Genomic DNA, 63,289 nt, shown 5'->3' on the forward strand with positions numbered 1-63,289 from the left:
TGGCTGTGAAACGTAAATAACATGTATACGACACAAATTACGGCGTGTCGTATGTAGATGGCGTGTTAATAAGGGACAGGGTACGCCCTGGTTTCACAGCCAGATCACCATTTGTTTTGAAGAAGTGCGATTGATAAATTGGACATAGGCGAGTTCTTACGTCTTTCTGGATGTTCAAATCTGCACCCCTTGTACGATAAAGTGTACGATAAACTTTGATAATGTGTCCCTTGACAAAAGTAAATATTTTCAACCCTTGTTGAAAGTTGTACTTAAGCTACATTTGTCATTTTCTAACCAAAATTACATTCAATATTTTAAACTTAAATGCGTTTGTGTTGTTCAGAACTCTCTCAATGCCATGATGGCCCAGATGAGTTTAAAGGGGAAATGTGGGAAGCTGCCATTTTCTCAGTCTCTGCTTTGCCAGATCATCTGTGGTAAAGTTTAAAACATGTTACATGAAAATAGGAGCAGGAAGACAACTTCTAAGGACATTTCTGTCCATTTTAGTTGTTTTTTTTTTTTTTTTTTTTTTTTTTGTGATAAGGTTGTGTTTCTCCAAATGACATGAAATTTCACCAAGTAGTCCCAAATTGTAATTTCTCATCAGTGATGTAACTTCAACACAAGTTAATGACTGTCTTTTAATTCATTTTTGTGCCTCTTTTTTTTACTTCTAGTGGTTAAAACTGCATACATTTTGATAAAAAGCTAATTCCGTCATTACATGCAGTCAAATCGGTTAGACAGGTTTCTTGTTTATCCTCTTTAGGCACCCTGTCATTTTTGGTGTGCAGTGTGTGGAATATGGTCCTAATTTGACATGCAGTATGGAGAAAGCTCTCTACATCAGCAGTCTACTTTTGAACTTGTCACACAAGTGTCCTCTGCCCATCGAAGTTTTCGACCAATAATAGGAAAGGTTTTGTGAAATTAAAAATGCTGCTAGTCAAGCAGTGTGTCGTTACCTAGCAACAACAAAGTGGTTTTCTGGCTTCAGAAATCAGGAGAGTTTGTGCACTTTTTGCTTCTTAACATACAAAGTATGACCTCAATGTGATCCTACTTAAACAACTATGGTGCAGCTTTGGAAGATGGTTGGCAACACCATACAGGATTTTTCATACATGGGCTGAAATGGACAGCATTTTTGGTAATCTAACCTGTGTTTGTTTTTCCTCTTTAGACTGTCATCACCACATACACTTCACAAAACAAATGGCATCATGAGGAAGGAATATTATGTGGATATATTTAAGCAACATCTCAAGACATCAGCCAGGAAGTTAAAATAGACAATGACTTCCAAATAGACAATGACCCCATACATACCTCGAAAGTTGTGGCAAAATGGCTTAAGGACAACAAAGTCAAGGTATTGGAGTGGCCATCACAAAGCCCTGACCTCAGTCCGATAGAAAATTTGTGGGCAGAACATAAAAAGCGTGTGCGAGCAAGGAGGCCTACAAACCTGACTCCAGCAATCTATTGTGAGAAGCTTTGGAAGGCTACCCAAAACCTTTGGCCCAAGTTAAACAAGTTAAAGGCAATTCTATCAAATACACTTGTTTAGTATGTGAACTTCTGACCCACTGGGAATGTGATGAAAGAAATAACATCGATGGCTGAACATTGAGGGTTCCTCTGTGGTGATCATCAAGAGCACCAAATTCCTTGGTGTTCGCCTGGCAGAGAACATCACCTGGTCCCTCAACACCAGCTCCAAAACCAAGAAAGCTCAGCAGCGTCTCTACTTTCTTCGAAGGCTGAGGAAAGCCCATCTCCCACCCCCCATCCTCACCATGTTCTACAGAGGGACTATCGAGAGCATCCTGAGCAGCTGCATCACTGCCTGGTTAGGAAATTGCACTATCTCCGATCGCAAGACCCTGCAATGGACAGTGAGGATGGCTGAGAAGATCATTGGGGTGTCTCTTCCCTCCATCACAGACATTTACACCACACGTTGCATCCGCAAAGCCACCAGCATTGTGGACGACCCCACGCACCCCTCACACACACTCTTTACCCTCCTGCTGTCTGGAAAACGGTACCGAAGCATTCAGACCTCACGAGCAGGCTGTGTAACAGTTTCTTCCCCGAAGCCATCAGACTCCTCAACACTCAGAGACTGGACTGAAAATACACACACACACACACACACTCAACTGAACATCACTCTATCCTCTTTGCAATTTTTGCACATCTCCGTATTCAATTTCTGCTGCTACAAATATTTATTATATACTGTATATAATCTTTATACTCTCTACCTGGCTGCTACTCCTTATGTTTACATTTACAGCAACTTATATTGTTACTCTTTTGAACTACTGTCAACTGATTCACTTTCTACTAGAACTGTGTCGGTGCTGCACTGTAACTTACTGTGTCCATTGTCTGTTTTGGTAGTTTTGTACTGTCTAGTGCTGTTTGCACGTTTGCACTGTGCACTTTATATAAATATATGTAATGTCTCCTGGAGTTCTGTGTTTGTTTTATGTAGCACCTTGATCCTGGAGGAACGTTGTTTTGTTTCACTGTGTACTAACTAGCTGTATATGGTTGAAATGACAATAAAGCCACTTGACTTGACTTGACTTGCTGAACTGCTGCACTCCAAATAGCACGATTGAGCTGGAACTAAACTTCTTCAGAGCTGACAGAACAGCAGCAGACTCTGGAAAAGGCAGAGAAGGAGGCGTTTGCATCTACGTAAACAAAAGTTGGTGCACGGACACTGTCGTTACTGAGACACGTTGCTCTGCTGATGTTGAGTACCTCATTAAGAAGTGTAGACCCTTCTATCTAAACCGTGAGTTCCCATGCGCCCTAATCGCTGCTGTGTACATCCCCCTGGATGCTAATGCTAAACTAGCCATGAAAGAACTCGGGGCTAGCATTAGCAAGCTACAAACAGAACATCCAGTACCACAAAAAGACACATGGACAGCTTTTTCCCTTCAGCTGTACTAACTCAGCTTCTAAGCATTAACTGCCAGCCTCCACCTCATAACTAAACATTAGCATTAGACACCACACTACACTGTATTGTACATTACTGCTATTATCTGCAACTATTTACAAGTACTTGCACTTTACTGCAATTATCTGTCATTACTACTGTTATTTACATCAGATGGTTATTTGCACATTATTGCTATTTGCACATCTGCATTTTATCCACTGTATGCATCTACTGCATCATACTGCATGCATCTTACTGTTTACCTCTACCTGTATACTGTTTATTTCAACTTACTGCACCATCATTCTTACTGATTTCTTGAACTTGAACTTAACTGCTATTTGCATTACTGGTATGCATCATACTGTTCACCTTTACCTGTACACTGTTATCTTAACTTACTGCACCATGAACTTCACTTATTTGCTATTTGCACTACTGGTTGGATGCTGACTGCATCTCGTTGTCTCTGTACTTGTACTCTGACAATGACAATAAAGTTGAACTTAACCTCTTAACATGTAGCATTATACAGTCACACAAGAAAGTCATTACAAATACTACTTGATTTAAAAAAAGGTGTATGAAAGTAGTTTGGTCATTAGATATGTGATTTAAATATTTATCTTTATATTGTGAGGATGTTATTACCTAATTATCTAGTTTAGGCTAAATAAGTGCTGATTTTGTTCTGTATTGTTGCTTTATGTACTATAAGGACAAACACAGCAGTATAAAGTCAGATTGTGCTCTTCAGTAAAACACACCTGCTGTTAGTGCAGAGACTTCACTCTGCTCACACCTCCATTACATTCACTTTATTTTATAAAGCCTCTTAGTGCAAAAGCAGAGAAATGGTGGAGTAAAAAACACTGATCTGTTGATATTAATAACCTTCTCACAGCATCAGTTAGATCTGGACAGTTTTTGTAGAATAAAAATGAATCTTTATAATAAAGAAGTTCCTCACACATGAAATTTTCACAGCACCGGCTTCTGGTTTTGAAGCTGCATAAGACAAGAAAAATCACAAAGACGCAAATTAAATTTCAAATATAATTCATTTATTGTTTACACAGAATAAATTAAACCTTTCAAACTGACAGAAAAAAGTTCAAAAGTTGCTTTCAAGCCAAAAAACAAACAAACAAAAAACAAACAAATGTTTTAATATCATTCTTATGTACAATATATTGTTTATGATTCTGATTTGTGGTCTTAAATAAATTATTGCATAATTATTTAATAATAATAATAATAATAATAATAATGATAATAATAATAATAAGGTTAAATCAGTATCATACAGAGTTTTACATAAAATATTCTGCAAAATGAAGCATCATAAATTACATTATCGAAATTATAAAATAAAACAGTCAAATAACTGGTCAAATAACTTTAAAACTATACTACAGATTAAAAATACTAAATAATTCATTAATAGGGCTAATAAATGATAAATAATATAAATAATACGCTAAACAGTAAAAGACGTTAATGGCGCAGGTGTGTTGGGGGTCAAGGCTGTTGCCTAGCAACAGTATGAAGGGCTTTAATGCTGCCATTTTCTCGGCTGTTTGCATCGAGCTGTTTGTGCGTGTTTTCTTCTCTAACACAGTTTTCTCTTTGCCAAGTTTCTCAGCTTGGCTTTTCTTGTGCTCGAGTCCTGTGCTGCAGCTCAGAGCCAGTCTCAGTGTGAGCGTTAAACTCAGCGCCACCGCACTGTTTCCGCTGTTAGCATCGTTAGCATTACAGCTGCGCTCGGCGATGACGTCATCCAGCTCAGGCCGAGCGGAGTGGAGCTACACAATCACTCGCTTTCTACACATTTTACACCTATTATCTTATTTATCACTGGGATTTCGCTCTTCTCTCAGGAAAGAAAGAGATAGAAAAGTGGAGAAAAGTAAGAAAAGTTTGCAAAAAGCCAAAAAAGCTCTCTGCGCGTTCCCTCCACGCTCTGCGCATGCGCAGACAGAGAGCGCGCAAAACAGCGAGAGAGAGCGAGGGCTGTGACGTCACAATCGGGATAACTGTGGTGGGTGTGTGTGGGGGGGCGCCCCAATGTGACGTCACAATCTGACCTGTATGTTGTATAAAAGGAGGCAGAAAGCGGTTCCACTGTCACTATTTCTGATTTGTGATTTTGCCGAGTGAGGAAAGAGAAACACAACTCTGAAGATGTTTAGAAGGATTAGAGAACGATTTAGACGTCGGACGCCGACAAAACCTAAGGAGGATCCTAAAGAGGAGGCCATGAAGGAGGAGTTGGAGAAAGTAGCAAGAGAGATGGAGGAATCTAAGGTGATGCAGAAAAAGCTAGTGGAAGAGAGACACCTGTTGGTGAAGAAGGTGGCAGAGCTGAATGCCATTGTAGCTTCTGAGCAAAAGCAACGGGAGCAGGACATGGAGGAGAGGGACGCCAGACACCAGCAGAACATCAGCGAGCTCCAGGCTTCCCTGAAACTCGGTGAGGAACGGGAGAAGACTGCAGAGCAGGAGAGAGAGAACTTGACAAAAGACAGAGAGCAACTGGAGAAACGTGTCGCACAGCTGGAGGCCACTTTGGCTTCTGAGCAAAAAAAACAGGAAGAAGAAAGAGAGAAGGTCAAGAAGGACATGGAGGAGAGGAACGCCAGACACCAGCAGAACATCAGCGAGCTCCAGGCTTCCCTGAAACTCAGTGAGAAATGGGAGAAGACTGCAGAGATGGAGATAGAGAGCTTGATAAGAGAACAAGAGCATCTGGTGAACCACGTTGCACAGCTGGAGGCCGCTTTATCTTCTGAGCGAAAAAAACAGGAAGAAGAAAGAGAGAAGGCCAAGGAGAGGAACACTGCACATCTCCAGAACATCACCGAGCTCCAGGCTTCCCTGAAACTCAGTGAGGAGCGGGAGAAGACTGCAGAGCTGGAGAGAGACAGCTTCATGAAAGACCGAGAGCGACTGGAGAAACGTGTTGCTGAGCTGGAGGCCACTTTGGCTTCTGAGCAAAAAACATCGGAGCAGGAAAGAAAGAAGGCCAAGCTAGAAATAGACAAGAGGAACCCTGCACAACTCCTGGCTTCCCAGAAACTCTGTGAGGAACAGGAGAAGACTGCAGAGCTGAAGAGAGAGCGCTTGATGAGAAACGTAGAGCGACTTGATAAAACCTTTGCACAGCTGGAGGCCACTTTGGCTTTTGAGCGACAAACACGGGAGCAGGGAAGACAGAAGGCCAAGCAGGACATGGAGGAGAGGAACACTGCTTACCTCCAGAACATCACAGAGCTCCAGGCTTCCCTGAAACTCTGTGAGGAACGGGAGAAGGCTGCAGAGCTGGAGAGAGAGAACTTGATGAGACACCAAGTGCATCTGGAGAACCATGTTGCACAGCTGGAGGGAACCTTGATTTTTGAGCAACAAAAATGGGAGCAGGAAAGAGAGAAGGCCAAATTATACATGGAGGAGAGGAACACTGCATACCTGCAGAACATCACCAAGCTCCAGGCTTCCCTGAATCTCTGTGAGGAACGTGAGAAGACTGCAGAGCTAGAGAGAGGGAGCTGGATGAGAAAACGAGAGCATCTGGAGAAAAACGTTGCAGAGCTGGAGGCCACTTTGGCTTTTGAGCGACAAAAACGAGACCAGGAAAGAGAGAAGGCCAAGCTCTACATGGAGGAGAGGAAAACTGCATACCTCCAGAACATCACCGAGCTCCAGGCTTCCCTGAAACTCTGTGAGGAACGGGAGAAGACTGCAGAGCTGGAGAGAGAGAGATTGCTGAGACACCGAGAGCATCTGGAGAAACATGTTGCACAGCTGGAGGCCAATTTGGCTTCTGAACGAAAAAAATGGAAGCAGGAAAGAAAGAAGGCCAAACTGGACATAGAGGACAGGAACAGTACACATCTCCAGAACATCACCGAGCTCCAGGCTTCCCTGAAACTCTGTGAGGAATGGGAGAAGACTGCAGAGCAGGAGAGAGAGAGCTGGAGGAGAAACCGAGAGCGAATGGAGAAACATCTTGCTCAGCTGGAGAGCAGTTTGGCTTCTGAGCGAGAGGACCATGAGCAGGAAAAAAACAAGCTCAAGCTGGACAATGAAAAGATGAACACCACTCTCCTGGAGAAAATCACCAAGCTCAAGGTTTTCCTGGAACTTGGTGAAGAAAAACAGGAGAAGGCAGAGCTGAAGAGCAAAACGGAGCAATTGGAGAGACTGAGAGCAATTGAAAAAATGTGCAGAGCGAGAGCACCGGAACCAGGAACAATAGAAGTCCAAGCACGATGCCTGCAAGAAGAACAGCAGGCAGTGCTTGGACAAACGCCTGGAGAACGAGTGCTCACGTGCCAATGATGAGATAAAGTTAAAAAAAAAAAAAAAAAAGTAAAGTAAAAAAAAGGTAAAGTAAAGTAAAAAAAAAAAAAGTAAAGTAAACAAAAAAGTAAAAAAATGAAAAAAGTAAAGTAAAAAAAGTAAACAAAATAAATAAAAAAAAGTAAAGTAAAAAAAAAAGAAAAAAAAGTAAAAAAAGTAAAGTAAACAAAAAAGTAAAAAAAAAAAGTAAAGCAAAAAAGCAAAGTAAAAAAAAAGTAAAGTAAAAAAATAAAATAAATAAATGAATAAAAAAGTAAACAACAAAGTAAAAAAATAAAAAAAGTAAAGTAAAAAAAGTACACAAAATAAATAAAAAAGTAAACAAAATAAATAAAGTAAAGTAAAAAATGTAAATAAATAAATAAATAAAGTAAACAAAATAAATAAAAAAAAGTAAAGTAAAAAAAAAAAAGTAAAGTAAAAAAAAGTAAAGTAAACAAAAAAGTAAAAAAAAGTAAACAAAAAAGTAAAAAAAAGTAAAGTAAACAAAAAAGTAAAAAAAAGTAAAGTAAACAAAAAAGTAAAAAAAAGTAAAGTAAAAAAAAAGAAAAAAAAGTAAAGTAAAAAAAAGTAAAGTAAACAAAAAAATAAAAAAAGTAAAGTAAAAAAAATGAAAAAAAAGTAAAGTAAAAAAAAGTAAAGTAAACAAAATAAATAAAACAAACAAATAAATAAATAACAAAAAAATAAAAAAAAGTAAATAAAAAGTAAACAAAATAAATAAAAAAGTAAACAAAATAATTTTAAAAAAGTAAAGTAAAAAAATGTAAATAAATAAATAAATAAAAAAGTAAAGGAAAAAAAATGAAAAAAAAAATAAAACAAAAAAAAACTCCATGCTTTACCTCAACTGAGATAAAGGAGCAGGAGCAGTGTGAAAATGACTGGACTTTTCTTCTTTCAAAATCAATAAAATAAAAGATCAATAAAAATCTCAAGAATGAACATTGTGTGTGTGTTTTTGTTTCTTTTATTAAAGTGTTAGATATAACAACAACAATAATAATAATAATAATAATAATAATAATAATAATAAAAGAACTTGTATTTGAAGGTCACATTAGCTTGGATACTCTAAAACAGTGTTTCTCAACTGATGGGTTGCAGATTGCTGGTAAGAAAGAATGTAGAAAAAAGCAAATGATGAAGCGTAACAAAACAGGAAACAATGAAGCAAATTATAGTAAATAATAATAAAATAAAAAAGGAACGCCCCTTGTAGCAGTTGTTATAGCCAAATTAAAACATTTGGTCATGTCGTGTTGTGCATCCAATCAAATTCTGTCCAATTCTTCTGTAAACAATTGGAGTTAACGTATAAACGGAGTGAAATTCCCTCTTCCTCAAAAAGAATGGAAAAACACTATGCAAGGTAAACGAAAATAAGACCTGGATTACATAAAATATGGCTTCACGTGCACAGAAGACAAGCATGGTTTGTGTAAGACCCACAGTGTGTTTTGTGCGGTGAGTTACTGACTCTGGAAAGCATGAAACCATCGAAATTCAAAAGGCATTTAGAGACAAAACACTCAAGCACTCAAACACCATAAAGACAAACCTGATGAGTTTTTCAAAACAAAGTAAAGGGATCTGGACACATCTCAAAAAACACATCACAAAAACCGTGTGTCTGTTGGTGAAGAAGGTGGCAGAGCTGAATCTTAGCTTCTGAGAGAAAGCACCAGGAGCTAGACAGAGAACTTGATGAGAGACTGAAAGCAACTGGAGAAAAAAGTTGCATAGCTGGAGGCCACTTTGGCTTCTGAGCACAATAAACATGAGCAGGAAAGAGAGAAGGCCAACAGGACATTAAGGAGAGGAACAATACACTCCTGCAGAACTTCTCCAAGCTCAAGGGTTCCCTGAAAATCTGTGAGGAACAACAGAAGATTGCAGAGCAGGGGAGAAAAAAGAGGATAGGAGCCTCAGAGCTACTGAAAAAAGCTGCACAGCTGAACAGATTGACACTTCAGTGCAAGAGGAACAGGAGCATGAAAAAGAGAAGATCAAGCTGGACATGGAGAAGAGGAAAGCAGCTCCAGAACATCACCGAGCTCCAGGCTTCCCTGAAAAAATGTGAGGGACGACAGGAGATGGCACAGCTGGGGGCCGGTTTGGATTCAGAGCAAGAGCGCCAGAACCAGGAACAACAGAAGAACAAGCAGGATGGCCTTGGGCAAACACCTGGAGAACGAGTTCTCATGTGCCAATGATGAGGTAAAGTGAAAAACACTCCATGCTTTACTCATAACTGGGGTAAAGGAGCAGGAGCAGTGTAAAAATGACTGAACTTTTCTTCTTTCAAAACAATCAATAAAAATTTTAAGCATGAACTCTGCGTTTTATTAAATAATAATAATAATAATAATAATAATAATTGTTGTTGCTGTTATTATACATAATATTTTACTCATATTCACAGTGACACTCATCACTACACTCCAAACTTAGAGAACTAGTAAAATACATCCAGTAGTCTTTTTTAAATTACTTCATATCAAGTCGTATCACATGGAGCAGTGAATGCATGATGGTTTAACATCCATTTCGCTAATGTCAGTTCACAGTGTGTTTGGAGTGGTGTTATATAGCGTGTGACCCACACCATGTTCCAACTTTGCCGCTTTGCCGGGACGAGACTCCTTTTAGTGTCAGTGAAATTGTACAGCACTCACTGATGATATGCGGAAATATGTGAACATGATAAAAGAAGTAAGCATGTAAGTAAGCATGATATTATGTGCAAAATATACTTCACACATATATGAAATCTGTTGTTTAAATCATTGTTGAGCAATTTAACGCAAACCAAAGAACTGTACATTTCAGCAATTAACAGCATTCTGTCCTCCACTGGACCTCTACATGAAAGCAATGCCATGGTTTCTCTGGGTACTCCAGAACCTAGCGACAGCACTAGGTTCACAGTAACTTTAAAGTCTCCACAGATCATTATGCCTCCATCTTTCTTTAGAATTGGAACGATGGGCGTTGCCCAATTATTAACAATGACTGGTTCCAGCACACAAGCCTTCACAAGTTCAGTTCAGTTTGCCTCTACCTTGGGGTTGAGTGCATTTGGCAAGGGACGAGCCATTAAGAACTTTCGTTGACTTCCTGGCTTAAAGCTCTATTTCACTTTGATTTTCTTCATGCTGCCTAACTCAAGTTTAAGAACTTTCTTCTAGGACCAGCTTTTTAGGTGTCATCATGCGTATGGCCTGCCAGTCCACCTTAAGTTGCTCCAGCCAGGAAGGTCCCAGCAGAAGGGGTAGACAGCCATTACCACGTACAATGGCAGTCTTTTGGTTTGTCCATTCGGTTCAACTGTTACCTGAGTCAGTCCTTTCATGGCCACTGATTCCCCGTATATGGTTTAAGAATTACTTTTGACGGTTTGAGTGACAGATGTCCCAGGATTTTGCTGTATACTATTTTCAACACCAGCGACACAGCTGCATCAATGTCCATCTCCATCTTCACCGGCTGTCTTTCCAGCACCACAGTGACCCTATAAGCCTTGGTGCCCCCTGCATCAGTCAGCACACGCAAAGGAAATTCATCTTCAGAAGTGTCAGTAAACTCCCTGTTTTCCTTTTCTTTTGCTTCCTTCTGAGCATTGTTTTCTGGTGTGTTTTTTTCCTTGATTTTTTAAATTTCTCCATGCACATTATATGTGTCCTTGTTTTTGTTTACAGCTGCAGCACTCTATATCTATATTTATATGCACCAGCATGCGCTTGGTGAATGTCCAGTCTTACCGCAACGGAAAGGTGGCCCTTTGTTGGGGTTTGTTTTTCAGTCTCAATCTTACCCACTTTACTGTTTGAGCTCAGTTGTTGAGCTTCTTTAGCAGCCAGTTCCATGGAGACACTCAGCTCAATTGCTCTTTGCAATGTCAGGTTGCTCTCTGTTAACAGCCTTTTCTGTATGGCCTCACAGCAAAGACCACACACTAAACTATCCCTGAGTGTATCATTCAGCGCATCATTAAACTCGCAGTGTTTGGCTTTTTGAGGACTGCCACAAACATCATCCGTTTCCCCTTCTAGTTGATTGCGTCGGTGAAACCGAAATCTCTCCGCAATTACCAAGACCTTTGGTGAGAAATGTGCTTGGAGAGTGTCCACTATTTGATTACATGTTTTCTCTCCAGGTTTCTCTGGCTGAACCAGGTTTTGCAGCAGAGTGGATGTCTTCGGACCCATCACACTTAAAACAGGGGGTACCACTTTATCTTGCTCTGTTGCATAAGCTGCTACAACATACTCGAATAGTTCTGTGTATGAACTCCACTGCTCGAAACTCTCATCAAAAGCACCCATGTTACCAAAGACTGCTGCCATAATCTTCCATTATTCTGTAGTTTAACAACCGATTAAATCACTTATCTGAAATTGTTGTCTTTCCTCCACCTTTTAGCCAAGACATCCACTAGCCACCAGCTCCGGATTAGCTTTGCTGCTTCTCCAGCAATTTTGCTGATAAGCCTTTATTTTTTTCCACATCTGCACAGCACATGCTGAGTTATAATTACGTCATTGCCACTTTGTCCCGTATTAGGAGGGAAAATAATGGACTATGCAGGTAGGCACGACACATACGTGTACATGTAGTTTATTTTCAGAGAACAATCACAGAAAAACTTCACTTTGAATACAGACAAGACTTTATTATACGATTCTAAACTACCACATACAGTAGAAACTAATCTAACACATACACACACACACACACACACACACATGCATACACATATAAAGGAATGACATAGAAGGAATGAGTTTTGTAGTATAAGAATGACAGAATGCTAGATTTTTGGCAATGTATAGAATTCAGTTAGACCATGACCTGAGCGAACCATCACTACATTAATTTCAACCCATGTATTATCTTGAATTGTTTTATAAAGCACTTAACTTTTACTGCACCAGCTTAAAGAGAGTTGGGAGGTATCATACTTGCGTTGCCTTAGTTTGGTGGGAGGAGAGTGTTGAGGTGCCGTCAGTGGTCAGGAGGTCTAGATGAATTGGGATCGGAGATCTGAAGAAGTTGATCACGGCCAAAAGCTAGTTTCAGAATAAGATCTTAGGGTAGATCTAACCGAAAAGACTTTGTGTTAAATAAAAGCTACCTGAGTAAAGAAACTGAGACAAAAACTTAAAGAAAAGAAAATGAAGATAAGGACTGGATGGCCAGACAAAAAGGATGAACAAGACCTTCTGCCAGCATCGCCAGCCTAATGATTAATGAGGTTTTATTCTTTCTGGCTAACCCAGCCCGCTTGGGGTTCCAACCAATCAGAAGTTATCTTTAGGACAAGGCTTGCCTCCAACTAGCTCAGACTTGCTGGTGCCAGCTTGACAGGATCTCAGATGTTATGGCCCAGATGGTCCTGGAGTGTGGATTCGGGGCCTCTCATGGAATTCTGCTTATTGATTAAAGCATCCCTGCCTGATTCACTCTGAGGTCCTACAAAACTATTGCAGTTTTGGAATAAATCCATTAGGTGGCGCAGTTTATTAGGTTAGGCCTCACTTGAGAGAATAGCAGCAAATTTGGTTCCTCAATCCAGTGGCTTAGCATTTTTAGCTGTGTATAGTCATAGTCTTGTAGAAATGAAGAAACAATAAAGCGAAATGGAATATATACGAAATGGAAATTATGTTTTCTAAATTCATTTCTGGGTATTAAATCAAGTCCTACTTTTATATGCGGGTTTGTATAAGCGGAAGTCGATTAGCTTGTCAGCTAGCTACACATGAAATCCGTATGGAGAAAATTAGATGATAGCAATGTAGCTAATGATCTATTTCTGTTTGGCTGGTGGCCATTAGATATGTGTTAAAGGGAGCAGCACAATTTATCAAGCTTGTAAGTGAACTTACTTTACTTTAGGACTTTAGATTGAAAACCAAAACTTCTTGAGCAAAATTTATAAAGTGTGAAAGTAAAGATAAACTTGATAAACATAGATAAATTGCAAGTGTATAACAATACATGTCATAATCAGCCATTTTATTCGATAAATAAAAAAGGGTTCAACTAAAACAAAGTGCAGATTTGATGAAATCATGTTCTGGCCTTCAGCATTTATCCTTCCACAAAACTAATACATACAGAGTGGTCAAAGAGATGGGGGTAGTAAAACTTTTATTTTTTCTTTATTTATAATTAAAAATTATTCCTTATTTTATTCTTATTTTATCGGTAAAGCATTTATCTATCTAATTTATTACAGTTTTATTCAAAACATCATTGAATGGCTGTTATGATTTTGTTGAATACTAACCATATCCACTCTGTTTTTAGATGACACTTAGTCATTAGTAGTCTCCCTCTAGAGGTGGTGCTAATGGAGCTCGTGTACAAGCGCCTCGCCGTCCATATGTGATAGATCTGCTGGAATGGATCGAGACGCCCATAGACTTCATCTTGATCCTGGAGCGGCCTGATCCCCTCGCTGACCTCTACAATACTCTAGACATCTACACAACAGCGCTTCTAACCTCAATCTCAACCTCAAACCGCCATGCAGTAAGTCGCTCAGGCTGCATGTTACTGCCATGACCGCGGTGTGTGTGGTCATCCGAGACATTAAAGAAGACAACATTCTCCTGAACACTCTGGAAGTGAAGCTGATCGATGTCGGCTCTTCTTTTCTCCATAAAGGTGCACTAGGTAAGATTTCTTAAAATTAATTAAGATCAGGTATCAGTTAAATAGGTGGAGCTGAAGAAAATTTGAATGATTTTTTTCTTACTCTTTGAACCTGTCCCGCCTTTTCCCCACCCATGAACACAAAGCAGTGGTTCAGGCAGGGTTAGCATGCTAACTAGAGTTAGCATTAGCATGGACTGTCATAGCATCACTTTCAAGCACACCATATAACACTAGAAACACATGAAATCCAACTCATAATGATTGACGTATGAGAATGGTCACAAGTGCAGTCGCTGTCTTTTTCTTTATATTAAACTCTTATAAGTGCTAAGCTGTGGTATTAGCATGTTCGCAGGGGGCGGAGTGACGGGGTGTCAGGGAATGTCTATAAAATGACTGACAGGATAGCCAAGTAAACATAATCATAACAGAGTTTTCCCATCTACGCAATACTCCTGGGGTCACAGCTTAAACCATTTTTTCTACATCATTTTCCAGCATATTTGTATTATTGGTAAAAAAAAACTGACTATTGGACCTTTAAGGACGCAGCTTACATGCAGTATGGAGGTAAGCCCATCTCAGGGATGAATAGATTTGATGGAAATTCAGTGGCGGATAATTATCATGATCTTGCCGACAATACTCTTTCTCTGTCTTTCGTTCAACAGCTCCAATTTTCTTCCCACCTGAATGGATAGTTAACTACGATGTGGACAGCAAGATTGATGTTGGTAATCTGCACTTAACCGATGGTCTGTCTGAAGGTGAGAAAATACAGACGCTGTACGTTCAGACCTGTATGCAAAGCTGGAAAATGTCCACAGCAAAATGGCTCTTATTGAAGAAATGACTAACTGACAGAAAATATGAACATGAAGAGTAGTTTTAGGTTTTAAACCAATTTTCTGTTTTAAACCAAGTTCATTACGGCACACAGCCTGCCGCAGTCTGATAAGGGGGTGTCTGGAACCAGACGCCGAAAGAAGACCAACCCTCGAGCAGATCCTTGCACATGACTGGTTCTGAGGCCAGGTTCGTGCAGAGTGCCTGAATAGACCTAAATATAATGAGCTACAATGAGAATATACACTACAACCACAGCAGAGCTCATTTTCCAACAGACTCATTCAGCTCCGCTGCCATAAAGAACGTTTTAGGAAATCATTCTTACCTTTCAGCATAACACTGTACAACAGCTCATCTCTGTGTGAAAGGTGAACACACAACTGCACAACCCTCTGCACATACTATTTATGTCATACATATGTTGTATATATTATCCACTGCCATTTTTGCACACCTGTTTTTATTGCTTGTTTTTCCTTTTATTTATTACTATTACTTTTTTTGATGTTGTACATATCTTTATTTAATATTCAGTGAGTTTCTTGTAGACCTCCTTTTAATTTTATTGTTATTCTTTATGCTGCTCTAACATAATTTCCCTTGGGGGGTCAAATCTTGAATTCAGACAAAAACACTATAAAGACAAGATATTTCATATTTTACCTAATCAGCTTCATTGTTTTTTTAATGCATACGTTTATTCTGAAATTAATGCCTGCAACATATTCCAAAAAAAGTTGGGACGGGGCAATTTAGGACTAATAATGATGTGATTTCTTTTCCAGAGTAATAGTAGCAGTAGTAAATAAATTAAATGCATTCTTTACACAGAAACAATTTGGCTATAATTAACCTATTAAGCATGTAATGACTTAACCAAACAAATCGACTGGTTAATCATGTACATAAATAAGTAGAGGAATGCAGAAGATGGTGTTTGTGTGCTGTTTCTAAATCAGAGATGCCGTTTAAGACGCCCAAATCATCCATGAGGTCGGACGTTTCATCTTAATGCTGCTCGCTGTATAAATATGAACCTCTTCGATCTTAGTGGCGATGTGAAAGATACGGGCTGCACAGGGGTTAGATTATGGTCCTCCTTGGTCTAGTGCAGAAGGAGCTGGCAAGAAGAACCAAGAGAATTTGGATGGTGGATTTCTGCAGACTGGAGGTGATGCCCATGGGCTTAGCAAGACTGCGGTATCCAAATCTCTGCATACAGTCACAAAAGCACTGCTGCGCCATGAAGCCCAAACCAGTTTTCATGCCATTGCAAACATTCCTGGAATTGTGGATGCGATGGATGATGCACTGACCCCTAATACATACTCTCAGCCTCTTGAGCCCCACCTACATCTGCTGTAAAGGCTTCTCAGCATTGAACCTGCGAGTCATATACAACAACCATGGACTCTTTACAGACTTTGTGGCCAAGTGGCCTGGGAGTACACATGACTCCTTCATCTGCGCCAATTCTGGTGTGTGTCAGATGGCAAAGGACGGTGCAATCGCTGTTGGATACTTACTGGGTGACAGCAGGAATCCACTCCATTCATATTTACTCACTCTGGTCTTGAAATCCCCAAACTGAGGCTGAAGAGAGATAGCAGGGCACATTAGAGGACATGCAGTGCTGTAGACCGAGCTGTGGGCATTTGAAAAATGCTTAAATGGTGCCTACACAAATAATTGCAGGTCTTAGATTTTTTACACAAATGCAGCTGTGCCGTCATTGTTGTGTTCGCTATACTACACAGTCTTGCACCATGGTCTGCTTTTTTTACCCTGTGTTTCATGTAAATTATACTATTCTTGATTAGTATATGGTTTTACAAGTTTTAATACTTCTGAGGTTTAATAATAAGGAATATATGTGCAGTAAATCTGTGGTTTGGGTTTCTACTGCCCATGGTTTTCTGGCACAGGTGCTGAAGCGGAGTGAACAAAGACCTACTTACAACTTTTTTGTTATACTGCAGATTTTCATTCCAAACCAACAGGAGCTCACCTGCTATAAACACCTTTGACACACAGGCACATACTTTTGGACACCTATTCGTGATCATGGTTCCCATAATCATGGAAACATGGGAGAAATGTACAGAATCGTTTAATGGGCCTGGATCTGAATTTGAAAATGAAACAGACTTCCCCTACGTTGGGGGAACTATGCTGCTCTCGCTCTCGCTAGTCCTCTCTGATGTCTGGATGTGCTCCTCGAATGCTGTGATCTTCTCCATCCGAAGGCTAACTAGTCAATATTCTCACAAGTAAAGCTATTACTAGTGACGGAAGAACAATCAGAAACAAGAATTCAGCAGCAATGTGGTGTAATGCAAAATCATTTTAGCAGGAATATGGAGTTAGAGGAACATGAGCTGGTGTTAAGTGCTGCAGGGTGACGGCTTTTACAGAGTCAGTGAGAGAAAAATCAGATTTGCAGAGATTTGGAGAGGAGTGAGAGAGACAGAGAGAAAAAAAAAGCTGTAGGTTGTCATTAGTTGCCTCCGGACTTGTGGGTTTAAAGGAGATCAGGCTGTGTGGAATTAACCTCAAATTACAGAGATTGGTGATGCATGAAGCACTTTATCAGAGTAAAAAAAGAAAATGGAAGAAATAAATCGGCCGTGTTCAGCAAAAAGTCAGGGGGAAAAAACCCTCTGAGCAAAAATATGACACTCTGAAGCACTCAGCTGTAGAAATCAAAGAATGTATGAGAGCAGCGTAATAAGAATCGGGAGAATAATGGTGCTGCCGTTTTCATTAGATCTGACAGTTTAAGTGTAGACGAGCAGAACTTTCTGACAGAACAGCATGTTGATCAGTGCAGGATAACAGATAATACAGTAAGAGGATCCATCTGGAGTAAAAACTATATACTGATGCCCCAGAAATTCAGTAATTGTGAGTCAAATTAAAAGAGTTGAGTGGGCGGTGACCTGAGTAAGGGTCTTGGTGTGGTTGCAGCCCCTCTTAAATTACAGGTTTGCTGTAAAATCATACAATTTAGACCAGAAATGTCCATGAGGTCAGGCAGTCAGTTCCCAAACTGAAACACTGCTCTTGATGCAGATGGTCCAATTTACTTCCTACATTAAACTAGTGGTGAGACTCAATCTGGAATGTAGTGATGGAGACGGATTCAAGCGCAGGCAATTTTATTTGCACCAGCTGAACAAAACAATACAAAACAAGAAAATAACAAGGATAGGAGAAACTGGGGAAAGACACATACTACTACTAAAAGAAAAAAACTGCATGAGCAACAGGGTTTATATAAATCAACTAATCAAAGGGGAAACGTTAATGGCCAAAACGTGACAAAAGCAACCAAATTAAATCACAATCAGTGTTCTAACAAACCCTTCCTCACTACAAACCAGCTTCACTTAGATACAGTGCTAATGATTTTTGATTTTTTCATTTTTTTTGATAATGATTTTTTTTAATTAGTGGTCTTTTCAGTAATATCTTAAAAACATTCATTATGATTTAATTTGTGCAGCTTCCTAGGTGCTACATATTTGTGTCCTTGTCATTTTTGTAACTGGAATTTCCATATTACACTACAAAAATAAAGTTTTATATATATATAAATATATATATATAATGTTTTTTTTTAAATAAACATTCACTTGCAACTTACCTACAGTAAGAAATAATTTAACATTTACTTTACTTGAAGCACTCAATTATGACATTTTAAAGTTTTTTTTTAAACCTTTAATAAATATTACAGTTGACATTATTAGCTATAAAGGCTGTGAACTACTCAAGCACACAGCATTATAATGAATAGCGACACATGAAATTATTCATAGAACATTTTTAGGGCTTTATGAGGCATTATTAGAGATTCTTATAGGGAATCATTACTGAGGTACAAAAAGTGATAAGAAGAGTTATAATGATTTATGAATACGGGCTTCATAGAAAGTGATACCTGAGAAGAACAGCAAAAAGAAAGGAGTGAAGGAGATTAATAACCAGAGGATGTGAGTTTCAGGAGAATTGGGGAAGTCAGTAGGACATGACTGGAGGCCAGGACTGGAGTTCGTAGAGAAAAGTCTTAGAGAGAGATGTCAGGAAGAGACCAGTGTAAATTATAGAGGAAGAAGACAGGACAATCCTTCATTCCCCTATAACCAGCAGACAGGAGAGCAGACTGAGGTCAAAGCTAATCTACTGAGACACTCGAACCCTGATCTTCACCCAAACTCTTACAACATAGATGTATAAGAACCTACAACGTCCTTGTAAATGAAAACTAACTGAACGAGAGGAACAAAGGATTAAGATGGATGTTGCCAAAATGTTGCTTAAGTAAGCTGTCTGGCTCATCACCTTCAATTGACTGCTTTTGACTATTCATTAAGCATATCGCTTTTTTTATTTATTCCTATTGTATAATACACTTGCTTAACCAAATCCTTCAACAAGTACTCAGTCCTTATTCTAGAAAATAGTAAAGGTAAAAGAATGCCCTGAAGAAAGTTGAATAATATTCCTCTTCTAGATAGTTTCCTTAGTTTCCTTAAGGTTCTACATTTTCTACATTAGCTAGAAAGTGTTTGCTTTCCCTTTAAACGCTGATTTCTCCAATCACATCACTGTGAATCATTAGCACAGCAGTGGTCCAATGAGAAAAATGAAACAGTCTGGATTTCCAGGTAATTACAATTATGTTCTCCATCAGCTCCTGATTCAGTGCAGAATGGAGATTGGTTTTTCTGCTGCATCATTTACAGCCAGACTGAGTGCATCACAAACAATTACAGGAAGTATAGTGTGTAATGGGCATTATATAATGAAATTTATTTTATGTCTGTATGTGCTTTAGAGTTTTATAGTTACAGTTGAGTGCAAAAGTCAATGAGTCCTCCAGCAAGAACTGTTTTGCTTTATCAGTTATAACAAAAAAAGACTTAAACTCACACTCACAGTCCACTTATTAGGAACAGCTGTAAACCTGCACATTTATGCAGTTATCTAATGGTTGTTGCATGGCTGTTGGTGCCAGTTTGAGTATTTCAGAAACTGCTGATCTCCTGGGATTTTCACACACGACAGTCTCTAGAGTTTACACAGAATGGTGCGGAAAACAAATACATTGAGTAAGCGACAGTTCTGTAGGTGGAAATGCCTTTTTGATACAAAAGATCAGAGGAAAATGATAGTAACTCATGTAATCACTCTTTATAACTGCTGTGAGCAGAAAAGCATCTCAGCCTGCACAAAACATCAAAACTTGAGGTGGAGTCACCCAAACTGGACAGCTGAAGATTAGAAAAAAAAAATCACCTGGTCTTTTTCCAGTCTTCAACTATATTCTCCTCTGATCTCTCTCATCAACAAGGTGTTTCAGCCTTTTTGTTTTTCGCCTAAACTCTGTCTAAACTCTAGAGACAGGAGATCAGCAGTTTCTGAAATACTCAGACTCAACCATCTGGTACCAACAACCATGCCATAGTTAAAGACACAGAGATCACACTTTTTCTTCATTCTGATGTTTGATGTGAACGTTAACTGAAGCTCTTGACCTCTATCTGCATGATTTTATGCATTGTGCTGCTGCCACATGATTGGCTGATTAGAAAACTGCATGAATGTGCAGGTGTATAGGTGTTCCTAATAAAGTGGACGGTAAGTGTATGTTAGTGAAGAATCATTAAATATTGTTAAAGAAGCATTGTCTGAGAAAAGGACTGACCTGCAGTTGGTTTATTAAATCTAAAGCTGTCACGTCGAGCCTCCTGTTCTGTGAGCAGGTCGAATTAAACAAATCAGTGACACAAACAGCACAGTGACAGAGAGAGACAGATTTCACCTGACGTCTCAGTGGGAGGCTGTGAAAGGATTGAGCGGTCGATTCAACCTGCGCTGGAGAACTGAAACCTCACACTGAGGGTCTGATTGATACAGAAGACCCTGAAAACAGGACAGAGGGCAAAGCAGAGATGCACAACATCTTCACACATCACAGGAGTTAAGACATTTCTGAACAAAATGAAATATGTTAGAGGAGACAGGGTTCATCATGTGACCCATTATCTCATGACTGTGGTTGTTGTATATTCAGGAGATGTCTCAGTGCCATCTACTCTCTCCTTTTCAATACATTTCTTTTACCCTCCATGTTTGCACTGCTGCTTTTAAATAAGCTAATTTTCTAAACTGTCGTCATCAACCCGACGATCACAATCTACCAGTTGATTGCCATTTTTTAGTAGCTCGTAACCATCTATGTACTGCCAATGATCACAACACAGTTTTAAAATAAATAAATAATAAAAAAACCATGCATTATAAAATATCTGCTGGTTGGCTAGATTTGAATACTGCTACATATTTAATTGGTGGTGTGCATCTGTATGTATGGGGAGTAGCTCAAGAAAACATTCATTCTGGCCAATTCTTGTTATGAAATTAAGATACTATTGCAGGTAACCATTTCCGACGGCATCACATCAACCTGCTGTTAAGCTACGTAGCTTGCTAACATTAACTGCATATGTGTACTGTCAATGAGCGAAAGAAGGTGAAAATATGTCATTTCCATTCCGAATGGGAAAACGAATTTGCTTTTGCAGTGGTGAAAGAAAAGACTGTCTGCTTGATACGTCACCAGGCTTTAGCATTGTCAAAAATCACCATCACACCACTAACCTTCCGAAATTCAAGGATTCATTCCCGCCCAAGAGCGAAATACGAGAGAAAAGAATTCAAGAGTTAAAATTGGTTTTCAAAACCTAGCAATCACTTTTCACAAAACCCATAGAGAGAGCTAAAGCTGCTCCCGAGGCTTCACTCCGTGTTAGCCATCTCCTGGCTGAGCACAAGAAGTCCTTTCATTGATGCTGAGTTTTTTAAAGAAGTGATGATGGTCACTCCTGACACATTATTCATGAACTTTAAAAACAAAGAAGAAGATATAAAAATGGAAATTGTGCCACTTGGTACAGCAACAGTCATGAGAAGATAACCAGAGCCTCCAGCTGGGTTTAAGAGAACACTGAGCTCACATATTGCTAATAAAAATTTCCACACATCCCCACACTGCTATTCAGGATTAGCGTAAGCCACCCACGTTAACAGCACTCAAGCTTTTGTCCACTAATCATAGGTACTCCGAAGAGCCACTCAGGAGCCACCAGGGATGAACACGAGGGTAATATAAACACAGATGTGGGAGTTCAGTTATTGTGTGAGCCCATCAGAGGGGCTTCATCCCTTCAACTACTGGAAGGAATTATGAAAGAGAACCACAGGAGCTCAAAGACCACGTGAGTGTAATTTATGGTGAAGTACCATGAGAAAAGACCAACAGAAGTAGTTTGAACACGGAGACAAAAGTAAAAAAAAAGTGGCATTTTGTGGTATTTGAGGAATTAGACTACATTTCCCTAATTTGTGTGAGTGTTGAGCTGAACCACTTCACTGTACTCCATCAGGGTACATGGTTCATATACACAATCTCCCTGCAGCTGCTAATGAAAAGTAACCTTTTCTGCACTCAGGGCTCTTACATAGCAGCAGGTTGTGCAGGGCTCCACCATTTATATCAGCCATTCAGCAAATATTAATCTTCATAAAGTCCTCATTCACAATTCCATACATTTTAAATTCCCTTGAAATACTAATTATCTCTTTTGAGTGACAAACTGTTAAAAATGCTGCTATTTGACAGATTAAACCAATTTCTATAAACCGAGATATTATTGAGCCTAACGGTCAAAAATAGATGCCAAAATTAGAGCTAACAGAAGCCCATTGGGGCAGGAATTACGCTGCCCCATGCTCACTCAGTCAACATTTTCAGTCGTGAAAATAAAACATTAAAAGACTGAACAGCCATAGTCCCAAGAAATCATTTGGAGCAGATGGAAATAAAATCATATACTGGATTTTTGGATTGAACAGATAATGTGTTTTAAATGAATTTGTTTGCAGCTTCAAATAGGAGACACTATATGTGTGTGTGGGGTTTTTTTTTTCCACAAGGTTTTATGCGGAACTTCAAAGGCATGAGTTTGAAAATCAGGTATAGGGTTGCCAAGTTTCAACAGAAATCCCACCCCAAATACAAAAAGCCTTGAAACTAGCCCAAAATGTTCAGGCATCGGAAAAAGTAGACACATATTTCTTCTTTTTCTCAGTCTTTGTTTGGGAAACAGTCTAACTGTGTTGCGCAAGCATTTCTTATTTGTAGTATCCGCAACACACGGACATTATACGCAGAACCCTGCTCTAGAACATGCCCACTTCCAGTTTACATCTCAATATGAAAACAGATATGAATATATTGACCAAACAAAATATTAAAAATATATTTTGACACTAAACAAGTACAGATATAGATGCATTAGGGGCATTATGTTATACTCCTAGTATGAAAAGATACTAAGAATAATGAATGGAGGAGAGAGCAGTGAGAGAGAAAGATAAACACAGAAGCACAAAAACAAAATGCAATGACTTTGCAAGAGAAGAGAAAGAAAGACTGACAGAGCCTCAATTAAAACAGATTTTTCGGAGATAGGCCTATAACAGTTTTAAAGCCTGACGTTGCCTCAGGCAAATCACAGTGAATGTAGCTGCAGCTAGCAGGAAAATAAAAACAACTTTGCTGAAGGAGAAACAGAGAGGAAACAGGACAGAAACAGAGATACGAGGATTTCTCTCTACTGACACAATATACACAAGTATAAAATCACACAAGCGCTGAAAATTAAATCTCATACACATTCCTACAATCTGTACTTATTCAAATGAAACCTTTCAAAACAGCCTGAATAAGAGCGCATCAAACTTTCCACTTTCCTTCCAGCTTTCCCTGACTTCCTGTGACCTCGCTGTCCTTATTCTCTGCTAAATCTCTTTACCTGGTGAAAGTGTAGATCACTGATGCAGCTGCTCAGGTCACAGAGGACACGTCTAACACACCGCTCACTTCTTATAAAGCAAGAATGTGAGAAGATTGAAATGTAGGGAGAAGAGAATGTGGATAAAGTAATTACACAGTTAAAACAAATCTGTTTTTTTTTTTTTTTTTGCAAGAGCCAGAAACATTCCTCAGTGATACAAGAAAAAATCCATCACTTTTAAAATCAAAGATTGTTAAAACTCAAGGCCAAGAGTTAAAGCATGCAGGTTTATTTGTGAAGAAAAAAAAGCATAAAAATAAATAACCAGATAATGTCAGCTGAGTAGAAAGGCAATATAATTTTGGTTGGATAGAAAAAGAGGAAAGTGGAGAAAGAGAGTAAAAGAGCATGACATTGTCAAGCTCTTCTACAGCCACATGAATGTGACGGAGAATGTTTTATCTACTGCTTTAATAAATATCTGCTCTCTCTCTGGTACAATAAGTCAAACTCTGAGGCACTACAGAAATATCTAACAACACAAGGAGTCATTTTCCTGATATTTTCCTAGATTTATTCTTACACTAAGGTGATACGTATGTTGATTTGAATTGTGTATATATTACACTGATTGGTCTGCTGTTTATTCACACTGATTTTTGCCCAGGTTTCTCTCTTGAATGAAAAAACATCTTAATTCATACACCTGTGTGTCAGTAATGTTTTAATAATCTTGAATTTGAACTCTAATTCACTTTGAGTCACTCTCCAAAATCCTCTATAAATAAATTAAACTAGTAACAACATCCGATCTTCTTTCTTCATTAATTTGCTGATATTATTTTTTTTGAATGATGTCCTGGTGACACACATTTCCAGATTTATCCAGGAAGACACTCGGGATATGAAGTTCACCTGAATATTAAAGTTATTGAAACAGCAGAGAAAGAGAGATTGCAGGAAAATCAAGACAGAAAGAGAGCAAGAGAGTGACAGAAAAGGTGAATCCAATTAGAGCAGAAAGTACAGGGTAATTCTGGAAGGATTAAGGTGTTTTAACCAGAGACATCACTCAGTTAGAAACGTGTACTGCATATGGGAAGCAGCACAACGTCCTTCTCTCTGTTTCAGTGGTGACTCAGGTTGGCCTGTCTGTCTAATTATAACTCCAACATGCTAATAGCATCAGTAAGCACCAAGACAGGTCAACTCTTTACCCTAAAATGCAAAGTTTAGAGTTTAGCAGGAGGTAAAGACTGATCTGTACATCTGTTATTGCTGTAGAGTTTTTATAACAAGGTAAGAGCGCTAAGGACGTCCCAAGTGCCTCAAGGAACGAAAGGTGCACTGAAACATTTAATAAAGGAGGATACAGTTCTGTGTGGAGAAGAGGGGTAAAGCTTAGGAGCTGCTTTTTATAAAAGATTTATCAGGCTTTATCTAGGCTCATTAAATCTAGCAAGCAGGGTCTGTCATTTATTGACGGTGAAGGACAGGGTTCATGAATCAACAATCAAAAGTGTGATTTAGTGGAGCTGCTTAAATCAGTGAGCAATATTTCAATTTATCTTCACAATCTGCATCAGTCTGAGTAACAGTTAGCCATCGCATCAGTCTGAGAGGATATTTAAGATTATAAAGAAAAGAAACTGTTTTCCTCTCGCTTTCTCACTCCACATCTTCTGGCTTTTACACAAGCTGCTACAGAGTGAGTTGGATGCTGAAGCAGCAGCTCCTCTAGTGGTGGACAGCCAGAACTGCAGGCTGCCACCATAAATTGTGAAACAATGGTTATGATTTTGTGCTGTACACACCGTAAACGACACACTGCTTTATAAACGTGTGTTGAGGAGAAAAATAGAAGAAAAAGTGTTGAAGTGGAGAAAGGCAGTGTCACGTGTCAGTGTCTCTCTGAGGAAGTGACACGTACTGTACAGCTGGAGACAAATCCATTTTCCATCATGTTTTCCAGAAAAGATGGAGTGATTAATGACTGCCATTTTTGGTGTTTCTGACAGAAGATAACAACTCACACTCAATTATATTGTAATCGTGTATTATAGCATATATGTATTCTCAGCATATGAGAAGGAAAGGGGAAAATTGTAACTAAAACCCAATAGATCTTTTCTCCTTTTTCAGTTTAGACATTTAAATGCATTGTTTATTCATCACATCATCACATTATAAAGTATTACGGTAGGCTCTCTCTCCTTTCTAAGATCTGTGATCTGTGATCTGATCTGATTGAGCCAACAGATCGATGCAATGAGATCTGGAGCTGTGTTAATGCATTACGATGTGGTGCAACTTGAGGTCGTGATTGGAAGTTGATGCTCTCACGTCAGCTGTAATATCATCAACAGAAATCTCATTTACTTTGACTGATTATTTTCTTTTTCATGTATCAGTGTGTTAGCGACGGCCGTCTAATCCCAGTTTTATGGTTAAACACAGCAGAACGTGGTGCAGCTGCTGCTCATTTGTCTCCGTCCTGACCCTCGTGTTCGGGGGAAACATTGTATCACGTATATCTGATATACAACAGATCCGCTCTGCTGCAGCTGCTGTTACAGATCACACACACACACACACACACAACAACAACAACAACAACAACAACAACACAAACCCTGCCAGAACCCTAATATTTTTATTATACCATGTATCTCCTGCAATGGAGGCTGATGTATATGTGTGAGAGAACAGAGAAAAATCAGGATGGTGTCTAAAGAAGCTGGTTAATCCTGAGATTAAAAGCTGAGGTACTCAGGGGACCTGAACTGCAACTAATCCTGTGATTAATCTAAGACTCACTGATCTTCTGTAAAGCAGACAGAGAGTTAAGGTGCGAATGATTATGGTTAATAATGTGGTTTTAGATTGTTGATGGCTCCCATGTTATTAACACACCAGCGACAGAAACATGTACAAATTACACACTCATGACATGTACATGTATACATGTGTTACATAAGGAAGAAGTTGATCTTCCTTAACACCCTGAAGTTGATTATTTTCCTGTAACAACATGTTCTGAAGTGTTTTAATCCTCTCATACCACAACAATTTCCCAAAGCTAACATTTATTTATTTATTTATTAAAAAATGACATGCCATACTTTTATACCATTTATTGTCACATTTAATGTTATGGAATGTCCATGAAACGAGTTTGTTCCACTTATGTTATAGCAGCTATAAACAGTCACTCCCTCACCAGCCTCTTAAAGTTTGTCACGTTACTCAGAAAAAAAAAAAGTAAAAACTTCTCTGTCCTGAAATGTTGGAAAATGTAAAGTTACAGCTTCACCTCTGACTGTTACAAAGCGCTGATGCTGGAGACTCCTTCCATAAATGTTAAATAAATATCTCCTTGCTTTATGAAAACCTAACCACAGCAACAATTACACAATTTTTATTCTGTCAATGTGGATCATCCACCATGTGAATGAGCTGTTACTATAGAAACGATAACATATTAGAATGAGAAAATTAATCCACATGTATTTAGCATATTTATTTGCTACTTTGCATTTTTATTAAGCTGAGTTTTATACATGTAGGAACACAGTCACTTTTATTGCAGTCTGTAAGGAAGGCATCAACATCCACATTTTCTTTCTGCTCTAATAAATACAAAGCTGTCACTCGAGCCAAACACACCTGGAGAGCCCATTACAACCTTCACCACATGCTTTATACAAGGACCTGCAGGTGTGCTGGGCCAGAAGAACAGAAGAACAGCGCAGAGCCCCGGAGTTTCAAATAACCAAGTCTCTTATGTTTGAAGAACATGATTGACACACTGCATCATATCACTCCAGCTACAATAACAACCTCGTGGCAGCCGTGGCCTAATGGATAGAGTCGGACTTGCAACCCGAAGGTGAACCTGAAGGTTGTGGGTTCGAGTCTCAGGGATTGTAGGTGGGGGGAGTGAATGACCAGCGCTCTCTCTTCCACCCTCAATACCACGACTGAGGTGAGACCCGGGCGCCGCAGCAAAAAAGGCTGCCCACTACTCCGTGTGCGTGTGCGTGCGTGTGCGTGCGTGTGCGTGCGTGTGCACTTGGATGGGTTAAATGCAGAGCACAAATTCCGAGTATGGGTCACCATACTTGGCCACAAGTCACTTCACCTCCTGCTTAAGTATGCTTGCATAAGCTAGGATGGATCTAGGACAGTTTTAGAGGCTTCAAATCCTCCATTAGCATCCAAAGAAAGGTGCATTAATAGTTTTTTCATGCATTAATCATTATTTAATGGCACCATTGCTAGACTCCTGCTATTTTAAATGAGTGTTGCCTTGGCTGTACTACTCGCTCTGCTGTTCTGTAACTTCAGTTGCAGCAGGATCTTGTCAAAAATCTTTCTCAGATAAGCAATAGGCCTTATTCAAAATGAAATGTTAATAGTTACAGAGTGAAGATACGTAGCGACACTATAAAATTGTGGCAAATTATGGTAAATATACTGTAGCTATAGAGTTTTCATGAGATAAAGAAAAGGCGATAGACTAAATAACGCTAATGTTAGCTAGATGATAAACCAACTGTATTAGTGTAAACTGAAATTTTAAGAAACTCCACAGTGCGAGCATGAATGAGTGAAAGAGATTGAAACGTTATTGGCAGTTCTTTATATAGTTTGCTTTCATATACAGTGGCATCCAAATGTCTGACAGCACTAGTGGAAATCCTTCTATTTTGCATTCTTTCCTGATTTAATACAATTTTTATAATAAGTTATATTATCAGCATAGCAACTTGAGTGAAGTGGAACCTTAAAAATATTTACAAGAAGTTCAGATTGGACGAGATAAGAGATAAGACACTGGGAAATCTGACCTTTGTACAAAGGAATTAACATGGTCAATATCACATATTTGTTAAATTTAAATATTGACCTGGAAATAGTGCCAAACCGTCAATATTGAATATTTAACATTCATTTCTTTGTTTTACATTTGTAAGAAATTTAAAACCTGTTTTTTTCTAGTTTTAAATGAAAAAAAATCCCAGATTTTCAGTGTAGTCTCAGACTTTCAGACTCTCACTGTAACTGTCGTTAAATATTTCAAAACAATCGCATCAATCTTCATAGATAGTTGTAACTAAATTTTATATCCATCAATTCCTCAAGCCGTAGATAAAGACATGAAATTTCTTTAAGAGAGAAAGCAGCTCTGCTGAAGGCCAGTCAGGTGAGAAAATTGTATCACTTCAAACTAAAATTAAACTGACTGGTCTTTTCTTAAGCGTCAAGTTGTAAGTCTGAGTTTATTTAAAAAATGTGGTATTAAACACATGTAAGGAGAGGGAGAGAAAGAAGCTGAAGGAGACATAAAGGCAAAGGCATAACCGATTACATCATGAGTATTTGATCTCTTTTGCATGTTATAACCAGTTGTAGAGCTCCTTGTGGTCATATGTTTACTTGTGTTTACTTGTGTTTTCATTGGTCAAACAGGGCACTGTGCCTGTAAAAGTCGAGGGAGACACAGTAAAGACATAGCAGACTCTCCATTCCCTTCTAACACACACACACACACACACACACACACACACACACACACACAGGAAGCATGGAAGCACCTCCTGATCAGACCAAACTGACTCTCTTCACTTGATTGACACTTGTTGCAGCAGCTTTAGTCTCTTGGTTAGTTGCCAAAAATTTTAAGTATTCTTTTATTCTTGACTATATATATATATATATATATATATATATATATATATATATATATATATATATATATATATATATATAGTCTGTAACATTTTCAGCTGTCCAAGTCGTCCAACATCTAACATGCTGTACAAGTCCACTCACATTGACTTACTCTACTAGAGATCTTCTCCTTACAACCGAGACAGAAATGAAAGCAGACAGGAAACTGGCTCCTACTATCTGCTTAAGTTTCAGAGATAAAATAAACTACATTTCAAGCTGAATCTATGAGATAGAACAACTGCCTCGCTCTGTCAAATACTGAAGGAGAGAGGAGGATGAGGAGAAACCAGGGGATGTGAAACATCAGAGGCCACTTACACACACACACACACACACACACACACACACAGGGAAAAACTGGGAAAGCTGTAGCTAAGTTTTCTGCACCAGAGTGAAAGCTTCGCGGGTTCTCTGTAAGAAGAAAGGTCAGGATGAGACGATTATAAACTCGAGTGAAGAAGCCGAAATGTCCACGTTTAAAATATGAATAATGTTATGTTCTTCAAGTTGCTATTTGTTGTCATAATTTGTGAATGAAAAAAATTACTTCTTATTCCCAGTCTTTCTGAGGGCTAGGGTTCACATAAAAAAAAAAAAATCAGTCTAGACCATGGCCACTTCTGATTTATATCCGAATACACAAATACAGATATACTGTATATATTAATATTTTGAGCACTAAACAGTTACAGAGAGTGGCTTTGTATTAGACCTATAATAACTGTCATAATACACTCAGTCACTAACTCACTATCCGCTTTAGCCTGGCCGCAGTTGCAGTGGTAACTAGTAACACCCTATCTATCTATCAATTCAATTCCAATTCAATTCAATTTTATTTGTATAGCGCTTTTAACAATGGACATTGTCACAAAGCAGCTTTACAGAAATAAATGGATTCACAAAAATATATTGTAAATATTTAAATTTATCACTGTGAATTTATCCCTAATGAGCAAGCCAGTGGCGACGGTGGCAAGGAAAAACTCCCCGAGATGATATGAGGAAGAAACCTTGAGAGGAACCAGGCTCAAAAGGGAACCCATCCTCATCTGGGTGCAACGGATAGTGCAATTATAAATAAATCCCTTCTATTGTGTACTATATGGACAAATAGTGCAATTGTGCAACCAATAAATTCATCGCAGTATTTGCAAGAGGTCCGGCTGGTTAAAATCTATCCACTGTCCACTGATGGAGTCCTGAGTACGAAGCTGCTCGTGGCAACTGCAGCCCCAAAGCCACTACAGCAATCGCAGTCCCAAGCCATTACAGTACAGCTCCCCATATGTGATCCCCAAGCCATCTCCACAGCCCCCAGGTGGCACCATCCCCAGCAATCCAAACAGTTCTTCAGGCAGTCCATATGGGGCCACCCCCAGCAGCAGCGAGCGAACTCAACCGATGAGAACTCCAACCAGAAGTAGGGCATCAGGATGGGTCAGGCAGCGAGGAGGAGCAGAAGGGGTCAGGATCACTGGCATCATTGGCATCTCAGAAGTAGCATGTGTAGCTCGACAGAGAGTGAGGGAGAGAGAGAGATGGAGAGAAAGGAAGAGATTGTTAGGTGAGCTTTTGTCCTCTAATGGTTAAGCACGATGTACTTTGCATGCAGAGTGCAAGCAGGGACTCCGGCAAGACTAGCTATGACAGCATAACTGAAAGGGAGAGCCAGAAGCTAACACAGACATCAATCTATCTATCTATCTAAATCACTCGAATCAATCTGTCATTCCACAATTAACACTCTTTCACTCCATCTATCCTTCTACCATTAATACTCTTCTTTTTTATTGATCTTTGTCTTTATCTTCATCTGTTCTTTCTTTCCATATTTTACTCTCTGCATATTTCCTTCTACTTACCTGTATCACTCTCACTCCTTTCTGTCTTTCAAACACTAAAACTCTCTCTATCAATCTACATATATCAATCTGTCTCTCCATTTATCTTTCTACCATTCTCTCCATCTATCTTTCTATCTGAATCACTCACTTCATCTGTCATTCCACAGTTAACACTTTCACTCCATCTGTCTTGCTACCATTAACACTCTTCTTTTTACTCATTTTTGTTTTCATCTTCATCTGTTTTTTTCTTTCCATATTTGTTTTTGTTTCTCTCTCCATATTTCCTTCTATCTGTTTACCTGTATCACACACTCACTCCTTCTGTTTTTCTACGAATAGCACTCTTTCCATCTATCTATCTGTATCGCTCTCTCTCTCCCTCTATAATTCTATGAGAAATACTTTCTCACTCCATCTCTGTCTACCAGTAACACTCAATCTCTCGGGATAGATGAAGAACAGAATTTCACTGTACTATACTTGTTTATGTGACAAATGTACATATTTTATTTCACTTTCTGCATTCTGCCTCACTGCTGGCAAACCGTTTGAGCACAGGTTCTCAGATGGCAGAGAAAAAGGCATCAAGGCCTTTTCTTTTCCACCATGCTGAGAACAAATACTGAATCAATCACAGTCACCAGCAGAAGGTATTAAGATGAAGGTAATGAGCTGGGAGGGAGAGTTTCATCAACAGGTTTGGCAGTACAGTTACTCTAAAGCTTTATATTCATCACACAGCCCTTCTGTTTGAACTGGAACTCATCTAAGATTCTGTTGTGTAGGTAATCGTTCATTTTGTTTCATTTGGATTCATGAGAAGGGCTCTGACCACTCCATTAGCTTTGCTTTAAAGAGAGCCATTACTGAGAGATCTTCAGCGCAAACCAATTTGCAAATGAAAACTAGCACAGTTATGTAATAGACAATATAAGAGCTAATGAGGATCACATCAAACTTCATTATCCATAATAGCCATACATCACTGCTCTCAGTCCAGGCTAAACCACAGCTTCTGTCTTCTCATCGAGGTCAGATAAAATCACCAGCAGATCCATCTACTCGAGACTAAAGTAATCAGCCAGAGACAGTGAGCATTCTGCTTTAATCTAGAGTTAAGACACTAGCAATAAGAAGGTAATGTAGTAAAGAAATCGAGTTCAGTTTGCGAGCAGAGGGTGAGACATGGCTCACTTTGGAACAAGTTAGCGGTGAACTTTAAGCTTCCAGAGCAGAGTCACACAGAGCTCTAATGTTTAAAAAAGTGACGCCTTGACCTTGTGGTGGAAAATATCAGAGCTGAATTGTCTTTCCCCTGCAAGCACACTGTCAAACCTTTAATAAATGGCATGGTATCTATCAATCAAAGTGTTTCACTGTCACTCAGGTATTAAATTAAATGTCACTGGGTTATTCCTTCTGCGTTTAGACGAAGATACTGTGGTGCTGAATGTCCTGAGGTATTATTTGATTTGGAGATTGATATGAGAAAAATATTCCTGGCACTACAATAAATCATCATGTGGCAGACAGACACTAATAGAAGGATATTTTAAATAAAAATCATTCCCTAGAAAGCTTCTTTGAAAGTGTGTAATTAATTGTGCATGTCAGATGACCAGCCCTGCACACAGGTTCATGTTTATAACCTTTCAGATTCATTTCCTGAATGAAAGCCAGCAGAAAGGACAAAGATCGAATTTTTCATCTTGATAAATTTGATAAACGCACCTCCTGAAGATTTGCCCTCCCTGAACGCGGGTCTAGTCATAATTTATCGCACCTGCCTCAGATATTCAGATACATATTTGATTAGCTGAACATTTTGATTCCATCAGGTGGGTTAGATTAGAGTTGGAGCAAAACTCTGACATAAACACAGTCTCTTATACAAGAGACAGAAGACATTCATTTATTCATTTTCCCTCCACCTTTCTTGGTGGTGGTCATGGAGGCAACAGGCTGAGAAGTTCAGCCCAGACTTCTCCACAAATTTCTCCTCCTAGGGCAATCCTAGACATTCCCAAGCCAACTGTAAAGTATCACCTCTCCTGCAGGTCCTGGGTCTGCCTCAGGGACTAAAAAAAAAAGGGACATGCCTGATACAATTCAGGAGGTGACCAAGATGCATCGTTGTAAAGTGCCCAAACCACATTAACTGGGGGAGCAGCTGCTCTACTCCAAGGATCTCCTGGATTGTCGAACTTGTCAGCTTATCATGAAGAATAAGCCCAGCAACCTTGCAAAGAAACCTCATTTCTGCCCCCTGTATTTGCAACCTTATTCTTTCAGTCACTACCCCCAGCTCATGTCCATAGACATGAGAGTAACATAATTTCAATTCTCTGTATGAGCAGAACATGCGGCAGAATTCACAATAAAGCAGACTTTGACTTTTTTGACTTTGATAGAAGACAGGGCTTTAGATTGACCAGCAAATAGACAGCTTCATCTAAACTGAGCTTCTGCTTCACCATCACAGACCAGACCAAGGCATGCACAGATGTCTAATCACATTTCACTGCTCAGGTTCAAATCCTGGAGGCTGTTCCTCCCAAACACTAACTGTCTATCATATGCCTGCTGTCCAACTGGCAATGCACAAGACACCCACTCTTCATCTTTCAGGTGGTGAGCTCTGAAGACACCACCCTCATGCCTGGTCTTAATCCTGGCAGCATACAGTTAGGCTTTTTGTACCTTTCATGGTGGTCTTTAGGATCGTTATTGTCTGATTTCTCCCCTCAGATCTGGTGGCCCTATAGGAATCATTAAGCTCCCAGTGACATAGCCCTGAGTTCCAGCAAAGTTAACAAGTCCCTTCACCACGACAATTCATTCATCCATATGGCAGAAATAAATCTGACCTTTGCCTTCCCTTCCTCCACTTCTCTGGAACAGGACTGAAATATAGCACAAGCTCCAGCATGAATCAGATAGACGGCATGTGAAGCAAAACGTTTTCTGACCCATTGAATTTCCTCTCATTTGCACTTGCACACATCCTTCAGTCTCCATTAGATTACCATACTACTATACTGTACAAACCTAAACACTGTATAATCCGTGAATTTCTCTATTCACTAAGTAAATATTACTTCATTATTCTCACACACCATTGCATATTAAATACCTTTTCATTTTGCATACTAAAGATTGCTTTGGTTGTCTTAAAGTTTTCTACATTTAGGATCCAGACAATGACATGAGGATGTGTTTTGGAGCTGAGTTGGTCAGTTCCACTCTTATTCCTGAGCAAATGTGGGTGACATTCTAATGGACTTTTTTTGCCATTTGAATACATTACCATTGCCTTCTATCAAACTCACTGCTACTTCTAGACCAAACAACTTCAGAGTGGTGTTATATCTGTAACATGAAACTTCAGCTGCAACACTGAAAACATTACAGTCACAGAGCCCTAATCAAGATTGTCTAAATCCTGGTTAAAAATTTACTGACGGAATATTTTCTCTGCACTCATAAAATAACTCTCATCACTTTAAAATGATCAGCATTTTATATTATCAATCACTGATGTTAAATTTGGGAAATGACAGAAAAAATCCTACAGGAAAATGGCATTCAATGGTCAAAGTGTACCAAAATATAAACAGAATGAAAATTACAGAACATAATACTTTTGCATTTGCGGTGTTGTATCCATGGGTGTTTAATGGTTATGGTTGTGAGACAATGGTTTAATGCTCTCCTCTGAGTGTGTTGAGTCAGTCGTCAATTCTACATGACTGCAGGGTGCACACACTTTCCTCACTGTGGGGTCATAAACTTTTAGCTTGGAGGCACATCCTATATTTAAATTATTTCCTCTCCACCGCCAGCTGTTCCATCTCTGAGTGACAGTCATGCAGATTTCACTCAATAACAGTCCCTTATTCACAAACAGCACATTTCCATAATGTCACTCACTGATTCCCCCATCTGCCTGTCTGCCTGTCTGTCTGTCTCTCTCTCTCTCTCTCTCTCTCTCATCATCAGCTACTGTGTCAACATTCAGAGCACACAGGTCAGGCTACAAACCACAATTACACTCAGTGCTATGAGTAAATGAAGGAGGTTTATGATAGCGCAGACTTGATGAGCATCACTGAGGAAAATCATTATTAATCATCTACAGAAATGCTGAACACTATCTCTCTCTCTCTGTCCCTCTCTTCGTCTGTCTCTCTATCTGTCTTCATACTCTCCTAATTGGTAAAATTTTAACAGGATTCAGGAGGTCTTGCCTCATAATCATCTGAATTTCTATCAGACAGATAGGGGTGGCTGTAATGTTTATTAATTCCTTCACTATACACTAACTTTCACACTTCTGTGCTTCACACATCTGTTCTGTTTCTCAAACAACAGCAGAATTGACTCCAATTATTAAGCGCAGCTTGTTATGCAACCTGGAAAACATCATAATCCAGTAGTGACCTTGTGCCTAAACAACCCTCCTCCAAATTCCCTAATGATGCTCAGTACACAACCAAGATCTGTGCAGAATTCTTGTACTGGTTTTTACAAGCAGCAGTGTTCACTCAATTTGACAGAGTCCAAAACCCAAAGGCTTTTAAAAAAAAACTCCTGACATTGAACCCAAACACAATTACAGTCTGTTCTAAAGGTAAACACAGCGACTGTGCATCACTGACAATGTGTTCCTGATAAGAAATATTTATCTACTGTATATTCATTATTCCACCATGCCAGAGAGATAGGCCAAGAAAGACAGAAAAAAGAGAGAGACACAGAGAGAGAAACAGACAGACAGTCAGAGAAAAAAGAGAGAGAAGAGAGACAGATAGAAAGAGCAAGATTTTCTCTTTTTGTGTTGTCATACCTAAATATTTTAGCTTACCCAAATCAAAACTGTAGTTTTCCAGATGCAAGATTGTGCATTAAAATAGGATTTGGTACAAAAAAGGTCCAGATTTAAAAAAATCTTACTTAGTATTTTCAAGTTAGTTGAACTCACTGTTTATAATAAATACAACATATTTTTATATTAAGCTTTATTTATTAACCTGATCACATTTCGAGTGCCTGTCACAAAGATTTGATCTACCATCACTTCACCTACTACTAAATGCTTATTCAAAGGTACTGTAAGGGTTCACTATGTAATTACAGATTCCTAGCTGTCAATAAATGGTCCTCCTTGGAACCCTTTCAGATATACAGTGTGTGAGATCTAGCCCAGTTTTCCACTCCAGACCACCAGAGGGCGTCCTCCCCTAAATATTTAACTTAACCCACTTCTTCTGTGGTATTCCCTATTTCCTGTTGAACTGCTATAAAAACCACATGAACTGGTAGGTTCACTTGAAGCCTTACAGTCTGTCTGCCAGTCTTGTGATTTCTGAGAGGTGTTTTTGTGGCTAGGTTCCTTGTGTTTGACCTTGCCTTGATTTGATTTTGCCTTGCTCTTCTGTCTGGAGGCTGATTCTGCTATTTTGGTATTTTGACCCTGCCTGGTACATCAACCCTGATTGTGGACTGTGTTTTGGATTTGTTCATGTTGGTGGTGATTATTCTGGTTAGTAACCCTGTCTGTTTTGACTTCCAAATAAACTTCATGCATATGGATCTTTACACTATGTCCCTGAGTCCTACATTACACATAGAAGCTTTAAATGTTCCTCAGGAAGGACAATCCAAAAAATTCATAAGGATCCAAAAATTAATTAAAAAAAAAAATAATTCCACGCTGCAGTTTGAAAGTTTGAAACTAACTCTCGATGGTTTAGGATCAATGTTGCACCCCGATGTATGGCAAATAAAATACATTTCATTTATCCATCTTTACTAAGTGGTCAGGGCTGCAGTGGATCTGGAGCCTTAGCAGTCAAGACTCGAAACAGCTGAGGCTCACTATAGGAGTTATTCTCTGCAGGCAGGTCACTAGAGATGAAATAGGAGATCACTGTGTTTCAATTCACATGTAGAATACAGTCTATATTGCACTAGGAACTATAATTCTCCTTTCCTGCTCTGGATTCACTGAATTGATTTTTTTTAAATATATATTTCATTCACTTAAAAAAGGGCATTAACACTGATAAACATCGATCACTAATTACATTTTGTGAATTAATTTGCCATAACGCTGGCCTCCAAAGTCCACTCAGACAGGATTGTTCTGTCTTTTCATTTATAAAATCTGACTTTCCCAGTATAAATATAATTTTATTTTCTGGGCTTTTATGACTGCTGTTATGATCACTGCTCATTAAACCGATATTCTGTTTCCTGTGAGTTCTGTTCTTTTCTGTGTGTTTTACCATAAAAGTCATAAATAAGCTGCAAACTTTCAAACCCAGAGGTGTGATGAACTTTCAGATTGTGGTAGTTTGTGGATCAGACTGCATTTTTCTAGGATATGAAGAAAACACATTGTCAGTTTTATTACAGCCATAAAGTTTTATAGTCTACAGAGACTGAGGTACCACAGCAAGAAACATAAAACGAGCCTCTGTTGGAATAATCTGTATGAAGAAATGTCTTTCTGCTGCATAAATCATCCAGGATCTTAATCCAACATGGAGACGTTGGTCATGGGCAATTCCATGTGGGACAGGAGCAAATCCAAGGACACAGTGCAAATAGAAAATCTCACCTTTATCGCCAGCCACTTGATGCTCATCATGGTGTATTTGTGGTTCAAAATACTTATATACAGATTCAGGTCCAGGGGATCTTCTGCTCAATTTAAATATCCAGCATGCAGTGAGGACAGTCAGGCTGTTTTTTGTGACAAAGACACCAGTGATGCTTTTTAATTAATTAAGTGATTAAATGGTGCTTTCTATGAAATGTGACTCTGAGACTAGACCTATTAACTACATGATCTGAGGAAGCACTTCTTTTAATTTAGGATCAACCACAAATTGGACAAATGGTCAATTGGCCTTTATTCATCAAAACTCCTTACAGTCAAATCTAGATTTTAGAACTTAGATGTAGATTTTAACTTTGTTTTCACATCACAGTTTATCCGATTTACATTTTTTTGCTGGATACCTCCACTTTTATTTGAGTATGGTTATTTTGTTGTGTGCTGCTAATTACATCTCTCTTTGCAAAAGTATTGGTCACAGCAACATTCAAAATTAACTTTAATATTTGAAATTGTTATTTGAGTCCCTGATAAACTTTTCAGTGTGGAGTGCCCATTGTGCCAAGGATCAAAAGGTAGATCAGTATAAATTTTTCTGTGCATAACTCAGTACAAGTAGGCCATGAGATATTAGATAAGAAGTTTGGCATCTTTGGATCATTAGCCACTCGGTATGAGGGACGTTATTCAGTCATTCTGAGCTTTGACAACTCCAACGCCCTTAATAGTGCAACTACTAACACTCTTACAGATGAAAGTAAGAAAGATGACCAACATTTTTTAAAAAACATTTTTTTTTCAGGTCAGTGATTAAATAATTGCCTAGCCTTTTCCAGGTGCTGCATTATGATGGACCCCAAATCCTGATGTTTCTGCCGCCTGTTAGAGTGTATGATGTATTTTATTAAGCTAATATGTTTTGTATGTTTCCTTCCTGCAATCTCTCTACCTTATTTATACACTTCATAGCACCAGTAGGTGATGCCTGGTTGGTTTGTCTGCTTTTGTTTCACTAAACCTGGCAGTTTTTGCTCACTCCTGAGTGGTGCAATCAAGAAAACCTCTGCTTAAACATCCAGGTGATAAAGACAACCAGATGAAATACTAGTAACCTCTCTCTGATTGTCCCACAGCCCTTCTTTGTGGTGTAAAACTACAAGGGGCAGAAGATAGAGACTCCGGACCAAAATTAAGAAGACCAAGATGGCGTCATTGTAAATACACCACATAGTTGTTCATTTACTTCCACATGTTTTCTTGTTTACTTCATTTCTTCTTTTCACAGTTTTTCTTGTAATCATTTTTGATGCTTGGCCTCTTATTCATTCCTTGATTGTACTTTGAGATAAAAAATGTGTTATAAGATTGTTTTTATTGTGGATATTTTGCACCTTCAGCCCTCCAGCTCTACCTCTCTCATGTTGACCAGATTCTTCTGTTCATGCAGGAAGTGGACGCAGGAAGTGGACGCATGCAGGAAGTGGAACCTGAATTTGAGTTTCAATCTTAACAGTTTGAATCACCCAGATTGTGCTTGCAAGCCCACTGAATCTGCTTTACTTAATCTCTTATTTTAACAAACATGGGGCTCCTCCAGGCAGCATGAGATATGCAGCTTGACGTTCCCCGGTTATAAGAAGGTGGTGATCTGTATCAGGTAAGTATAGCCTTAAGCATACTGAGAGAGATAGCAGATAGCGAGAGATAGCAGCATTGCCTGATGTACTAGCAATATCGACTGTAACAGTGGAGACTCATCCATTAGCAAGAGGTTTATTACCTATTACCAACAATGTCCAAAATCCAAAAACCATAAACGGAGAACAGTTCCGGGTCATACACAGAGTAAGAACAGATAAACTCAGTCCAAATCACAAATCTAAACTCTTAATCGAATGTCACAGGCAAACAGAGAATCAGGGCAAACAAGAACAGAGCGGCTTTCCATGACAGAGAAAACAAGGTAGACAAGGAAAGGTCATACACAGAAGTCAGTCAGAATTACAACGGCTCCGAACTCAAACAAATGAATGAGCAAAGAGTCAGTTCAAATGTTTTCTTCTCTACTTTTGACTCATATACTGTAGTCCAGTATGGACAGAATCCCATGTAGTTGCATATATTTTAAGTCGTTAGCTTTGCAATGCATAGTACTGACCGGTTTGTTGACAAACTGGTTAACATTAAACATGTTTTGTAATACAGCATGTTTTGTGGATGATTTTGCTACATGAATGGCATAATGTAGGCCTAAAGCTCACTACACTTGGATTGATGATCTCAATGCCATAGTCCAGCTGTCCAACCTGCCAGTCATTAATCCTTGTTCAACGCTTTGGAAAATGATGACTGATGACTATAAAACAGTGTATCATCCTTTTGGAAATAGGGCCACAATGTTGTACACCTGCTCCCAAAATATAAGACCAAGTTAAAGCAAGAGAAGCCGGTAATTTTAGAAGATTAAAATTTGGAATGAAAGCAGCACGGAAAAGCTACAGGTTTGTGTTGAGGATACTGACTGACAAATGTTTTGACTAACACAGACTACAATAGATTATATATGTAAAATTTTGGGAGAACAATATTACCCATTTAAAGGTTATCAAGGTTTACCCTAGTAACGTAGGCGATGTAGGGCTAACACTTTTCACACACAGATTTATAATCTGATCCAACTGTTTGTATTGTCTTCTGTTACCCAGCATTTTGTCAGTGTCTACAGTGTCTATTAATATGATTAATCATCATTTAAAAAAAAAAAAAAAAAAAAAGATTATGAGGCCTGGAGAGTTAGGATGTTTTGCTGTTCATTCTAGCATGAGTTTGTACTGAATAGTGTTTTGTAAAACACAACAAAAAATGACGAATAGAATTTGTGTGCTGATGTAATTAAGGCTCAGTTTTCTTATTCTCACAGTCTTGTAAGATCTGGCAAGTTTTTAATAACTTTATACCCAGAAAAACCTTTGGAAGGGGGTGGGCCTGGCAGGGGAGCCTTCATGGTGTATTGGCCCATGGGCCTCTGACATGGGCACTGACTCAAGAAGCTTTGTGCATGTGTCATGGGTAATTTCCTGCCAAGCCTCCTTAAATTCTTCCCAAAGCTGAGCTTCATTGGAACGCCACTCGCGGTCTTCAAAACGCTGGGCAGCAAGGAACACCTTCACTCCATGCAGTGTGTTTGGGATCGTTATCGTGTTGGAAAATACACGTTCGATCTCCAAACAGATCCTCCATACTCGTCAACATGGTGTTCTGCAAGATATCCAAGTTTTGTTCCATTTTCAAAGTGACAGCGACATTGTGGATCCTTCCAACACCTGCCTCAGACATACATCCCCATACCATTATGTTTCCTCTGCTGTGCTTGACAGTGCCAGGCATGCATTTGGTATCAAGTCAAGTCAAGTGGCTTTATTGTCATTTCAACTATATACAGCTAGTTAGTACACAGTGAAATGAAACAACGTTCCTTCAGGATCATGGTGCTACATAAAACAAACACAGAACTACACTAGACATTGCATATATTTACATAAAGTGCACAGTGCAAACATGTGCAGATGGCAGGAGACAGTACAAAACTATCAAAACAAGGCAATGGGCATGGTGAGGTACAGTGCAGTGCCGACTAGCACACAGTTCTGTAAAAAAGTGAAGCATATGACAGTAGTGCAAAAGACTGACAAAATCAAAACGCATCAAAACGCACCCCTTGTCTCCTATGAACATACCTGACACCGTCCGAGGCAAGCATGTTGAATTTTGACTCTTCAGACCACAGAACGCAGCTCCAATCTTTCACACTCCAATCCTTATGTTCAATGACAAATGCAAAACGTGGAGTGGGCCTACCAGGGGGCCTCCATAGTGTATTGGCCCATGGGCCTCTAAGTTCACACCATCCTTAGCTCTCACGGCTGTTCTTCAAAACACGTTGTACTGTAAGCGTTTATCCTCATTATCCTCTATGTGTGAAATTCAGAACGGATCAGAATAAAGACGGCTCGAACCTGTAAAAAAAAAAAGGGGGGGCGGGGTGTTCAGATTTGATATATACTTCCATACACAAAAGAAATAGAAAGTGGAAATAATACAGACACAAGCTTAGAACTAGCTCAATATCTTAGACAGACACACACACACACCAGGTGATTGTTTTAAGACTACAAAATTTCATTAAAATGTGGCAATGAAATGTTTACCAAAGTGTCTAAATTATTAATCACTCTTGGTGAAATTAAATATTTTAGAGAATAATATCACTGAATGTCTCACTGCAGTACTTCACTGTTCATTCATTTAACGCAAACTGTTTTTGGTGGACAGCGGAGCCTGTATGAAAATCTCCATGGAAGCCAGTAAACGCCCTGCTGATTGAACTCCATTGAGGCATGACTCTAATAGGCACCTCCAAGACACATGAAGCCAACACAAACTGCTGCTCATGCTGCATCACAGGGCAGTGTAACATACTCTGAGGAAAGCACTATCCACCCTCTTCCACATACAAGTAGTGGCCAAAAGTGATGTCCAGAGGGGATATTTGCACAATATTTGCCCACAGAACAGCGCTCCAATCTTCCATAATCCGATCCTTATGGTCTTTGGCAAAGGCAAGATGTTTTTTTGCAGTTGACAGAACTAATAAATGGTTTCTTTACTGCTACACAACCTCGCAATCCAGCCTCTTGTAGCCGTCGCCTTGCAGTGTGAGATGAAATTGGAGGTTCCTCACCATTGTACTTTGGAAGCTGTTCTGAAGTGGTCACACATTGAAGTGATTTTTTGAGGTGATTGAAGTGAATGCTCTGCCTAACCACTAACATCAGAATCCAAAAAGAAATATCAAATAAAAGTGGCATGTAAATACAGTCAGATCCATAAGTATTTGGAAAGTGACACAATTTTCATCATTTTGCCTCTGCACACCACCCCAATGGATTTGGAAAGTGATTGAAGTGTAGACTTTCAGCTTTAATTCAAGGGGTTTAACAAAAATATTTCATTAACTATTTAGGAATTACAGCTCAATATGCAGTCCAAAGAGATGTTGATGCAAGTGAAGGAGGCCATCATTAGGCTGAAAAAACAAAACAGACCTATCAGAGAGTTAGCAGAAACTTTTAAAATGGCCAAATTAACAATTTTGTACTTAAAAAGAAGGAATGGACTCGCAAGCTCAGCAACAACAAAAGGCCTGGAAGACCACGGAAGACAACTAAAGTGGATGAATGCAGAATTGTTTCACTGTTGAAGAAAAACCCCTTCACAACATCTAGCCAAGTTAAGAACACTCTCGAGGAGGTTGGCGTATCATTGACAAGGTCTACAATCAAGAGATGCCTTACTTCAAGATCCAAACCACTGGTGACACTCAAGAACAGAAAGGCCAGATTAGACTTTGCTAAAAAAAAAAAAAAAAATCTTAAAAAAAAACCTGACCAGTTCTGATGCAAGATTAACTTGTAGCAGAATGATGGGAAGAGAAGAGTATGGGGAAGGAAAGAAAGGGCTCCTTTCTGGTCCAAAGCATACTACATCATCTGTCAAACATGGTGGAGGCAGTGTTATGGCATGGGCATGTATGGCTGCCAATGGAACTGAGTCACTGGTGTTTACTGATGATGTGACTGCTGTTAGAAGTAGCAGGATGAATTCTGAAGTGTATACAGCTATACTTTCTGCTCACATTCAGCCAAATTCTGCAAAACTGATAGGACGGCGCGTCACAGTACAGATGGATAATGACCCAAAACATACCACAAAAGCATCCCAGCAGCTTCTTAAGAAAAAGAAATGGAATGTTATTAAATGGCCAAGTCAGTCACATGACCTCAACCCAATTGAGCTGCTTTTCACTTACTGAAGACACAACTGAAGGCAGAAAGACCCACAAACAAGCAGCAACTGAAAACAGCTGCAGTAAAAACCTGGCAAAGCATCTCAAGGGAGGAAACACAGCATTTGGTGATGTCCATGGGGTCTAGATTTCAAGCAGTCACTGACTGCAAAGGATTTTCATCCAAGTATTAAAAATAATGTCAGTTTTATCTTATATTCTTATCATCAATGGGACATTTGATCTCAACTAAGAGATATGCTTATCTGACCTATACGTGTATCTCCACTGTACAGTGTGGATTCTCCAGTCCAGCAGCGAGCAGCTTCACTTCTGAATCCTGCAGGTTATTGTTTCTGAGGTCCAGTTCTCTCAGACTGGAGGAGTTTGAGCTGAGAACTGAGGACAGAGCTCTACAGCTTTTCTCTGTCAGATTACACCCACACAGCCTAGGAGAGAAATGATGATATATCAAACAATATAATAATAATAAACTTTATTTTATATAGCGCTTTTAAATTAACATCTCAAACCGCTTTACATAAATTAAAATACAATGAAATACAAATTATAACGATACAATAAAATAAAATACAAACAGAGATAAAATACAAAGATAGAAATAAGAATCATTCTTAACAGAGCCAGTATAAATAACAGCAAATTAATCACACGGAAAAGCTACCCCAAAAAAGTATGTTTTAAGAGAAGATTTAAAAACACTAAGAGATGGTGCACTTCTAATCTCAGAGGGCAGGGAATTCCACAGTTTTGGAGCCGTTGAAGAGAAAGCCCTATCACCCATAGTTCTAAGACGAGTTGATGGTACAGTTAAAAGACCAGCTTCGGAAGAGCGGAGATCACATGCTGGTATGTAGCTCAGGCAAATATTGAGGAGCCAAACCATTCAGGGCCTTATAAGTAAGCATCAGAATTTTAAAATCAATACGAAACCTAACAGGAAGCCGGTGCAAGGCTTCCAGAATAGGTGTGATGTGATCCCTTGCACTGGTCCTAGTCAGGATTCTAGCAGCAGAGTTTTGTACCAACTGTAACTCACTTACGGTAGCTTTTGACACTCCAGCCAGCAAAGCATTACAATAGTCAATGCGGGTAAAAACAAAAGTATTGATTAACTTTTCAGCCACCGAGAATGTCAGCAATATAATTTATCCTTTTGCTTAGTACTTATTAATATTTTCTTTTGGATGTCTGTGGTTTTGTTGTTTGTTTGAGCCCTAGAGTTTTAGGTTTTGTGTATGTGTGTGTTGTAGATCTGTATGTACAGTGTGAAAGTGATGATCTGACCTCAGTATCTCCAGTGTACAGTCTGGATTCTCCAGTCCAGCAGCAAGCAGCTTCACTCCTGAATCCTGCAGGTTATTCTCACTCAGGTCCAGTACTCTCAGACTGGAGGAGTTTGAGCTGAGAACTGAGGACAGAGCTCCACAGCTTTTCTGTGTGATATTGCACAGATACAGCCTAGGAGAGAAATGATGAAATATCAGAACACAGACATCTCAAAACACAAGACAAGTAATATAATTTATCCTTTTGCTTAATACTTACTAATATTTTCTTTTGGATTTCTGTGGTTTTGTCATGTTTGTTTGAGCCCTAGAGTTTTAGGTTTAGTGTGTGTGTGTGTGTGTGTGTGTGTTGTAGATCTGTATGTACAGTGTGAAAGTGATGGTCTGACCTCAGTGTCTCCAGTGTACAGTGTGGATTCTCCAGTCCAGCAGCGAGCAGCTTCACTCCTGAATCCTGCAGGTTATTCTCACTCAGGTCCAGTTCTCTCAGACTGGAGGAGTTTGAGCTGAGAACCGAGGACAGAACTCCACAGCTTTCATTTTTGAGATAACACCAACGCAGCCTGGGAGAGAAATGATGAAATATCAGAACACTGACATCCAAAAGGACACTGTAGAATTCTTGTGTTGTAATAATAATAATAATAATAATAATACTCTATTTATTTAGCACCTTTCATATATTTAAAATGCCATTCAAAGTGCTTTACAGTGTAAAGTAAAAAACAGACATAAAAAACAAAAGGTGATCATTCATTCATTCATCTGAAGTAAGCGCTTCATCCTGGTCATCCAGGTCGCAGGACCCTGGAGCTGCGAGGTGGCACCACTACTCGCTGTGCCACCCGACAAAATGTTATCCAAAATAAAATGGTAAAATAGGCAAATAATAACAATAATGAAATAAATAGTAGCAGTGACAGAAAGAAAATAAAAAAATATATATGTAAAAAAAATATATATAAAAATAGAATTCAAAAAAGTCTGTAAAAATAGAATAAAGGTACAATAATGAATATATCATATAAAAGTAATGTAAAAAAAAAAAAAAATAATAAGGTCAAAAAATAAAATAATAAAATTGACAAATAGGAAGGATGTAGCATGCCAGTAAAGTCTCTTTTTAAGTTTCACCCGTGGAATATGGAGAAGGCTAGCACTAGATGATCTTAAGACATGGTTTTGAATAGTTTATCAGCCATTCAGTGGTGTATGAAAGTGCTGTCTCATTAAGAGATTTAAAAAGAAAAGTAGTAATAATGTTTTATAGTCAGTCCTAAGGAAACAGGAAACCATTGAAGTGACGCTAAAACTAGTCTAATATGATTTTGTTGCCTAGTACATGTTAAGATTCATGCTGCATTTTGCACAAATTGTACTTTTTTTGCTGCAGCTGTAGGAAGTCCTGTGAGCAACGCATGACAATGTTTCAGGGTGAGAAAATACAAAAGCATGGATACATTTCTTGGCATCAAGTAACCAAAAACAGGGTCTCGCCCATGCAATAATCCTTAAATAATAAAATGCAGTTTTAGTTTTTAACGTTTATTTAACGTTATTAATGTGTGGTTTAAAAGATAAACGAGAGTCCAAAATGACACCAAGATTTCTAACTTCAGCTTTTGTCTGTAGAGCCAGATTTCCAAGTCTGTTATATATCTGTGTTTTTCTCTGCTTCAGTGACAGTGCTACCAGTCACAAGTATTTCCATCTCGTGTTTATATTTCAAGAATTTTAGATATTTTAGATTTCAAGAAATCAAATCTAAGATTGTTAAATCTATTTCTAGACATTTGTTTACTAAATCCAAGCTTGAAATATTCTGTTGAGTTGTGGTTTAATGCACCACTTTTGTACTGACAGGGATGTTTAAGGACTTTGCTATCACTCTGTAGCATGGTACATTCGAGTGTTGTTTAATAATGCTGTCCCTGAGAACTTTAACAAGCTCCTTCACCTTCACCATGACTGCTACTTGTTGTGTGAAATCTTCCCAACCACCAGAAACATCTTTTATAATGACACCAGGTGTAATTGACATGAGAACACTTCTGCAGCATTTATATCTAGATTTATTGATTTTCTTGATTTATTTTTTTTATTAACCTTTACATAGTATGCCAGACTTGCTGCTTTACCTTTGACTATTATTGGGTTTATACTATAACAGTACCAATAAAATAAACAAAATGTGAAAGCTCTGATCTGACCTCAGTATCTCCAGTTTACAGTCTGGATTCTCCAGTCCAGCAGCGAGCAGCTTCACTCCTGTATCCTGCAGTTTATAATTGTTACTCAGGTCCAGTTCTCTCAGACTGGAGGAGTTTGAGCTGAGAACTGAGGACAGAGCTCCACAGCTTTTCTCTGTCAGATTACACTTACACAGCCTGGGAGAGAAATGATGCAGTATTAGAACACTGACATCCAGAAAACACACACACACACACACACAATGAAACAGCACCTCTCACCTCTTCTTCAGATTTAAAGTTCATTATTGCCATGTCATTATTTGATTGTGGAAATTTCCCTCTCAGTCTTCTTGACTACACCGGATCCCTATGATGCTATAGAGTATAGAGTATAGTTCCTTTATTCAGTGTGAACTATATTTTGTTACCTAGAGGATTAAAGTCTGGTGAAGGAGAGCCTTGTGCTGACAGTCAGCCTGACTATGAGGAGAGGATGACTGTATACACTGAGAAATTGGAAAAAACACCACCAGCAACCACCTGTGTCCGACCTGAAGCCTACACCGAGACTTCTTCAGCCTAGCCCGAGGACATCATCACTCTGCCTTCTGACCCCTGATAAGGACGTGGTCACTCCACCTGCTGACTCCAGCAAGACCGTCAAGGACATCATCATTACACTTACTGCTGACTTCGTGGATGAGGTCATCCTTCTGGCTCCAGCTGACTTCATGGATCATGACATCTTTTTTAACCTTTAACCTTATGCTGATGTTGCAGATTATATCATCACTGCTTCCCTGCTGACGGAACAGCTAACGGAAACCCCAATATACAGTGGGGTCCAAAAGTCTGACACCATAATGAAAATCTTTAATTGATTTTCTTAACTCTTCCATTGAAGTGTGGACATTTTCACATGACACTCCAATGGATTTGACCTAACGTTGGATCATCAAACTACACAAGTCCAAGCCAGCTCGAGTGCATGCTGTCATCAAAGCAAAAGGGGGATATACTGAAATATTACAAAATACTAAGAAAGCCTAAAATTCATGTAAATACACTGTAACTGAGATTGTACTTTTCCCTCGAGTTGTTGCTGATAATATAATTTACAGACATGGTGTGTGAAGGTTGGAGTGGAAGAACTCGAGTGTCCTGCACAGAGCCCTGACCTCAACCCCACTGAACACCTTTGGGATGAACTGGAACACCGACTGAACCCCAGACCTCCTCACCAACATCAGTGCCTGATCTCACTAATGCTCTTGTAGCTGAATGAACACAAATCCCCACAGCCACGCTCCAACATCTAGTGGAAAGCTTCCCAGAAGAGTGGAGCTTATTATAACAGTAAATCGGACTAGGATATGTTAGTTGTGTGGAAATTTTGTCAAATAAAGGTGAGAGAAAGTGTAAGAGCAGCACAACTCAGGAGTGGAGATCTGACCTCAAGTCAAATTTGAACGAGAGTGTTACTGGTATACTAACACATACAGGGCCTCATTTATCAAGCTGGATACAAACAGATTTATTTGTAAATTGTTTGTAGGAGCATTTACACAAGAAATTTGGTATTCAATTTCAATTCAATTTTATTTGTATAGCGCTTTTAACAATGGACACTGTCACAAAGCAGCTTTACAGAAATACAAAAACTAAAGGATATAAATTTTAAATCTATGAATTTATCCCTAATGGTCAAGCCAGAGGCGACTGTGGTGAGGAAAAACTCCCTGAGACGACATGAGGAGGAAACCTTGAGAGGAACCAGGCTCAAAAGGGAACTCATCCTCATCTGGGTGCAACGGATAGTGCGATTATAAATCATTCCCTTCTATAACTGTGTACTACATGGTTGCAGTTGTGTAACCATGGAAATTCTTTATAGTGTTAACATGAAGTCTATTTTGTTATCAACTGTTCACTGATGGAGACTTGAGTGCAAAAAGTTATCATAGCAACTGTAGTCCTAAGCCATCGTAGCATAACTGTTCATATCAATTGCTGTCCATCTTCATAGTTTGTAAGTGGTACTATCCACAGTAATCTCATGTATCTTAAGGCTGTCTGTGTTGGAGGCCATCCTCAGCAGCAGCAAGTGATGACAACTCCAACTAGAAGTAGGGCAAAGGATGGATCAGGCAGGTCCTATTCCTGTATCATGTGTTCATGTAATCCTCTCATTTCTGAAAAAGTGCGTATCCTACTCATACTCCTGAGTGTGTGTAAATTTCACGCACAAGAAGACTTCAAATCATGTCATTTGTAATGACCTCCTGTACTTCTATATATACATATACACACACACACACACATTTCCAACACGGCATCAGGGAGGGCGCGAGAGATTTCTGGCTGAGAGTCGCTAAGACACTTTGAATAACTTTTATAAATCCGGCGGAAATTTTTTGTTCGGTTTGTCTTACGCAAACATTTATACACAAGTTTATAAAAAGATTGATTAATGAGGCCCATTGTTACTGTTCACTTTTGTTTGGTTATTTTATTAAAGAAATAATAACTTTAACAGATTTGAATGGATTTGATAAAAGATTTCAGTGTAAGTTGGTGTTTGGTATCACTTAGACTTGTATGTTAAAGCATTGTAATGTCAGTGATGTTAGACTTCAGTCTAGTCAATTTCCTGTTTAGAGATTGGCAATCTCCCCTTAAGATGCAGACGTCACTGGCACACCAGGATGTGTAATCAGTTACAGATGGAGGACTGAGAGATATAGAAAATCTTATAAAAATTATAGACTGTTCTTCACTTCTTTCTACTGCGTTATAATTGATCTTAAGTCTACATTTATTTATGAAATTTATCTTGTTTTGATTATTCTGTATTCTTAAATGCTCACGTATTTCACGTTTTGTTAAGCTGATATGTGTTGAATAAATTAAAAGTTTAAAGTTAGAACAGTCATATTTTCCCTCAGTGACTAGCTAAGGTATTTAAATGTACAAAAGTAAGCCGAGAAAAACTATTAGGTAAAAAAGAAAGGTTTAGCTACTTATATAATGCTTAAAAATCTTCAGTAAGCTCCCTTGTTCTCCTTACACACTGAATAACAACTGACTGGAGTAATTAATGACAAGCATTATTTAAATCAGTGCAGCATAATCATTGGTATATTCAAATGATAAAAACTGCAGTAATACATTTACGAATAAAAATTACTCACACAGCTTTTCTGGATGCTTTGACCACTGGCAGCAGCCTCACAAGACATTCCTCTGATGTGTCATATTTATTCAAATCAAACTCATCCAGATTCTCGTCTGAGTTCAGCAGCACAAACACCAGAGCTGACCACTGAGCAGGAGAGAGTCTGACTCCACTGAGACACGAGTAATCTTCACTTTTCAGGTAATGCTGTACTTCCTGCACTAGAGAATGATCATTCAGTTCATTCAGACAGTGGAACAGATTGATGGATTTCTCTGGAGATGGATTCTCCCTGATCTTCTTCTTGATGTACTCAACTGTTTCCTGTTCACTGTGAGAGCTGCTTCCTGTCTCGGGCAGTAGGTCTCGTAAGAGAGTCTGATTGGACTCCATTGAGAGACCCAGAAGGAAGCGAAGGAAAAGATCCAAGTGTCCATTATCACTCTGTAAGGCCTTGTCCACCGCACTTTTGAGGAATTCAGACATGTTTGCCTTGAAAAGACCGGACCATGTTTGTTGTTTTGCAATCTTTTTGTTGATGAAGGAGAGAAATTCATATAAAGCAGCCAGAAACTCCTGAACACTCAGATGTACAAAGCTGAACACCTTCCCCAGGTGAAGCCCAAACTCCTCTCTGAAGATCTGGGTACACACTCCTGAGTACACGGACACTTCTCTGACATCAATGCCACACTCTCTCAGGTCTTCCTCATAGAAGATCAGGTTTCCTTTCTCCAGCTGTTGGAAAGCCAGTTTTCCCAGTGCCAGGATACTCTCTCTGGTCTGCTGAGGGTCAGGGTCACATTTCTGATGGTACTTTTGGTCCTTGTGTTTGATCTGAAAGATCAGGAAGTGTGTGAACATTTGAGTCAGAGTCTTGGGGATCTCTCCACTCTCTGCTTCACCCAACATTCTCTCTAGAACAGTGGCTGAGATCCAGCAGAAGACCGGGATGTGGCACATGATGTAGAGGCTTCTTGAAGACTTCACGTGTGTGATGATTTTATTGGCCAGGCTCTGATCACTGATCCTCTTCCTGAAGTACTCCTCTTTCTGAGGATCACTGAACCCTCGTACCTCTGTTACCTGGTCTACGCACTCAGGAGGGATCTGATGGGCTGCTCCTGGTCGAGAGGTTATCCAGAGGAGAGCAGAGGGAAGCAGATTCCCCTTGATCAGGTTTGTCAGCAGCACATCCACTGAGGCTGACTCTGTCACATCACACAATCTCTTATTGTTCTGGAAATCTAGTGGAAGTCGACACTCATCCAGACCATCAAAGATGAAAAGGATTTTGTTGATCTCGCGGTCTATTAACTGTAGTTCTTTTATTTCTGGGAAAAGGTGATGAAGAAGTTTCATCAGACTGAGATTTTTCTGCTTCATCAGATTCAGCTCCCTAAAGGGAAGTGGAAACATGAAGAAGATGTCCTGATTTGCTTTCCCTTCAGCCCAGTCCAGAATAAACTTCTGCACAGAGACTGTTTTTCCAATTCCAGCAACTCCTTTAGTCAGTACACTTCTGATGGACTCGTCTTTGAAGAGCTCATTACATTTGATGGGTGTCTCCTGTGTTGCTGATCTCCTGGACGCTGTCTCAATCTGTCTCACCTCATGTTCATTATTGACGTCTCCACTCCCACCCTCTGTGATGTAGAGATCTGTGTAGATCTCATTCAGAAGTACTGAGCTTCCATGCTGTACAACTCCTTCATTGATTCTTTTACATTTCTCTCTCAGTTTGGATTTGTGTTTTCGCTGGTACACAGAGACGAGTTCTAATTAAAAGGAAAATAAAATTATATGTAAAACTCTGTGATCATCTCTGATATTTTCAGGCACAACTATATATCGATTTATTATCAGATTCTAATAAAACACCATTGTTATGATGGGATAACGATGTGTGATGGATATGGACCACTGTCCTTCCTCTAAAGTTAAAGTGATGGACCAATCCCATGAGCTCTTACTGTTCTGTAGTGTGTTAGCGAGATCTGTCTGGTTCATGATTTTCAGGACGTGCAATGTGATCTTCAGCGCTCCCTCTCTGACACTGCTCTGATCCTCCTCATCCTCCACCTCCCTCTCAGAGCATGCTGGGTAATCTGGACTCAGTAGCATCTTAAATCTCTTCAGCTCATTCTTTAACAGAGTGATGACTTTGTGCTCCAGCTCCTGATTACAAATAAACATTAAAAAAAAAAGTCAAAATACTGTAATGTTATATTAATGAGTCTCTGTTCAGTAGCACATAAAAGTGCACTTTTGTCTGATTATCCATGATGCTGCTACAAGCAGGACAATTTGCACTCTCCTGGGCAAAAAAAATGGGAAAAGCCCAAAATGGCAAAATATGAAGCTTTTAATGGTCTTAACAACAAATCATTGGTCAGGAAATTAAGAGAAATTAAACAAATAGATAAAGGAAGTTAGTTATGGAAGCTTTTTCCTTTGATTTCTTTAAATGTTTAAGGCTTGTGGCTCTTGATGGACTGCATCAGGTGCGGCAGATAACCAAATAATCACTAATCTTTTAAGAACGAAAAAAAAACATCCCAGAAGATATTTGTGGAAAATTACACCCATTTACACCCAGATATGTTCTAGTTTGAATTTTACATCAAACATTTTAATCATTATCATGATTTTACCTTTGCGTACAAGAAGACTATACAAGTGAATTTCCCTGTTTCTAGCTTTTCCCCAAACAGCAAAAGGAAATGAGCGAATGGTGGCACAGGAGCTCTCAGGAGTGCATCTGTTTCATTCTTCCTCATTTTCTGACCAGTGATTTGTTGTTAAGACCATTAAAAGCTTCATATTTGATAGTAGCCTTGACCCATTTTTTTCCCCAGGAGTCTAAGATTGACAGGAGTAAAAATAGTGAAAATATAGCTGGTATAGTTGGTGTGAAAATATTGGTATTTTATCGTTATGTGTACATTTATATTTAAGCTTTTTTAAGAAGTATACACACACACACACACACACACCTTGAACGTAGATTCCAAATGATTTTTTGATTTCTGGGGTCTGTGAACATAAACAACATTAAGTAATAAACAAATAAGCAAGGAATAAAACTCTCTATAGTTTATAAATCAATGACTCTTTGCACTTTTTAGCCATTTGTTGTTACAAATTGTTATTTAATGTTGTGGAACATCTGCAAGGCAAGTTAGTTCCTGTTCTCACTTACATTACAGCAGCTATAAACATTCATTCCCTCACCAGCCTCTCTTTTTAATTTCAAGTTAATAATGAATGTAGCTTGACATGTTACTGAGAAACCAAAAATTGTAAACTCCTCTGTACCCTGAAGACTTTCCTGTGGTGGAAAACTTACTGACACGATGATGTATTACAACAAGCGCATTAATATAAACCTGTGATTTACAGCTGCAACACTGGCAGAGCTGCTGTTATGGAAAATTAATCAACACCACTGGAATCGAGAATTCAACAGCTCAGTGGTGTAAGGATTATATGACATATTCAACAAAAGCAGCAAAACCTGAACAAATAGCTATTTAAACACCACTATATAATCAGTTCAAGATGCACTAACTGATAGCTATTTTTAGACACATAATATACATTTTAAGATGCTAATATGACATAATGTGTGATACATTAAACTATTAGAGTGTGTGATACATTAAACTATACTGACCTCAGTTCAGCAGGGGAATCTCTGTCGCTGATGTCTGTTGGCTGCTCCACTGAACTGTCACTCTTCATGGACACACAGCTGTGTTCTGGTGAGTCTGATCTCTCACTCGTCACTGGCCTAAAGCATAGAAGGGAATGATAAGTGGCATAGAAGTGTAGTGCACAGTAAATAAAGCTGGATTCTAAGTGGAAGATCATACCCACCTCATATCAGTAGTATAGTCTCTGTCTCTGAATTTTATTGGACGATTCATTGAACTGTCACTCTTCACGGACACACAGCTGGGTTCACGTGAGTCTGATCTCTCACCCGTCACTGGCCTAATGTGTAGAAGGGAATGATAAGTGGCATAGAGGTGTAGAAGTGGAGTTTAAAATGTAAACTTGAAATGTGCACAGTAAATAAAGCTGGATTCTAAGTGGAAGATCATACCCACCTCATATCAGTAGTACAGTCTCTGTCTCTGAATTTTATTGGAGGATTCATTGAACTGTCACTCTTCACGGACACACAGCTGGGTTCAGGTGAGTCTGATCTCTCACCCGTCACTGGCCTAATGTGTAAAAGGGAATGATAAGTGGCACAGAAGCGTAGAAGTGGAGTTTAAAATGTCAAACGTGAAACGTGCACAGTAAATAAAGCTGGATTCTAAGTGGAAGGTAAAATGGATAAAATTATTATTTTAATCATACCCACCTCATATCAGGAGTACAGTCTCTGAACTTTATCGGAGGATTCATTGAACTGTCACTCTTCACGGACACACAGCTGGGTTCAGGTGAGTCTGATCTCTCATTCGTCACTGGCCTAAAGCATAGAAGGGCATATAAGTGCATATAAGTGCATACTGTATAAGCATATAAGTGGCACAGAAGCGTAGAAGTGGAGTTTAAAATGTCAAACGTGAAACATGCACAGTAAATAAAGCTGGATTCTAAGTGGAAGGTAAAGTGGCTACATTTATTAATTTAATCATACCCACCTCATATGAGTAGTACAGTCTCTGTCTCTGAACTTTATTGGAGGATTCATTGAACTGTCACTCTTCATGGACACACAGCTGGGTTCAGGTGAGTCTGACCTCTTACTCGTCACTGGCCTAAGGCATAGAAGGGAATGATTGCTGGCATAGAGGTGTAGTGCACAGTAAATAAAGCTGGATTAAGTGGAAGGTAAAATACAGGGTGTCCCAAAAGTCTCTATACATAGCGGACTGTGTTTGCCAGCACCACGTCGGTTGTGTCTTCGTCAGCGGATGTTCGTGGACGTCCACTTCTCAGTTGTTCCGCAACACTTCCAGTCTTTATGAATTTGTTAATAAGTTTGGCAATGGTGTCGTGTGTGATGTGCTTGAATGATTTCAATACATTCTTCCTTTGTCAAAGGCATTCTTAAAGCCTATCTGAAAATATATATATATAATATAAACTAAGTATGAAAAACTTTGGAAGACATTTTGCTAAAAAATGTTAATGTCCCCTATGTATGGAGACTTTTGGGACACCCAGTAGATAAAATTATTCATTTAATCATACCCACCTCATATCAGCAGTGCAGTCTCTGAACTTTACTGGAGGATCCATTGAACTGTCACTCCTCATGGACACACAGCTGGATTCAGGTGAGTCTGACCTCTTACCCTGAATCAGACTAAACACACACATCCACTGCATCATTATTACTCTTCTGCATTCACAATTATTTAGTCCTTTCCAATGGCAGCTGGTGGAGATATTCAAAGGGTTCAAGTCTATCAATAGCTCAACAATTAAACTATTAGCGTTGACCAATACATTATATCCTGAAGTTTTATTGATAATAATAATAAGAAGAAGACGAATCTGTAAGTCTCCAGATAAGGGTGTTTGTTAAATGCTCTATATGTAAATAATACTGGGGTATACTGATATGATTCTTTTGTCCTAAGTAACATATACTATATAGCCAAAAGTATGTGCACCCCTGACGATCTCACCCATATGTGGTTCTTCTCTAAACTCTTTCCACAAAGCTGGAAGCACACAATTGTATTTGTATGCTGTAGCATTACAGTTTCCCTTCACTGGAACTAAGAGGCTCAAACCTGCTCCAGCATGACAATGCCCCTGTGCACAAAGCGATCTTAAGTCTTCCATTGACGTGTGGACATTTTCAGATGAAAATCCAATGGATTTGATCTACCGTTGGATCATCAGATTTTACACAATCTACACAAGTCCAAGCCAGCTCGAGTGCATGCTGTCATTAAAGCAAAAGGGGGACCTAAGCCTAAAATTCGTGTAAATACACTGTAACTGAGATTGTACTTTTCCCTCAAGTTGTTGCTGATAATATAATTTACAGACATGGTGTGTGAAGGTTGGAGTGGAAGAACTCGAGTGTCCTGCACAGAGCCCTGACCTCAACCCCACTGAACACCTTTAGGATGAACTGGAACACCGACTGAACCCCAGACCTCCTCACCAACATCAGAGCCTGATCTCACTAATGCTCTTGTAGCTGAATGAACACAAATCCCCACAGCCACGCTCCAACATCTAGTGGAAAGCCTTCCCAGAAGAGTGGAGCTTATTATAACAGGAAAGGGGAATACATCTGGAATGGGATGTTCAAAACATGTGTATGGGTGTGATGGTCAGGGGTGCACAAACTGTACTTTTGACCATACAGTGTATTTTAACCAGCTATAGGGACAATTTGGTGTTAGAGGTGTTGCTCAATGTCAGTAATAATCAGCTGGTGTTCAGAGTCTGATCTGTTCAGTGCTGGTGAATGTGAGAAGTCCCAAACCTTCACTCACCTCTCGTCTATCTGCGTGTCCTGTTCCCCAGAGACACTCATTTTAGAGGTCATGTGCCCTATAACCCTGCAGATTACAGCTGTTAACCTGCACACACACACACACACACACACACACACACGTTTAATGAAAGACTGCAGGACACATATTTACTTCACTCCAACATCAGTGTGTTACATCTAAGTCAAATCCTGCAGTAAAGTGTATAAATTAAAACTTCAGTAAAGATCCGCTGAACTGTTCTTCACCTGGTATAAGATTACAATAAACCCAATATAAGATTATTAAACCTATTTCTAGACATATTTTACTATTCTTAAGCTTCAGATTTTCTTATTCCACTGGCAGATAATTTTGCTTCTTTCTAAAAATAAATGCTTAAAATGAGTAAAAATATCTTCCAGTATAACAGGAATATTTCAAGCTTGAATTTAGTAAAGAAATGCCTAGAAATAGATTTAATAATCTTAGATTTGGTTTCTTGTAATCTAATAGGAAATGCTAGATCATTCTGACTGTATTCAGGATATGTGAACTTGCTAAGATTACTACACTTTGTCACAAATCTGTAAGGCTAGATGATGTAACTCTTTTGATAAGCTTGTAACCTGTGTGTTCAACAGGTTTGCTGGATAAATGGCAATTTAATAAATAAATAAATAAATAAGTAAATAAATAAAGACGTGTCAGAAATACTTGTGACTGGTAGCACTGTCACTGAAGCAGAGAAAAACACAGATATATAACAGACTTGGAAATCTGGCTCTACAGACAAAAGCTGAAGTTAGATTACTGACTATATTCAGGATATTTTCAGTTGTTAGATATGATTTTGTTTGGCAGTTTGACTAGTTTGTGCATTTATACCCTGTCGTGTTTTAGTATCTTCATGAAGTTCTTATCATGCATTTGTCTATCATTATTTCTCCTTGACCCATGCTCCCCTTTCCTCAGAGCACTTCCCGGGTTTGATCACTGTTTACTTCCCTAAGCTCTGTTACAGGTTGTCCTGTGTTATGTTAAACCTGCCTGCAGTGTAGATTCCCACATCACAGCTCACAGCTCACAGATCACAGCTTACGACTGGATACTCACTGTGTTCTTCCTCCTGAAACGCTTTAAAAATGGAGCTTTACTTTCGCTCTGAAACAGAAGGTGGAGTCAAGAAACGCATAAACACGTAATGTCGATTCATTCCAGTGAGTCGAATCTTTTGATTCGGTTCTCTGATTCGTTCTGATTCAGTTCACTGATTCATTTTGGTTCATTTCATTGATTCGTTCTGATTCATTTCGCTGATTCGTTTTGATTCATTTCACTGATTCATTCGGATTCGGTTCACTGATTCATTCAGTGACTCTTTCCGTAAGTTACATCGTTACACCAGTAGGTGGCGCCAGTGAGTGTCTTTTTAGATATTAGGAGTAAGTCATTGTTTCATTCACCCAATACATTCATTTAAAAACCAAAAACAGTTTTCAAGAGACAATTTTAATATTATGATTTATTAAATGTACATGGATTGTACTCAAATGAACAGTTATAATAAAAAAACGAGCATATATTTTACAAAAGTATGTGCCTAATAGTGTGTTTACAATATTGTTAAAACTCTGTCTAGGAAGAGGCCTGAGTAGATGGTCTATCTGAGCTAGTGTGTGCAGAAAAGGAAAGTGTAGTTATCTCGAGCAGGCGTTTAATCTGTGTAGTTATCTCGAGCAGGCGTTTAATCTGTGTAGTTATCTCAGGCAGGCATTTAATCTGTGTGGTTATCTCAGGCAGGCGTTTAATCTGTGTAGTTATCTCGAGCAGGCGTTTAATCTGTGTGGTTATCTCGAGCAAGCGTTTAATCTGTGTAGTTATCTCGAGCAGGCGTTTAATCTGTGTGGTTATCTCGAGCAGGCGTTTAATCTGTGTGGTTATCTCGAGCAGGCGTTTAATATGGGGGGTTATCTCGAGCAGGCGTTTAATCTGTGTAGTTATCTCGAGCAGGCGCTTAATCTGTGTGGTTATCTCGAGCAGGCGTTTAATCTGTGTAGTTATCTCGAGCAGGCGTTTAATCTGTGTAGTTATCTCGAGCAGGCGTTTAATCTGTGTAGTTATCTCGAGCAGGCGTTTAATCTGTGTGGTTATCTCGAGCAGGCATTTAATCTGTGTGGTTATCTCGAGCAGGCATTTAATCTGTGTAGTTATCTCGAGCAGGCGTTTAATCTGTGTAGTTATCTCGAGCAGGCGTTTAATCTGTGTGGTTATCTCGAGCAGGCGTTTAATCTGTGTGGTTATCTCGAGCAGGCGTTTAATATGGGGGGTTATCTCGAGCAGGCGTTTAATCTGTGTGGTTATCTCAAGCAAGCATTTAATCTGTGTGGTTATCTCAAGCAGGCGTTTAATCTGTGTAGTTAGACGCTGAGGCATCCTGAGGCATCCAGAGATGGACCAGCTCCAGCTGGTTTCTGCCTGGTGAGGATTTGGGTATTCAAAGCAACGCTGCCAACCCTATGTGTACTTTGAGGAAGACAACAATCTCCAAATTAATATACACATAAAATTGTACATGACTATACATAAATGCAGAAAGGACATTGTTCATATCACACTCTCCAGTGTCACCCAGATGAGGATGGGTTCCCTTTTGAGTCTGATTCCTCTCAAGGTTTCTTCCTCATATCATCTAAGGGAGTTTTTCCTTGCCACAGTCGCCTCAGTCACCTCAGGCTTGCTCACTAGGGATAATTTTGTCTAACATCTAGGACTGTTTGCATGTTTTTGTTTCTGTTTGCATGTTTTTTGTTTCTTATGTTCTGTAGAGCTGCTTTGAGACAATGTTCATTGTTAAAAGCGCTATACAAATAAAATTGAATTGAATTGAATTGAATTGAATTGAATAGTTATCTCGAATAGGCCTTTAATCTGTGTGGTTATCACGAGCAGGTGTTTAATCTTTGTAGTTATCTCGAGCAGGCGTTTAATCTGTGTGGTTAATTCGAGCAGGCATTTAATCTGTGTGGTTAACTTGAGCAGGTGTTTAATCTGTGTGATTAATTTGAGCAGGCGTTTAATCTGTGTGGTTATCTCGAGCAGGTGTTTAATCTGTGTGGTTAATTTGAGCAGGCATTTAATCTGTGTGGTTAATTTGAGCAGGCGTTTAATCTCTGCACACACCGTGGCTAGCTTAGTTATTTAATCAAGGAACTGAAGAATGAATACCACCTAAGAAAGACCTAAGAAAGAAACCTCACATACTGTGTGCTTCAAATGTAATCCAATTTTAATATCTGATATCTCTACTGCCCAGGGCACAAATTTGCTTTAATGGATTTTTATGACTGCACAAAGCGTCCAATATTGTGCTTATGAATAGGATCCTGTTTTGCAATTTGAGAGCTCGTTACTGATCTCATAATGTTTATTCATCCTTCTGTTCCCTAAACATTTATATTGAGTACAACAGCTATAAACATTCTTCTAAACATTTATATTGAACACAATTTTAAAGTAATCTCAGGCTGGCTTTCAGGAAAATGGCTGCCTAAATAGCAGAAATAAAACCCTGCTGATGTGTTTAGATGAACATTAGCATTTTATATCTGCAGTGTGTTTTAAACACATCACCACACACTGGCACAGCACTCTAAGAGGACAAAAATCTCTGATCAGTTGTATATGTGTGATGTAATTATTAAATATTCCTGCTCTGGACTCACATTTTAATATACAAAGCTTCATTAGACTCTCTCATCTTTATAACACTGGAAACACTTTATAACACCTAGAAGACCTGCGGCATAATGGCAGGGTTCATTTTTCAAGTAGGCCATGCCTACTTCAGGGTTAAATCTAAATACAGATATGAATATTTGGAGCACTAAACAGACACAGATAATGGCATTGCATTACACCCCTAGAGCCTGTTTTAATTTCAGCTTCATAGACTAATGTAATGCAACAATAATTCTGACTCTACCAGCTTTCTTTAAATCATGTTCTTTATGAGAGATGGTAAATTTTGTTCTGCTAGGCCAGTATAAGAGTGAACAGCTCCATTTTCATTCCATTCTCTCAGCCGTGTTTGTGCTCTTTAGGGGAACACTGTGTTCAGGAACGTTATTAGTGCTAATCAGATCCCGGCTACAAGCCGACGGTGACATCTTACAACACGCTGCATTTAGTAATGAGTCGCTCTAGAGAAATAACATAAATCACAGAACCACAGAGGAGACATTAGAAGAGGATGTAATCAAGCTGAATAACACAGCCGAGTGCAGCGGTGTGTAAAAGTAGAGACTGATTGCAGGACATGGTGGTGAAAAAACTAGTCATTGTAAAGACTAGATCAAGTTTCAGTCTTTACAGGCTTTACAGATACACACTGCACTGTATCTACGCATTGATCTCTCCTGTGAAAGATTTATCATGCTGTGAATTATAGGACTGGCTTTAATAAATATTAAAAATAATCATTTATGACTGGCATTGACTTCATATGAAAGACATTTTCTTGCTAGATGTTGGTGTGAGATTAATCTCAGTGAAGATTAAAATCGATGGCTTTGTTATGAATGTGCATACAGTAATGTGATCTGAGATGAAAAGTAAGATGAGTAAACGTGACTTGTATGGAATTAGGTACTCCTCTCTGAAAGTTAGAAAGTTTCAATTACACAAAAGCAGGATTATTTAAATAATCCCCAGCTGACCTGCTCGAGGTGCCGAAGCACAAGTTCTCAGATAAGGAGCTGTCAGAAAGCTGTCTCCTGGAGCTCTGGGTCCAATCACTGAGATGTGGAGAAGAGGAGAGAGAAAGTAGAGGCGTCTGAATAAAGTCGATGCCCCGCGGTGGTAATTATGGCACAGGAGGAAGTGCTCTTTAGGGAGCACAGAGCTGGGAGGAATCTTAAAGTGGGCTTGATGCTAGACTACATAACAAAGTGTTTCCAGTCTTATCAAGATGAGAGGAAAAACCCAGTCTAATGACAAATAAAGCCTTTTAGCTTAAAAAAAAAAATGATCAGGATTCACATGAGGTTTCATTTAATTTTTTTAAGCAGAACATTCAGCTATGTTTTGATAATCTACAGGGAAAAGCAGTTATCAATCAAAGTGGATACAGAAGAAAAAGATACGTAAGGAATAAAACACTCAGTGTCATGCTGTTATGGTAAAATAATCAGTAACAGGGAGGTGTGATGAAGCAGAGTAACTGTTACCCTCTGAACTTGATTATTTTCCCAGAACAGCTTGTCCCAAAGTGTTTTATTTTTCTTATACCACGGCAATTTGCCAACGATTGCAATGTTTGATGTATTAATAAATGACACACAATACTTTAAAAAAAAAAATCCTTTTCAGTTACATTGAACATCCACATAACAAGTTAGTTCCTGTTCTTGCTTATGTTATAGCAGCTATAAACACTCGTTCCCTCACCAGCCTCTCTTTCTTCTCTCTCTTGAAAATAAGACAAAAAAAAAAAATCGCAGCTTGTCGTGTTACTGAGAACTCACAAAGAAGCATAAACTCCTCTGTCCTGAAGATGTCAGAAAACGTAAAGTTACAGCTTTACCTCTGACTGCTACAAAGCGCTGACACTGGAGACTCCTTCCAAAAATGTTAAAATAAACGTCTCCTTACAGAAAACTTCACCATTTCAATGATTACATACAAATAACCTAGCCATTTAAGCTGTTACTATACAAACAATAACAAATTAGAACAAACCACATTAATATGATTACTGTCAGAGCTGCTGTTATAGAAAATTAATTAACACCTTCTGACCAATCAGCATCCAGTATTTAGCAGTGCTGTGGTATAACATACAAAATGCTGGCTTTCACTGAGAATCTGATGAGTTGCAGTGTCAAGCCCAGCATGACAGGTGTGTGTGTGTGTGTGTGTGTGTGTGTGTGCTGTACAGTTGCAAGTCGAATATGCTGCTTTTGCCTTGTGTACAGGTTCCTTCCAAACTAGCAGACACTTCATAGAAAATAAACACAAAAAAAAAACCACAACACTAATAATATTTATATAAAATAATTTACTTCACTGTTTATCTCTCTCACACATTCATAGCTCCAGTTTTTTTTAGGTGAGTGTTGGTTTCTTCTGCAGTCCTCATGTTTAACACATTAAAGGCTAGACACACTCTCTCTCTCTCACACACACATATACACACACACATACACACACACATACACACACACATACACACACACATACACACACACATACACATACACACACACATACACACACACACACACACACACTCTCAGCTTTCCAGCATGGGGTTTTGCAGGTGAGTTTTGAGGTTTTTTTCCAGCAGCACTAAACTCTGTACAGCCAAACTCCGGCAGTCTGCATCAGGATCA

General features: G+C 39.0%; 3 protein-coding genes across 8 annotated transcripts in view; 1 reads left to right on the plus strand and 2 right to left on the minus strand.

The window, feature by feature from the left end:
* The first annotated feature begins 5,155 nt into the window (after positions 1–5,155).
* Positions 5,156–14,210, plus strand: LOC128318438 (trichohyalin-like). Its single transcript, XM_053234629.1, has 5 exons — positions 5,156–7,294; positions 9,175–9,531; positions 11,035–11,109; positions 11,493–11,561; positions 13,810–14,210. Exons 1-5 carry the CDS (start codon positions 5,156–5,158, stop codon positions 14,029–14,031), a joined length of 2,862 nt encoding a protein of 953 aa, XP_053090604.1. The 3' UTR covers positions 14,032–14,210.
* A 23,261-nt stretch (positions 14,211–37,471) lies between these two features.
* Positions 37,472–58,118, minus strand: LOC113547558 (NACHT, LRR and PYD domains-containing protein 12). Of its 6 annotated transcripts, XM_053237257.1 has the most exons (16): positions 58,014–58,118; positions 56,919–57,005; positions 55,658–55,768; positions 55,101–55,217; positions 54,815–54,925; positions 54,555–54,671; positions 54,322–54,438; positions 54,119–54,235; positions 53,439–53,478; positions 52,416–52,620; positions 50,459–52,220; positions 47,286–47,462; positions 45,465–45,638; positions 45,074–45,247; positions 44,037–44,214; positions 37,479–41,936 (listed from the first exon to the last, which is right to left on the minus strand). In XM_053237257.1, exons 2-15 carry the CDS (start codon positions 56,969–56,971, stop codon positions 44,037–44,039), a joined length of 3,453 nt encoding a protein of 1,150 aa, XP_053093232.1. In that variant the 5' UTR covers positions 56,972–57,005; positions 58,014–58,118; the 3' UTR covers positions 37,479–41,936. The 6 variants fall into 6 exon arrangements, with proteins under 6 accessions (XP_053093247.1, XP_053093245.1, XP_053093234.1 ...); XM_053237270.1 differs by lacking the exon at positions 45,074–45,247 and having other exon boundaries at positions 37,475–41,936; XM_053237259.1 differs by lacking the exon at positions 54,815–54,925 and having other exon boundaries at positions 37,477–41,936.
* Positions 58,119–62,929: 4,811 nt separating this feature from the next.
* The window catches only part of telo2 (TEL2, telomere maintenance 2, homolog (S. cerevisiae)), an 18,444-nt gene continuing 18,084 nt past the window's right edge, over positions 62,930–63,289 (minus strand). Inside the window, exon 21 of the mRNA XM_053237388.1 lies at positions 62,930–63,289. This exon is cut by the window's right edge and continues 13 nt beyond it. Within this exon, the coding sequence (XP_053093363.1) occupies positions 63,190–63,289 (100 nt within the window). The 3' untranslated portion in view covers positions 62,930–63,189.

This window comes from Pangasianodon hypophthalmus, chromosome 1 (genome assembly GCF_027358585.1).
Source record: "Pangasianodon hypophthalmus isolate fPanHyp1 chromosome 1, fPanHyp1.pri, whole genome shotgun sequence".
NCBI classification, from domain to species: Eukaryota; Metazoa; Chordata; class Actinopteri; order Siluriformes; family Pangasiidae; genus Pangasianodon; species Pangasianodon hypophthalmus.

Excerpts from the sequence above, each read along its gene's own strand:
- LOC113547558 (XM_053237257.1), bottom strand. The coding sequence starts at position 56,971 with ATGACCTCTAAAATGAGTGTCTCTGGGGAACAGGACACGCAGATAGAC. Across the intron at positions 52,621-53,438 it reads ATTTGGAATCTACGTTCAAG|GAGCTGGAGCACAAAGTCAT; the intron begins GTGTGTGTGTGT and ends ATTTGTAATCAG. Across the intron at positions 44,215-45,073 it reads TGTACACTGGAGATACTGAG|GCTGTGTGGGTGTAATCTGA; the intron begins GTCAGATCATCA and ends TTTCTCTCCTAG.
- LOC128318438 (XM_053234629.1), top strand. The coding sequence starts at position 5,156 with ATGTTTAGAAGGATTAGAGAACGATTTAGACGTCGGACGCCGACAAAA. Across the intron at positions 7,295-9,174 it reads GACAAACGCCTGGAGAACGA|AACTTCTCCAAGCTCAAGGG; the intron begins GTGCTCACGTGC and ends ACACTCCTGCAG. Across the intron at positions 11,562-13,809 it reads CATCACACTTAAAACAGGGG|CAATACTCTAGACATCTACA; the intron begins GTACCACTTTAT and ends CGCTGACCTCTA.